Source organism: Quercus lobata, chromosome 10 (assembly GCF_001633185.2).
Source record: "Quercus lobata isolate SW786 chromosome 10, ValleyOak3.0 Primary Assembly, whole genome shotgun sequence".
Lineage (NCBI taxonomy): Eukaryota > Viridiplantae > Streptophyta > Magnoliopsida > Fagales > Fagaceae > Quercus > Quercus lobata.
In genome coordinates, this window is record NC_044913.1 from 11,782,454 (window position 1) to 11,854,542 (window position 72,089).

General features: G+C 35.5%; 2 protein-coding genes and 1 long non-coding RNA gene across 3 annotated transcripts; 2 read left to right on the forward strand and 1 right to left on the reverse strand.

Annotated features, from left to right (window-relative positions):
• Nucleotides 1-34,835: 34,835 nt before the first annotated feature.
• Nucleotides 34,836-40,426, reverse strand: LOC115965272 (putative exosome complex component rrp40). The gene is made up of 10 exons (XM_031084443.1): nt 40,246-40,426; nt 40,067-40,141; nt 39,300-39,386; nt 38,628-38,684; nt 38,069-38,161; nt 37,306-37,378; nt 37,086-37,161; nt 35,608-35,698; nt 35,300-35,423; nt 34,836-35,180 (listed from the first exon to the last, which is right to left on the reverse strand). The coding sequence occupies exons 1-10, from the start codon at nt 40,294-40,296 to the stop codon at nt 35,176-35,178; spliced, it is 732 nt and encodes a 243-aa protein (XP_030940303.1). The 5' UTR covers nt 40,297-40,426; the 3' UTR covers nt 34,836-35,175.
• Nucleotides 40,427-49,656: 9,230 nt separating this feature from the next.
• Nucleotides 49,657-50,868, forward strand: LOC115962881. The gene is made up of 2 exons (XR_004085630.1): nt 49,657-50,090; nt 50,474-50,868. It is a non-coding gene; the product is annotated as an uncharacterized LOC115962881 (long non-coding RNA).
• Nucleotides 50,869-66,022: 15,154 nt separating this feature from the next.
• On the forward strand, nt 66,023-69,041 carry LOC115962457 (pentatricopeptide repeat-containing protein At2g03380, mitochondrial-like). Its single transcript, XM_031081294.1, has one exon. The coding sequence runs from the start codon at nt 66,266-66,268 to the stop codon at nt 68,792-68,794; it is 2,529 nt and encodes an 842-aa protein (XP_030937154.1). The 5' UTR covers nt 66,023-66,265; the 3' UTR covers nt 68,795-69,041.
• The last annotated feature ends 3,048 nt before the right edge of the window (nt 69,042-72,089 follow it).

The following is a 72,089-nucleotide window of genomic DNA, read 5'->3' on the forward strand; positions in this document are numbered from 1 at the left end:
AAGTCGAGCCAAAATAAAAAGAAAAAGAAAGAAAGAAAGGATATAGTATCTAATCTAATTAATTAACGTAGCATTGATCCAATTTGGTACGTCCATAATCTACAACCACTTCCACATAAAATCATGCAAAATAACTTTGGTATTTTTGTAAGGTTGAATTTTATCAACCATCTTGTTGGCTTTATTCTGTGCCAAATTTGCTTGTATTTTAGCAATTAGTAACCCTTTATTTAAGTGGGAATCATGTAAGGGTAGTATGTGAGAGAGTGTAAAGAAATGCTCAAGATTGTGCAAAGAAGAAGGGACTCGCGATTGGATCTCACGGGTGGCTCGCGGCTTGCAAGCCACCAAAAGTTGCACACGTGCCAAGTATGCCAAAAGCTGAAGAGTCACGACAGTTGTTGCACTACAGGACAAAAGTCCCAGGTTGGCCAGGTCGTTAGCTCGCGGCTTGAACTCACGACTCAACCCAATCGCGAGGCCAAGTCGCTAGAACATCTTGTTTGGGAAAAACTGACTTTTCACATTCCTTCTCACCCTACTATATATATACCCTTATACCCACGATATTCAGAGAGCTTCCAGAGAGAATTTTGAGAGAGAAACCCTAGAGAAAAATAAGATTGATTCATCCACAATCTTCACAAAGAGACTCTTCAAATTCCTCTACTCTCTTCCTCTCCATTGTCAAAACCTTGAAAAGTACATTACCAAAACCTTTTCTCACCATATCCATATCTGTGAGAAGGTCATTTGGTGTTTGGGAAGCAGTTAAGAAGGGACCAATTTCATATTGATTGATGCTATGGTCAAGTAGCGGACTCTGGCAAGTTAAAAAAGAAATAGGTTCGACGTAACCTCGTTGGAGTAGGAGCTTGGAGGGTTTAGGTACATTGGGTAAATTAGGCACATTGGGTAGATTAGGCTTGGAGGGTCTTTTGCTGTTCATGTATCCCAACTACATTCTTTAGTGAATTGTTTACCGCTTGGAGGGCGGCGGAGAGGTTTTACTCCGAGAGCCTCGGTTTCCTCTTCAATAACACATTGAGTGTTGTCCTTGTGTTTGCATCTCTCTTCCCTTAATCTTTTCCATTTAATTTCTGTTATGGATGTGATTTTATTTGATTTAGATTGTTTATCAATTCTGTATTAAGTTTATATTCATTTTCCGCACATTAATTGTTTGATATTAAGCTTGAATTGGTAATTTGTAAATTGGGGGTCTAAACATTCAAGGTATTTTATACACTTATTGAACTTTTAATTTTAGTGCCCAAAGTCTCGTAGTTCAGTCATCTTATGCATATTGCCCAAGTCTTTTTATAAGAACTTATGCTTCCCACCCTTTATTGTAAATTATAATAATAATAAAAACTTTGGCATCTTAGTTCTTTCGACAAAATTGACATCATAAGAGCAAAATTGACAATTTTGATTAAGTGGAAAAAAAAAAAGGTTAAAGAAAAGAGGGAAAAATAGTTAAACACCCTTCAATATTTTAGTTCTTTTGACAAAAGTCAAAACCCATTAGCGAATTGTTGACCGACTATAACAAGTATAAAGTAGGTGCACCAACCAAGTAATAAGAATTTTTGGGAGAGAGAGAACAAGATCCCTAGAAACCGTAGTGTTTTTTAGAGTGATATTTTCACCCAAAATATGTGGCTCGAAATCGATGGTCCAAATTTAGAGAAACTTTACCATCTATTTCAAATTTGTTCATCTTCTCAGATTTTCTGTTGTCTTTCACCTTATTCTTTACATCTTTTCAAAGATTCTCTCTCTCTCTCTCTCTCTCTCTCTCTGGCTTGAAATGAGAGGTTCCATTTCATAAAATGTAGATTTAATCAATACATCAGTAATCTAATAAATATAGCGTCATGTTATTTAAAATAAGTTAGACGTGGTAGTGATACTATGTACAACCTTATTATGTATAAAAAACTATTTTTTTTTATAAAAAAAATTATTTTCATTTTTTTTAGAGATAGTTTTAACTTGTAATGTCATCCCAAATCTCTTGTTTAATAACAAAAGATTTTACTAGTTTTTTTTGAGAATGAAAGATTTTACTAGTTGAATTAATTAGAACCCACAATCATCATCATTTCTATTATAAAGCAAATAGAGAGATCAGTCCTCACTTTAAGACTATGAAAAAATATTAAAGGTAAAAAGGAAAGTCAAAAAATTAAAATTTTCTTTTCAAAATTCTTCCGATATAAGGGAATTTTAAATTAAGGTTTCAAAGGGTACGTAATACTTTGCTATCAACCCTTCAAATTCTTTCCCCTTTCAACCCAAAAAAAAAAAAAAAAGAAAAAAAAAAATCCACAATAGACGGAAGTATCTCATATGGTCTTACCTCTCCGCTCTTTTTTTCTCTCCTTTTCTCCAATTTTCTTTGAACCAAACTAATTTATTATTATTCTAGAAATACATTTCTAGAAGAGCGAGAATGAGTGCTATTATAATGGTTGTGGTACTACTATCACAGGAAAAGCCAACACATTTTATTTTTGGTTGTATATTATATCATATTTTAAACAAACACTAGATTTAATATGTGATTTGATTTTTTTTTTAACTAATAATTTTATCATTATGGATCTCTTTTTATATATAAAGAACTCATAAACAACATTGATAACATATTTTTTGAAAGAAACATTAATTCTATATAATTACATTTTAGTTAAAACTTGGATTTAAGTAACAAAATAGTAATTTTAACAAATAAAAATATGAGAGTTTATATGTTCTTCCTTAAAATGGTAGGAGTTAGAATTAGAATTTTTGGATTTACGAGAACTGTAACATTGATGGGCATTTTAATTCTTAATAATTTTTCCAAAACAACTAAGTTTTATAAATTTTGGAGAATCAGCAATTCTCCTGATTACACGTGTGCTTAATTCATAAATTAACATGTCCCCATTTGATAATGAGGAAGTCTAGTACCACAATAATTTCTACTACTTTTGCCACAGCTTGCTTATATGGCTAGTTGTAAGTGGAGGAAATAAAATGGTGGGTTCATAATTCCACCACTCATGAGTTGCCACGTAGCAAAATTGTGGCAAAGTTATGAAAATAGTTGTAGTACTAGACTTGCTCCTTGATAATGGAGGGTGCGTGCAAGTTGGATTTCTTTCAACCACACTTACCAGAGATAAATAACCATCTAGATTGACTTATGTTACATCTCACAAATGAGCATGTGACAATTAATATAGCTCAACTGGTTGATAGTTGGCACTTCTTACTGTTTCCAACCTAAACATTTAGGGTTCAAATCCTATCTTCCTCAATTATCAAATCATCATTTAAAAAAAATGTTTTTAGGTGATTTGTTAAATCCCTTAAAAAAAATTTATGTATGTTGGGAGAACACTAAGTTTATGACTTTGGACTTAACTATGTTATATTAACTACTCGATCTTGTCATCATTATCAAATATGAGATTTTACTCACACATTTATACCTTTTATAGGAACCACGTGTCACACGCTCATCCATGAGAACCTCATACTTCCAAGTCCATGTAAATCTTATGCCTATATATAAAGTTTGGTTCCATCTATACTATATTAATCACACTCTTCTCATAATTATTCAGTATAAGACTTTACTCACATATGTATACCTAACATTTTACCAAAAGACTACGCTTGCCAAATCATTTCCTAATATGCACGAGAGAAATGATATTCTATTATTGAAAGGTAAAGGTATCTGACAAAAGTATATGGAATTTGTTTGTCACTCTGATGGTCACATATCATCATCAAGAATTGAACCGATGGCTTTGTATTTTACCCCAATGTACATATACCATTTCAAGACGGCCCCTATCATTGTCAGGCCTGTCTGCGTGTGTGTGTGTTTCTGTGTGAATGCGCGTGTGGAAACAGAAATGCATTATGATGATGATGATCATATAGACTCGAGCTTAATGAGCCTGCGAGGTTAAAGCACCACTAAAATTTTGCTTTAGGAAAGTAAGATATGTATATCACTTTCAAGCTATATGAATATACCTTTAACATCCCAGCTGGAACTCACATTAGCCAGAGCCTGTTACATCACAAACTTTTTGTCCATATATATGAATAACCCTACCAGAGAAAGTAGAAAATGAAATGTCTTGGTTTTACAAATCATCTAATCTTATAAAATATCAACCTTTTTGACACCTTCTGAAATTACGCTCCTCCCAAAAGTTTTATGAAATGAAACTTCTCTTCTTGAGGATTGTATAAACGCAACATTTAAGTTTTCCCTAACGGCATTTTTTTCTTTTTTCTTTTTTAAGAAAATCATTTTCATTATACATATTTCAGGGGTATCATATATCCACCAGCCACAAATGAATATTTTGTTAATGGAATTATGGTTTGAGAGAGTATGCACTTAACAGTTGTATTTACACAAACTTCAAAGGAAAGTGCCAAATATACAAACGTTTCGGGGTACTGTTATTTCAAGAAATCTCAAAGAAAATGGTAATCTACCTAAATATTAATTAGTCCTCTATGAAAATTTTTGTATTGTAACATTCACATCCGAATTTACAAACTTTAGGCAAATTTTAAAATAAAAATTCAAGGGACGTTACATTACATAAATATTTGTGAAAGAAAACTAGGAAAATAAGTGTCTTGGTTTTACAAATGATGTGTATCTTATAAAATATAAATTATCCCTCTATGAAATTTTTTGTATTAGAACATTCCATCTAGTTTTTCAAACTTAAGTTAAATTTAAAAATAAAAAATTAATTTTTCCTCTATTTTAACTGTAAGGACTCAATTTGTAACGATCCCAAAATGATATTGGGTTCGTACGTTAAGGGCCCAAACAATATAATTTGTAGAGCGTGGGCTGAAAGGCTAGGCCTTGGTCACCGGGCAGTGGTTAGTCATGGTGTTCATGGTGGACGCGCAGAGGTGAACTAAGCTTGTCCATGGATCTTGTCCATGAAGCTTAATGTTCTTATTATTCCTCTCTCTTTCTTTTATGGGTACCCTAGTTTTAGGCCCCCTTTTTTGGCGCATCAGCCTTTACATTATATAGCCCTTCTCGGTTGATCTTGACCTTCCATCTGTTAATCAAGCAGGTAACTACTCGAGTACCTGTCCCATCAGCTGCCTCCCCCTACTTTTTGTTAGTTGCAATAACCGAAACTACACTGTGCAGGAGTCTTTTCCCATCAATGTGGCTGGGACGTTTGTTGGCGCATTCAATGCGGAGGTGACGTCTTCTCCTTGAAGCACTCTCATACTGTACCCCGTGCGAGTCCCATTCTACTCGCTTTTTCTTCTAGGAACGCTTTGGAGGCTGCCTTTGACGACATGTTGTTCTTCTCTTTTAGGCCTTGGGATGCCGAGGACAGGGTCATCCTCGGCTGCATCTTTAGCTATTTGGTCTTTCACTACTTGTCCTCGGCAACTTCTCTCCTCGGCGCGGACCCTGGGCCCTAATGGAAAGTGGGCCGAGACACAAATTCTCTGGCCCCACATTAGCTATCTCAATTTTTAAATACAACCTACATATCACACTCTTTATGCTCTTATACATCCAATTAAAAAAAATATTATTATAAATTCTTTTTTTTTTTTTTTGGAGAGAGAGTGTGTGTGTGTTTGAATGTACAAATAGAAGAAAAGTTTTGCAAAATATTACCGTGCTCTCAAAACTTATAGGCTTATAGCATCCGTTTGCATTTTGTTTCAACTTATTTTTTTAAAATAAAATTTAACAAAACTTTATTTATTTATTTGAAATATGTTAACTTTTGGCCTTTTGTCATACTTTAAACATATAAGCTACCAAAAGTTATATATTTTGTCTCATATTTAACAAATAACTCATGTTAATAGGTGCTCTTAGGGCATTTGTTATTGTCTATTTAAGAAAAATTTTGATACCATTTTCATGAAAAATATAAAAAGTTGTGAAAAATCAATTGTTTTTTTTTTTCTTTTTTCATAAAAATTTTCTAAAAATATTTCTTAAACCAAGTCTTTAAAACATCTATTAACTTTTCCCTTAACAAATAAACTACCAAAAAACTATGGGATTCCAAACATACACTAAGTGTGCGTTTGGATGGGGTGATTTTTAAGGAAATGGAAAATGGAAAGAAGAAAATAGGAGGATTTTGAATTGTTGGGTTGTTTGGCTGGAAGGGAGAAGGGAGAATAATTTTGGTAGGGTCCGAATGTTTTATCCCCAAGCCCACCATTTTAGGGTGTCTTATTTTCTCCCCTAATTAGGGAGAAAATGGGCGAGGGAGAGAGGCTTTGATGGGAATTTACCTATCAGCCCCTCTCCTCCCTCCTTAACTTTGGTTTCTTTTTTCTTTTTCCAAACTTTTATGTTCAGTTTTTTTTTTTCTCCTTATAAACTATTTATTTTTTATGTCACAAGGCATGCGAATAAATTTATATAAACTATATTTTCTTTCCTCATATTTTTATTCTTAACCAAACAAAAGAGTATTCAATCTTTCTACTTTTCCATCATCCAACCAAATACACATTGTAGTGGGCATTTTTTACAATGTTGGGCTGGGTTGCCTCCTGCGGTACTGGGTCCAAGTGTTTTGAGTAAGAGAGTTGAGACCGGTTCAACTGCAACTAAATTTGGTCCGGCTTGTATGCAAACTATACCTCGTTTGCCAGGAGCATGCTTACGGTAGATAGAGCTACTTTAGATAAGTTGTGGTAAGCGGACTGAAAGTTCAAATAGTGTAAAAACACCCTTGAACGTTTAGACCCCCAATTTACAAATTAACCAATTCAAGTTTTATGTCAAACAACTAGTGTGTGGAAAATGAACAAAAGTTATAAAACAGAATTGGAAAACTATCTAAGCCAAATTAAAATCACAACTCACAGCAGATAATAAAAGGCAAAGATAAAAGGGAAGGAAGATGCAAACACAAGGACAACACGCGATGTGTTATCGAAGAGGAAACCGAAGCCCTCGGCGTAAAACCTCTCCACCGCCCTCTAAGCGGTAAACAATCCACTAGAAAATGTAGTTGGGATACATGGACAGCAATAGACCCTCCAAGCCTAATCTACCTAGTGCACCTAAGCCCTCCAAGCTTCTTACTCCAACGAGGTTGCGCCGAACCTTTTTCTTTTCTAGCTTCCCGGATTCCGCTACTTGACCATAGCATCAACCAATGCAGATTGGTTTCTTCCTAACTGCTTCCCAGAACACCAAACAGCCCTCTCACAGTAATGAATATGGTGAGAACAAGGTTTTGGTAAAATGTCTCTCAAGGGTTTGACAATGGAGAGGAAGAGAGTTGAGGAATTTGAAGAGATTCTAATGTAAAAATTGTAGATGAATCAATCTTGTTTTACTCTAGGGTTTCTCTCTCAAAATTCTCTCTGGAAGCTCTCTTTCTTTTGTGGGTATGAGGGGTATTTATACTGGGGTAAGAAGAAAATGTGAAACGTTAGGTTTTTCAAAACAAGGGTGGCTCGCGACTTGGCCTCACGACTTGACTGAGTCGCGAGATCCAGTCGCGAGATAACCGAATGGCCAGTTGTCCTATTTTGTCCTGTAGTGCTCCAGCTAGCATGACGCTTCAACTTCTGGCATGCTTGGCATGTGTGCTGCTTCTGGTGGCTTGAAGCCGCGAGTCACCCGCGAGATCCAGCCGCGAGACTCTGTTTTCTTGCACACTCTTGAACATTCAACACTTTATCTCACTCACTACCCTTACAACAAACCCACCTAAATACATGGTTACTAAATGCTGAAATACAAGCAAATTTGGCACGGAATAAAGCCAACAAGATGGTTGATTAAATTCAACCTTACACGGACATATAATAATAATAAAAGAAAGTACTTTGGCTTTTAATCAAAGTGAATAAATAATCCCTAATAAAAATGATAATCATAAGCAGTTGTGTAAAGAAAACAGTGGAAATAAGTGGGTAAGACACAAGTTAACAAAACAAAGAAATAGGATTAATCTGATGTACCAAACTGTGCTACAGGACCAAAACCAAAGAGGGAAGAACGATTTTCCTCAACGCGAATAATCTCCCGGGGAAATTCTACCGTGGAAATTAATCACTTTGAGGGAACCAGACTTGAATGGTTGGTGCCTAAGAGAACCTTTTGCTTTTGACAGAGAGCAGGACTTTGAGAGGGAGAGAGGGAATCAACCTATTGGTATATGTCTGCCGTTCTAAGTTCTCTCTTTTTTCTTATTAACCTAGGGAATCAACCTAGGGATTCCTATTACTGTCTTCGTGATACCTTTGTGCATGGCAAGTGCCCCTTTTTATAGTACCTACCATGACCGGATTTTACTATTTTAGCCTTTAACCGCCTTTGTCTGGTCTAGGTATACTTGTCGACCACCACTGGTCCGTCTGCATTAGCTGTGCCACTCCTTATTACCAGACAAAGAAGGTTATTTTGCTGTGGCACCCTTACTTGCTACAGTGTGGGTGCACTCTCTCTCTCTATCCCTCATGGCATGCACCTAGTGGTTCCAACACATCTTTGCTTCTTTTAGGCGGTATGTCATCCTAGCAGGACATTTCCCCCAAAAGAGTCTGAGCAAGAACCTCAGAATAGGTTTTCCCCTCTCTCTACCGCTAGACCATGTCCTCTGACCCATGACCTTACGATGTCCTGTATTGGCTGGGTGCAAGCTGGTGATGTCTGGGCCTTGCACGTGCCTCACTTCTATGTATATCCAAAATCTACCTGCTGCTCATGTGTTTGCCATGGTTTGGAGGCTCGTCTGTACAGCCTGCCGTCCGTCCTTGACTTTTTATGGTATGAGCTATTTTCTGATTTCCTATTCTTTTATGGCTTGCTCCCCTTAGGGGCTAGGCTTTATTTGATGGTGGGCTTTGCTTTCTTTCAGCCTACTCTTTTATTGCTATCATTTCCTGCCATACAACTATGCCATTCTCGCTGTGATGTTATTTGACTTAATCCTGTTGGGCCTCTTTGGGCCTGCCGTTTATTCTTCCCCCAATAGCTCAGTATGGCCATTGGTTCTTTTTATTACATTACTTGCGGGTTCCAGTGTCCCATTTTCTTCCTCTTTGGCATCCTTGGCCTATTTGCTTTCTCTGGGCTTCCTTGGCCCTTTTCCTAACTCTGCATTCTTATGGGCTTTTACTAACTTTTTTGGGCTTCCTTGGCCCAATTACCTTATCCCTCATCCCTGGAGCTCATAGGCTTGTCATTAACCCCTTACTTTCTTTACTTGCATTACTTTGGGCCTGCTGTGGCCCATTCTCACTTTTCTTCATCACATACTGCCCATGGGTTTGCTACTTCTCTCTTTCCGGGCTTCTTTAAGCCCGTTTGCTTCCTCAAGGTCCATTTGTTTATTTCATGGACCTGTGATCCATTATTCTTACCGCTTGAGCTTAATGGTTTTTCTATCCTCTTACTAACTCTTTTCCGCTCGTGTTGTTAGGCTTCTTCTCTCTATTCGGATTCCCAAAATGATCATCAACACACATAAAGGAAAACTAAATTTCTTTTATCCTTCAACTTTTCTATCCCTTAATTATCACATTCTATCTCCCCACTTTCCCATCCCCAACCAAATAAAACTTTAACATTTTGCTAAAAGTTAAATAGTGATCATTTATCCTGGGATAGATAAGGATAGATAAACCCCTTCCTTGAGCCCTGATTGGAGGAGATTGTGTAATTAAAGAGTCAATTGTAGAATATTATTTGATGATTCTTGGTTATGTTGCTTTTCAACTTGAGGAACAAAACAAACCTTGTTTAAGTTTTAAAGAGCTGGATGTTAAGGGGGTGTTTGGTTTGTGTTTTCAAACAATAATTTTCAGTTTTTAAATAATATTATGCGTATTTCTATATACTTTTTCACTCACACGTATTTCCACACTTATTTTTAAATAATAATTTTTAGATTTTAAACACATTCATCAAACGGGCCCTAATTCTCTTACTTTGGAAAGACAAATTAAGTTTGGCTGGCATACAGTCTCTTATTACTTCTACAACATATCACTTTCCTGGTTTTGTCTGATTATCGGTGTATATATACCACTGTTTAAAATGTTAGGACCCTCATAAACATATACAAACTGTGGCATAGTTATTGACAAACTTCAATTTGAAGAGGTTGATACCGTTGGAAATTAGTTCAGAAATCAATGAAAATGAAGGTTAGCGAGGGAGAAAAAGAATGAACATTAACCAATGTTGCAATGATCAAGGTACGGTCCTCTGGTGCCAATGTTACGCATTGGAAAAATAACAGTCCTCTCATAAATAACATTCCTGGGCATGCCTAGCTAGTTAGGACAGTACACAGTGTCTTTTAACACATTGTTTTGCTCCTCATTGGTAAGTTTGTTTTCATAAAAATGATGCATGATCAGTCCCTTTCCTATGATTTTGTAGTGTTTTCTGACTCTATATTATTATTTTTTTTTTTTTTGCTGAATCTGACTCTATATATTATTGACAACAAGAACTCCTTCGTTTTTATTTCCTTTGATATGTACAGTCAATTTGCAAGAGAGATTTTGGATTTTGTGTTTCTATGTATTCATTATTCTCTTTATGATTGCTGTCACAAATCTCAATGCAAGGCAGTGAATATGGTTGCCGTTAGATTCTTCACAAAAGCTGTAGCTGGGTAAGAACTTATACGATATTATTGGAAGTTTGTGAGTACTATACTTTTGGTGACCACTTGAATTATTTGATTTTTTTTTTCTCTAATTAGGGGGTGCAGGGATTAATTGATCTTATAATTAGAAAAAGAAGAAACAACAAACACTTGTGAGAGCGTTCACTAGTTAGGGACAGTAATTTTCCCATTTAGGATGTAAATGAGTGCAATTCTCTTGGTTGCCATTGTCTCCCGAGTAATTATTCAGTATTTTGGGCAGAAAAATTATTACTTTCAAAATATTAATTAATTTTTTTCTATCCGTGTTTTTTTTTTCGGTGTTTCAAATGATGTGTCCCAAATCACTCTTACCATGTGCAACATGTTTTGGAGAACAATATTCCCATTGCAGTGAGGGATATGAGTAGGAGAATCAATGTCCATCCTGTGCTATGTAAGAAACGAAAATGAACAAATGAACAGGACAGTACTCATTGGATAAGTGGGGAGCCTAGCTAAGAACTAGTCTAGGCCAATACAATTGGTAGACAAGATATTTTCATTTGTGCTTCGAGTCAAAAAATTTACCTTATACTGTAGTATTCCCATAGAAAATTAGTTTAAATAAAACTATTACTTGTAAAAGAAAGAATATATTATATTTACTTTATTGAAAATTATTTTTCCAATGTGTAGTGAGCAAACAAAAATCCTAAGAATAGAAAATTTTTTATTCATATTAAGTCATTTGGGGAAAGAAACAAGAAATTCGAAATTAAAAGACAACATTTAGAGGTGTGTATGGGTTGGTTTGGAAGGTTTTTTTCAACCGAACCCATCACATGTGTAAAAATCAACTTAAAACATATTGGGTTCAATTGGTGGGTTGTGCTTACATATTTCATGTCTTATAAAAATTTGGACTTTCATTAATTATTTAATTACTTTTTTTAATAAAGTATTACAATTCACATAATATGACTAAACTATATTGCAAAATTTCAAATTCATCAAAACTAATTCTTAAAATACCAGAAAAAATCGAACTAAAAAAATTAATAATAAGGTTAATAAAATAAACTTATATATAAGATGGATCGAGTTGGGTTAGATGGGTTGAAAAAACTATCAACCCAAATACAACCTGACCTGAAACTCAAAATCAAATTTTAATCCAACCTAATTACCTACCAACCTGAGGCATCATGTTGAGTTAGATTGGGTCAATTTGGATCGGTTTTGTTGAGTTGGTGAATTGAATGTACACCTTAGCAACATTAAGGTGTGAAAATCTTGTTACTAGATTCAATCCCTATATGGTTGATGAAGTCCACAATGGTGCAGTAAACCTTTTAATTTGACCTTTACTCTTAATGATACAACAGTCCAACTAAATAATATATGTTTTAAGCTAATTCTACATTATATAATAGTCCAAAACTCCACTGAAGTAACACAGTTCTTTTATTATTGTATGATATATTGGTGACTTGGCATGTATTTTAACCAGCCATAGTGTAAACAGGTTTATTTAGGCTTATTAGACTATTTAATAATATTGAGAATTAATATCTGACTTAGCTGTTCATATAATTTAATAATTATCATGTTCATTATTGTTAAGAAAATTATAAAATTAAAGGGTGGGACTTTAGAGTACGAATATCTATGTCACCAAAATTAAACTCATTAGTCTTTTCAGGTGCCAACCCCCTTTAATAATAATAATTTTAATAATTATCATTAAAATATATCCAACAGTTAGCTTATTTAGGTTGAATTGAGATGACTTAAAACAACTATTGCAGGAGAAAAGTATTAAGATTTAAGAGATATCTTTCGTGTATAAGATAACTTCCTTTAAGGATTAAGGTATCATAAAGGCAAAATTGGAGAGTTCTTGTACGAGTTTTGTATGTATGTAATTTTTTTCATCTCTATTATTGCTGGAGAAAAGTATTAAGATTTTTTTTTTTTTTTTTGAGATAAAAAAGTATTAAGATTTAAGAGATATCTTTCCCTCAACTCTCCTAGATTTGTCACTTCTGTTGAAATTGACGTTGATGGAAATATTACGTAAAAATTAAGGCAGAAGAAAGTGGGAGGAGATTTAAACTTTAAAGACAAAAAAGATACAAATGGTGTAAACTGTACAATTATATATATGTTGTAATGAGTCATCATAACATTTTCTAAAATTATTAGTGATAATACATAATCAAGCTCCATTGAGACTTAAATAATGTCACTTAGTTGAAAAGGTTTGGTATAATTTTTTTTTAAAAATTTATTTATTAGAAACGAGGTTTGGCATGATTAATTTGCTTCTCAAAGTTGTCTTTTGCACAAGTATGATTAGTCATAATTCAATCTCAAATAATAAAACATAAAAGTATTGCATTTAGAACTTGATCTCCTCACAAGAGGTTATTGGCTCATTTGTGGAATAATTGTAAGATTAATGTTTATTTAGAGCATCCGCATTGGGGCTTCTATATGCCAAATGTTAGGAACATTTGGCATTTAAGCCCCAAAACTACCCAACAATGGAAAGGCCATATGCAATATGCCAATTCCAAATTTGGGATTTAGCTACAGTACCATCTCAAATGTAAGATGGTACTGTAGCTGAATGTTATAAAAAAAATAATTTTTTAATACTCTCATTTCTCTCTCCTCTCTCATTTATCCCGGTAAATTCCTCTCTCCTCTCTCATTTTTTCTGTTTCTTTTCTCTCACGTTCTTCCTGCTCTCTCTTCTTCAACGGAATGGAGGCAACGGCGTGGAGGCTTGATCAGAAAAGCTGTGGTGGAGGCGTGGAGGTCGTGGGTTTCCGACGTGAGGGTCGAATTTGGGTGGCGATTGGGTGGCGTTTGGGTGGTGTTTGGCGTTTGGCGTTTGGGTCGAAGATGATGACGATGATGACGGGTTTGGGATGAATCCAGACGGCGACGGGCGACGGGCGACCCTCTCTCTCTCGCCATCGCTGCCGGTGAGAACAGATGGGTTTGGGTTTGGGTTTTGCGAGAACAGATGGGTTTGATTTTTGATTTTGGATTTAGGATTTTGATTTTGATTTAGGATTTTGATTTTGGTTTTGATTTTGATTTGGCTGGATTTGGCTGTGCTGTGTTGCCATTGGATTGTGTTTTTTTTTTTTTTGGTTCAGCTACTGGGTTTGTGGTTATGGCTGGTGGGCCGACGGTGGAGGTGGTGGAAGTAGTTGTGGCTGGTGGGTCGACGGTGGGGTGGGTGTCTATGGCTCCGTTGGAGTGGGTTTTGGGTCAGTGGGTGGCAGGGTGGGTTTGCTGCCTGGGTTTTTTTTTTTTTTTTTTTTTTGGGTGTTGACGGTAAAATTATGGGTTGTTGTTGGTGGTGGTGGTGGTGGTGTCAGGTGTGTAATGCGTCGGTGGTGGTGATTGTGGTTTTTTTGGGTCAGTGGGTGGCAGGGTGGGTTTGCTGCCCAGGTTTTTTTTTTTTTTTTTTTTTTTTGTGGGTGTTGACGGTAAATTATGAGGTGATGCTAGTGGTGGCAGTGGCGGTGTCAGGTGTGTAGTGAGTCGGTGGTAGTGGTTGTGGTTGTTGAATAGAAATAAAGAGAGGGAAAGATTAAATAATGTGTTTTATTGTAAATGATGGTAATTGTGGGATATGTTATTTTATTGTATAAAAATATTATTTTAATGAGTAGAATAGGAAAATAAAAGTTGGGATGTTGGGTATATTGAAAAATGGTATGGTATAAGTAATAAAGTAGTTTTTTGGGATGGTAAAATAAGATAGGATTTGAGATCTGGATGTGGATGCTCTAATTGGTTTATACCTCTTTCTTTTACAAATAGTAAAAGTAAAATTCAATGCTCTGACGCAATAAGACAACGTACAAAAGTTTTTTCGTACACAACCAATTATTATCCTTATGATTATTGTATTTCTTTCTTTTTGATAAGCCGATTATTTTTGTATTTCACTGCTACGATAAAGGAGTCAAGGACTAGTCCCCTACTTCTGCAGAACTAATTAATCGAAGTAGTATAAGTACACTGCATAACTACTGGAGCAAAATAGGAAAATGTGTCAATTTTACACCTTTAACTCTTAAAATTACCCACATAACTCAAATTAAAAATGTGTAAAGTTGTAAATTTACTATAGTAATTGTGTAAATTTATACTAATTGATACTATTTATTTTGTATTTTTTTTTTAAACTTTTTCTTTATTTATCCTGAGATCAAAGAAAGAGAGTGAATGGTAACTATTGTGTGTTAAAAAAAATAAATAAAAATTGATATGTTAATTTAATGTAGTGCAAAATAAATAATTTGACATGAGGTTTTTTGAAAAACAAGTATATAAAATAGAAAAAAAAGTAGATTCTTATGCTAAAATAAACAAAATTTTTTGCCAAAACTAACATGAATGCTCTTATCATAACTTGAAGTTTCACATGCAATATAGTCAGTAGTATAAGTACACCACATAACTACTGGAGCAGAATAGGAAAATGTGTCAATTTTACACCTTCAACTCCTAAAATTACCCACATTACTCAAATTAAAAATGTGTAAATTTGCAAATTTACTATAGTAATTGTGTAAATTTACACTGATCGATACTATTCACTTTCCATTTTTTTTTTTAAAATTTTTTTTCTTTATGTATCTCGAGATTAAAGAAAGAGAGTGGATACTGATTATTGTGTATTAAAAAAATTCAATAAAAATTGATATGTTAATGTAATTTAGTGCGAAATAAATAACTTGATGTGAGGTTTTTTGAAAAACGAGTATATAAAATAAAAAGTAGATTCTTAGACTAAAATAAACAGAATTTTTTGTACCAACTAACATGAATGCCCTTATCATAACTCAAAGGCCACAGGACAAAGTGAAAACCAACCAACATGCAACTAAACCATTTATCTACATATATTTTTCAAAGGCCAAAACCTAGGAACAGTTTCTTAAATGTTTTACCTTGGTTTTCAATTAAATTATATGCTTGTATTAATAAATACAATACAAAATATGTTATTTTTGCAAGAATAATTAAATTAAATTATATAACGCATTCATTAATGCAATTCATATATATGTGCAGGGACTGAGATATACTAGGGCCCATGGGGCCATCGCTTGAGTTGTAGAAAAAAAAATTGTAGATATATTAGGGCATAATTCGAATTTGGCCGAAGAAAAATAAAACTTAGCCCCTCTCCTCTCGAAAATCTTGACCACCTCCATAGATCATCAGTTCCTCTTAACTCGAAATCTTAGTTTTGCCCTTATCACACCGTAAATTGTACCTAAGTTTTATTAATTCTTGTAACAAAATGTTCTGAAAAGAAGTAAAAAAAGAAAGACAAAGGTCTGGAAAAGGCCTGAATCATCGGACCGCATTGAGGCCTCAGAGAGATATACGATCTATAGAAATTGTTCATGCATGTCTGATTGGAAAGTAGCTGACAATCAACGAAAACAAAAAAATTTAGGCAAAAATTCAAAACTGGCCCTTTAACTTTTAGTCTTTTTCATTTCAGTTTTTTAACTTTCAGTTTTGTCATTTCAGTCCTCTAACTTTCAATTGTTGTCAATTCGGTATTCTGTTAATCATTTGTTAAATAAGCAAAACAATGCTGTTTTGGCTCTTTTTTATTTTAAATTTTTGTAATTAAAATAAATTAAAAAACTGTTATTAAAAAAAAAAAGAAAAAAAAAAGCAAAGTTGAAGAAAGGAAAACTCTGTTTGTTTGTGTAGAATAGAGCAAAGAGAGCATGAAGAAAGGAAAAGAACCCACGTGCTTGATTGATTTCTGGATGCAAGAGACTATGAAGAAGTTAACAGCTTTATCTGAATCTGGCGAAACCAAGGTGGCGAAGCTGCCAAACACCAGCGACGTTGAAATTGGAAGCTACCTCTTCGACTTTCTCTTCGCTGCTCAGGACTCTTCCACTTCATCGCTTCTCTGGGTTGTGACTCTCCTCGACTCGCATCCGGAAATCGATCAAGCACGTGGGTTCTTTTCCTTTCTTCATGTTCTATTTGCTCTGTTCTACCCAGACAGATAGAGTTTTCATTTCTTCAACTTTGGTTTTTTTTTTTTTTAATAACAGTTTTTTTAATTACAAAAAAAAAAAATTAAAAAAAAAAACCAAAACGGCGTTGTTTTGCTCATTTAACAGAGACACTTAACAGATGGTTAACAAAGTACTGAATTGACAACAATTGAAAGTTAGAAAATTGAAATGACAAAACTAAAAGTCAGAGGATTGAAATGAAAAAAGTTGAAAATTAGAAGATCGGTTTTGGATTTTTGCCAAACATTTATGGCCTATTTGGAAGTTTAAAAAAAGAGGGGGAGTAGAGTAGAGGGAGAGAGAGTAATTTAATTATCTTGTTTGGAAGTTTTTTAAGGAAGGAGGGGGAGGAGTTTGGAGGGGTTTGGAGGGGTTTCAACCACCTCTAACCTCTCATTTTTAATTCCCCCAAATTGGAGAGATTTGGAGGGAGAGTAGAGTAATAAATTATTGACTAGATAAATTTCCCAATTTATCATTTCTAAATTAATAATAGACCAATATTGCAAGTCCATTTTCAAATAGGGGTAAATTTGTCTATTTTAATCATTTTCTCTCCTCTCCATCCTAATTTTTAAAACATCCAAATAAGGGGAAAGGCTAATTACTCCCTTCCCTCTTACTAATTTTAAAAACATCCAAACAAGATGGAGGGGAACCATTCCCCTCTACTCTCCTCCCCACTACTCTCCTCCCCTTTACTCCCCTTTACTCTCCTCCCTCTCTAAACTTCCAAACAGGCCATTAATGCATGCATGTGGCATAAACATGCAATATAGTAGTATTAGTATAATGCATAAGTAGCCACCTCCCTGTGAAATTGTGAGTCCGTACTTTATATATCATATTAACATAGCTCAGAAGCCACAGCACAGAATGAAAAGCAACCCACATGTTATTAATCAATACAATATAAAATATGTTATTTTTGCAAGACTAATTAAATTCAATTAGTGGGTTTTAGTTAGTTCGACTGGTAAAGTTTCTGATGGTTGTATAAGAGATTTGGGATTTAATTTCCGTCGGACGCCATAAGTTGATACTCTCTCTAAAAAAAAAAAAAAAAAAAAATCAATTATGTAACTTATTGATTAATGCAATCCATACGCAGACCATACCAGGACCTAAGGGGGACTTGGCCGGAGTTGCAGAAGAAAAATAATATTGTAAAAATATATATTAGAGCATAATTCGAATTGGGCCAAAGAAAAATAAAACTCAGCCCCCTCCCTTCTCCAAAATCTTGACCTTTTCCATAAATTATCTGTCCCTCTTAACTCGAAATTTTGGCTTCGTCTATGTCCACGTGGTGAATTGTATCTAAGTTTTATTAATTCTTATATATAAAAAAAAGAAAAAGAAAAAAAAAAGGCAAAGTTTTGGAAAAGGCATGAATTATCGGATCCCATTGAGACCTGAGAGAGAGAGATACGATCTGTAGAGATTGTTCATGCATGTTGGTTGATTGGAGAGTAGCTGACAATCAACGAAAACAAAAACATTAAATGCATGCATGTGCATGGCATAAACATATAGGTTCCGCTAAGAGAGTTCAAATCTTCTGTCTCACTTTTCCTGCTCCACTCTATACTATTTAATTAATTAGGTGAACACGTGACAAATTTTTATTGGTGGAGTATAGAGTGGAGCAGGAAAAGTGGGACAGAAGATTTGAACTCCTGCTAAGAGGGGGACACTGTCACAGTGATAGATATAATTCTATTAATTTGACTTTTTTTCGTACCCTGAAAAGAAAAAGAAAAATGTTATTGGTGTTCTTCACTTCTACCCCAAATAGTTAAAACTTTGTGTAATTATTGTGAACTTGACAGTATGGGAATGTCTAAGAGTGCGACAGAATTTTATCAATTTTTTTATTAGAGAGAGAGAGTTTAAATCAGTTCAAATATCCAAGGATTTTTTTTTTAGAAATAATTACAACATATTGTTAATCTCGCAGCTTGAACCATTTCTCCCCTAAATCCTCAAACACTTTGTGCATGGGGAGATGTCAATTCAGCTACAAGAATGATTGATTACTCGATAGTCAATTCAATTGTAATAATTGTAACCCTTACAATATGATAAGGTGTCTACTCATCAAAATTAATGGGACCATATCCTTTATTTTTACAAATAATAGTGATTTTTTATTTTATAATTTAGACTATTCAATTGATTAATCGATCATTTCTTATCAGCTAGATAACTAACTGAAATTTATAAATTCAATAAATAAATTCCACTATATATATGTAAGGACGCGATTCGTGGCGGACCGTAACAGTGTCGGGTTCGCACGTAAAAAGGCCCCTAACAATATCATTCGTAGAGCGTGGGTTTGGAAGGCTAGGCCCAGGTTGACAGGCAGTGGGTTTTTCGCGGTGTTCGTACAAGTTTAAGTTTTCCTTCACCCCTGAAGTTTTTCTCCTGGAGGTGGGCTGGGAGGCTCTGGTTTTTAGCCATTTTTCCCAATCCCCTCTTTAGGTTACTTGTTTTTCCTTTTATATTTGCCTGCGTTCATTGTCCTTCGTCCACGTATAGGGTCAACCTTTCCAAGATTGATACTTGTCCCATCAGCCCATATTCAAAGTCGTTGGGGGTGGTTGTAAAAGCTAAAGAATGCGGCTCTGTCAGGTTCAGAGCATTGAATGGCAGTAAGGGCAGCTTTCCCTGGATATTTTAGATCTTTCTTCCTAGTTTCAGTCCTATACCGTTTTTACCCTTCTTTCAGGGGGGACTTTGGGTCTGCCGAGGACTGAGCTGTCCTCGGCGGTATTCCAAGGCTATTTTGTCGAGCTTGGGCCATAGCCCTCCTCGGCTTGGGCCTTCGGATTCTCCCCGGGTAGATGGGCCTGGCCCATAAATCATTTGGGCCCCACAATAGCCCCTCAAAACCCGGCTGTCCAACCTCTTGGTTGGAAAAGGGGGTTTTGGTGATGCCGAACCTCTTCCCACGGCCCAATCAATTTGGCCTATTAATAATGCTGGCGGCTCTTCATCTGTCCAAGAAATGCGCCGGTCTATGAGACAGTTTTTGATTTCGCGCTTGATGCGCTCTTACCGTTTGGGTTTCCCAAAACGTGCTTTTAATGACCGCTATTTACGAGACTACTTTAATTCGGTGGTTTGTTTTGATGGGGTGGAGAAACGGAACCGGCATGTTTGTGTTGGCAGATTCCTTTGGAGATCTGAACCTATTAAATGTCTCCCGCTCCACCCTCTGTATAAGAAGGAAAGGAGGAGGTTATTGTTTTTGTAAAGAATTCCTTCTCATCCTTCTGAGATTTGAAATACTTGGCCTCCCCTAGGGTTCATTTTGCCCACTGGTTCACAAACTAAATCGTGATACACTTTATCATAACAACGAGTGATGCAGGAGCCAAACCCCTCCCATAAACGCCATGTTCCAATAAAGCTCATTATGGCTCGATCGGGACAGGGATGGCGAAGACTCAAAATCAACCTCACCCTTCTTTCAGTCAAAATCCGAAGCAGGGACTTGTCACGTCAAACTTTCGGCGTGACTGAGTCGAGAACACCCATCATCAGTACCAACCGCTCTCCTATGAGCATACCTAGTATGGCTCCAGTGTGTTGGGAGTCAGGATCGAGGCAGGGACTAAGTGTCTCTACTTCTTCCTCTCTTCCTTCACTGGTGCTATCCTCCGTCTCCCTTTCTTAGTCTTCCCAGCACCGGTTCCATCCTGGTGCTTTCACTTCTCCCTCTTTTGCTCCTTTTTCTTTCTTTTCATCTCTTCTCTCTTCTTCTCCTCCTTCTTTACTCATGTCCTCCATCTTCTTCATTCATCTCCTCCATCTTCTTCATTGATTTCTTCCTTACTATTTCTTTCTCCGCCATTTCTTCCTAAAGAAGGTTCTTATCATAATATGAGCAGTATTGAGGCAGAGATTGGAGAGACTTTGAAGACGAGTTTAAAAGACGCCTGACAGTTTACTTATCTGTACTACGGATGTAATTGTCGCTTAGGCAGTTCACATTTTGTATAGGCTCATTCGAGCCCCTCTTTGTACGTTGTAATAATTTTTCGTATTAATAAAAATCGTTGTTATTTTATTTCGCATGTTTTGTCTCTATGCCTTCTCTTTTTTTTTTTATCTACAAACGCTGCTCGGCACAATAATATAGCATCTAAATCAATGACGACTAAGACCAAAATACTTGATAATAAAAAGACGTCGTCATAACTTTAATAGAAATGCTTGGCACAATAAGGCCGATCAGTGAAGAGTAATACTTACCCCATGCTAGCCGAGGAGAAAAAAATGAAGGCTTGATGTCATGTGAGGAATAACCATTTGAAGATATATCACCCACCAAATGAACAGCCTTCTTATATGACTAAGTGCTGGGGCATTCCACCACCTTCCTTACACCTTTATTGGCCTTAACCTTTTATGATGTTTAAGCCGTGGATGAAGTGACCTGACATTTTTATCAAGTAACCCTTCTTACGAGATTCAAACCTTTTCTTATCCAAGTATTTGGTTTCCCCATTGGATTGGGTCCGAGGACCATACAAAACCTTGGTTCTGTCCAAAACTTGTAATTTTTATAATTTGGTTTGTACTTGGTACTTGGTTTCCCCATAGGCTTGAGTCCGAGGACCATGCAAGGTCTTGGTTCTGTCCAAAACTTGTGATTTTTATAATTTTTTGTACTTGGTTTCCCCATAGGCTTGAGTCCGAGGACCATGCAAGGCCTTGGTTCTGTCCAAAACTTGTGATTTTTATAATTTTTTTTGTACTTGGTTTCCCCATAGGCTTGAGTCCGAGGACCATGCAAGGCCTTGGTTCTGTCCAAAACTTGTAATTTTTATAATTTTTTGTACTTGGTTTCCCCATAGGCTTGAGTCCGAGGACCATGCAAGGCCTTAGTTCTGTCCAAAACTTGTGATTTTTATAATTTTTTGTACTTGGTTTCCCCATAGGCTTGAGTCCGAGGACCATGCAAGGCCTTGGTTCTGTCCCTGGGCCCATGTGCTGAACGGGCCTGGGCCGCGAATTTACTGGGCTCACAAATTAAGAGGTATTTCCATAGTCTTTGATCACGCGGTACCTTTTGGCGTCCCAGTGTTCGAGGTGCGCCTTCTCGAGACTCCTTTAACCTCAGGGTTGCAGACGACGTTGGAAATCGAGCCAGAGACGTTTTGTCTGTAGCGTTCCTTGGGACGCTGCGTGAATTAAATGCCACCGGTTTACTTCTGGGTATAAATGGGATAGGGGGTCACTTCACTTGCACATGAACTCTCCTGTTCCCTTCAGAACCATATTTCTTCCATATCCGCGATCTCTCTTTCTAGTGCCACTGCCTCAAAGCAAGATGTTTGAGGCGTGGATGGGGACGAAAGGTCTCCGCCCGCTTCAGAGGCACCGAATCCTCAAGGTGATATGGTATGGACAAGGATGGCACAGATTCAAGCCAGTCCTCCGTCTTGACAGGAGGAAGATGGTATTCCTCCTTCTTTTAGCCAAAATCCGAAGCAGGTTCTGGTCATGCCAGATTTTTGGTATGTCAGAAAAAGGAATTTCCGCCATCAGCGTCGTCTGCCTTATAACAGGCAAATTTTTGCAGGGGTTCCCCAACTTCCGGCTCCCTGCACCTTTTCTGTAGATGGTGTTAGCCTGAGGTCAGGTCCCCTGCACCTTTTCTTCACCGGTGCAGGCCCCAAGTTGGGTTCTTTTGCTGCCTGAGTTATGGGCGTGCAAAAGCATTGAGGAGGAATAAGGTCTCGAGGCAGTAGCCAACTTCTCCTCTGTGCCACCTCCACGGCTTTATCTTCACTCTCTTGTATTTTTCGTTACTTACGTAGTTAGCTTCAATGTAGGCTTTGTTTCAGCTTTTCATTGTACACTGTACTGTTCCTTTGTCTTAATAAAATATGTGTCTATTTCTCTATACATATCTTTCTTCTCCGTAACCACTACTTTATGCATGAATATTAAATATAAGCTTGCCCTTAATGATATTCTAGGCAGAAAAATGCCTTAACACAGATTCCTACTAGTTTAAACTTACAAATATTATCAAGCATAACAAGGTTAATCATCAATAAATTAAACTCTTGGAATTAACCGGGATAACCGCTGAGTGCTGCGCGATGCATACTAGAGCGATGTCTGAGAACGATAGACTCTAAGTCATTCGTCCGAGAGGGTAGCCGAGTAGCGAGGGACTTCGGTTGTGCTTCTGGGTAATATGTTGCGCCGTATCGCATCAACCCCTTTGATACTGGGGATCTGAGGGTAGACCGAGGAATTCGCGCAATCAAGGTATTAACCCATCTGTTAACGCGGAGTTCTCTTCGGATGGATTTCGAGATTTATGTGCCATAGTTTTTTTTTTTAGATAGTTGGTTCCTCATCCAGGTAGTTGGTTTCCCCATAGGCTTGAGTCCGAGGACTATGCAATGCCCTGGTTCTGTCCAAAATCTAGTTTTCTCTTTGTGTGGGATCTTGGCTTTATGGGAGTTAGCTCCTCAGCCAAGCCCCTAGTCAAGAAACGTAGCCCCTAGCAGAACTTTGTACTAGAACTCTATAACCAACGGTTAGAAATAACGAAGAAACTTTATTGACCCACATCCTATACCAACACGCAAGCCTTCCCCACAAACGGCGCCAATTATAAGGACGCGATTCGTGGCGGACCGTAACAGTGTCGGGTTCGCACGTAAAAAGGCCCCTAACAATATCATTTGTAGAGCGTGGGTTTGGAAGGCTAGGCTCAGGTTGACAGGCGGTGGGTTTTTCGCGGTGTTCGTACAAGTTTAAGTTTTCCTTCACCCCTGGAGTCTTTCTCCTGGAGGTGGGCTGGAAGGCTCTGGTTTTTAGCCATTTTTCCCAACCCCCTCTTTAGGTTACTTGTTTTTCCTTTTATATTTGCCTACGTTCATTGTCCTTCGTCCACGTATAGGGTCAACCTTTCCAAGATTGATACTTGTCCCATCAGCCTATATTCAAAGTCGTTGGGGGTGGTTGTAAAAGCCAAAGAATGCGGCTCTGTCAGGTTCAGAGCATTGAATGGCAGTAAGGGCAGCTTTCCCTGGATATTTTAGATCTTTCTTCCTAGTTTCAGTCCTATACCGTTTTTACCCTTCTTTCAGGGGGGACTTTGGATCTGCCGAGGACTGAGCTGTCCTCGGCGGTATCCCAAGGCTATTTTGTCGAGCTTGGGCCATAGCCCTCCTCGGCTTGGGCTTTCGGATTCTCCCCGGGTAGATGGGCCTGGCCCATAAATCATTTGGGCCCCACAATATATATATGCTTGTTCATCATATTTACCGTAGAAATAAAACTAAAGATATAGATTACTTCACTGATTTAAGCATCTAATACCCTCTCATAAGAGTGGTAGGGTTAATCATGACATATAGTAACTTTTATCAATATATATTAGAAACTCACATCATGTTAAAGTATAAAACTGCAATAACAATTAACAAATCCTATAAATTAATTGCACTACGTTACGTGAAAACTCCTCTTTTTTTGCTTAGTTTTAACTAGCAATAATAAGATTACATATGATAATAACTTTGTTAAATTGTTAATTAGGAACTTATATCTTATTAAGCAGGGTCATAGTGATGGGAGTTTCTCTGTAGCTAAGAAAGGTGGTCCTCCCCTTCTCTTAGACAGTAGAATTGTGGTAACCTTCTTGTAAGGTCCTTTTCTCCCCTCTCGTAACAACGTTGCGTGTAGGGCTTGTGGTTCTTTTCTTTTTTGGGGCTTGGGAAACAATCTTCTTCTGTATCTCTTTTCTCATATCAATTCTGTGTTGCCTAGTTTTTTTTTAATCTCCTTTTTTTTCTTAGATTTTTAGTTTCTAGGGTTTTTCCATATCCATCATGGAAGAACTTACGAAACATTGGAACTGCTTGTCTTTGTCCGAGAGGGAGGGGGACGATCTATGTGTCAAAAAAGATCGCTGTTCACAAGAGCATGTTATAGCAGCTCTATTCCTCACCAAACGGGCACTGAATATGGATGCAATAGCTCGGACCTTCAAGCCGCTATGGAGAGCAGATAACGGCTTTACAGTGAGTAATGAGGGGTCTCATAGGGTTCTTTTTGTTTTTGATAATAAGGAGGATGTGGATCGCATCCTATCCGGTGAGCCATGGAGTTACGATAAAAGTTTGGTTGTTTTTGAAAGATATGACAGGAAAACTCCTCTTGACGATCTAAAACTGGACAAGGCATCCTTTTGGGTTCAAGTGCACAACATCCCAATCGGATACAGAAATAAATCAGTTGCTGAAGATATATGTGGAGCCATTGGTCGGGTTGATCGTTCCTCTAGTGTTGCAGATTGTGAGGGAGGTAGTTACATCAGAGTGCAAGTCACATTGGATGTCTTTCAACCGCTGTGTCGAGGAAGAGTTGTTACTTTCGAGGATGGTGGAAAAATATGGATCAATTTCAGGTATGAACGATTGCCTAACATATGCTATTGGTGTGGATGTTTTGACCATGGTGACAGGGACTGTGATCTTTGGATACAAAGCAAAGGCACTCTCAATAAAGAAGAGCAGCAATTTGGCTCATGGATTCAAGCAATCCAATCGGGACAGCCAAGGAAGAATGTTGTTTGGGTGTCAGGTTTCTATGAGGGTAGAGCAGAGAACTTTTCAACCCGGCGGCGTAGGGAGGAGCAACCCAGACCGAGGACGAATCCGACTCAAGGGTCAAACTCGGTGAGGAATCCTGATAAGGAAAATGCAGATATGGAGGCGGATGTTATGGAGACTCAGAACCAAAACTCCAATATTTCCGCCAAGATCAATGAGAATCCAAATCCCCCATTCCAGGATTACGGAAATAAAGGAGAATACTTTGCTCAGAAATTAAAGGAAATTGACAAAGATCTTGGCATTTATGAGGAGCCTCCAAGCACGGAATTTTGCCAAAATGAAGCCTCTCCTTTATTCGACATAGAGAATATCTGGGCTGAGCTAACTATCAACGAGAATGTGGTTTTGACCTCACCACGTGAGCACCATTGCCATGCTGAACATGCAGCCCCACTACGTGACATTTCTAACTACTCCCACACTCCCACAAACTCTGAATTTTTTCCCCAGCCAAAATGGAAACGCCTCTTACGGGTTACTACGGGCTCTGTTTCCAGCAATGAGAATCACATTGGTGCAAAACGTTTCATGAATGGGACTGATGATCTTCGTGAGTTACCAAGTAAGAAGTTACAGGTTTCCCACGAGGGTAAAGAAAACTCTTCAATATTGGCGAAGGCTGTTGTATAGCCCCGCCAAGAGCCATGAGTTGCATCGTTTGGAACTGCAGGGCCCCCTGGCAGTTCAGGAGCTTGCGGATTTGGTGCAGGCAAAAGCTCCCACTCTAGTGTTCTTGGCCGAAACGCTAGTGGATGAAGCAAGGCTGGATTATGTAAAGGATCAGATTCGTCTTGACAGAAAATTCGTTGTGCAGAGGATTAATAATGGTGGAGGTTTGGTTTTGTACTGGAAAAATGATATAATGGTTGATGTAGTTTCTTCTTCCGTGAATCACATCGATGCGATCATAAATAAAGATTCCGAGGCAGCTTGGCGTTTCACCGGTTTTTACGGTGAACCAGAAACTTGCAAACGACGTGAGTCATGGGACCTTCTACGGAGTTTACACCAACAAAGCTCATTACCCTGGCTATGCGCCGGGGATTTCAATGAGATTGTTAAACAATTTGAGAAGCTTGGAGGACGAGTAAGGCCACAGGGACAAATGCAACTCTTCCGTGAAGTTTTGGATGAGTGTGGCTTCTTAGATATTGGTTTTAAGGGCTCCCCTTTCACTTGGAGCAAGCATTACAGAAGTGGGGTATCGATATGGGAACGGTTGGATCGAGTTTTGGTATCTTATGATTGGTTTGTGAAATTCCCAGGGACTCGGGTTAATCATGTGGATAGCACAACCTCGGATCACAAGCTCCTGTGGATAGAACAGTCAGAGTTGGCCTTTTTACCGAAGAAAAAACTATTCAGATTCGAAGAGATGTAGTTAGGCAACAAGGGATGTGGAGAAACTGTGGAGGGAGTTTGGTAGGTCAGCTATGAAGAAATAGGGTCCAATAGAGTGATCAAGAAAGTGGACAAGTGTGGGCAAGCCTTAATGAAGTGGAGTAAGGATTGCTTTGGGAATGTTAGAAATGAGCTAGAGAAAAAGAGAAAGGAATTGGTCCGGGCTGAGAAAGTGGTGTTGCAGAGAGGTTACTCAAACAACCTCGTACAGTTGAAGAAAGAAATAAACTCACTCATGGATAAAGAAGAAAGGATGTGGCGTCAAAGGTCACGCACCTTGTATCTTAAAGATGGTGATCGCAATACCCGTTTTTTCCATTGCAAAGCAAATCAGAGAAGACGACGGAATCTTATAACGGGGATAAGAAATCAGACAAACGAGTGGTGCACTCATCCAGATCAGATTTCAACCATTTTCTTGGAATACTACCAGCAACTGTTTTCCTCATCCAATCCGGAAGTTTCGGTGGGTGACCTGGACTCTATTCCACAAGTAGTAACAGTGGAAATGAATGAAACTTTGATCGGAGAATTTCAAGCATGGGAAGTAGAGAGTGCATTGAAGCAGATGGCGCCACTCAAGGCTCCGGGTCCGGATGGGATGCCGCCTCTTTTTTATCAGAATTTTTGGGAGCTGGTTAGAGGTGATGTAATCCATGATGTGCTTATTTTTCGAATTCGGGTACTTTGCCCAAGCCTCTCAATCATACTTTCATAACTTTAATTCCCAAAACAAAAAATCCTGAAAGTGTTACTGAATATAGACCGATTAGTCTTTGTAACGTGCTTTACAAGATTTTTTCAAAAGTCCTTGCAAACAGGTTAAAGAGGGTTTTGCCCCAAATAATCTCGGAGCATCAAAGTGCTTTCATCAAAGGTCGACTGATTACAGACAACATCCTTGTGGCTTTTGAGACATTGCATTATATGAAGAATCACAACTCTGGAAATACGGGTTACATGGCGCTCAAACTTGATATGAGCAAGGCCTATGATAGGGTGGAATGGTCTTTCTTGAAAGATGTGATGATCAAAATGGGGTTTAATGATAGGTGGGTGGCTCTAGTCTTGGAGTGCATCACTTCAGTTACATATTCCCTATTGATCAATGGGGAACCATTTGGAGACATCAAGCTAAGTCGTGGTATACGCCAAGGAGATCCACTCTCGCCCTATCTCTTTTTGCTTTGTTTAGAGGGCCTTCATAGAATGATCCAACAGGCTGCTGGGAGAGGTGAATTACAGGGTGTTTCTATTTGTCGTAATGGTCCCAAACTAACTCATTTATTTTTTGCAGACGACAGCCTTTTATTTTGTAGGTCCAATACTCATGATTGTCAGAAGGTATTGGAGATCCTGTCAAATTATGAGAGGGTGTCGGGGCAAAAATTAAATAGGGAGAAGACGGCTTTGTTTTTCAGCAAATCTACTCCAAGCGAGATGCAAAAGGAAATTATGGATCTACTTGGGGTAAATGAGCTGAAGCAGTATGAAGAATATTTGGGCTTACCTGCTTTGGTAGGCAAGAATAAAAGGGCAAGCTTTGATCGATTGAAGCAAAAGGTTTGGAAGAGACTTCAAGGGTGGGAGGGGAAGCTCTTGTCTCAAGCGTAAGGGAAGTACTCATTAAATCGGTGATCCAAGCCATACCCACCTTTACAATGAGTTGCTTTAAACTCCCTACCACTTTATGTCATGAGATCAAGACCCTCATTCGAAAATTTTGGTGGGGACAAAGGGGTGAGAGGAGGAAAGTACATTGGGTGAAATGGGAGGATTTGTGTCAAGACAAGGGCCAAGGAGGAATGGGTTTCAAAGATTTAACAATGTTCAATGAAGCAATGCTTGCAAAGTTAGCATGGAGATTACTCCATGATGATAACTCCTTATTCTATAGGGTCTTCAAAGCAAGGTTCTTTCCTAGGGGAACTATTCTCGAAGCGAAAGACTCCTCATCCGCTTCATATTCTTGGAGAAGCATCCTTAAGGGCCGTGATGTTATCTTAAAAGGTGCAATTTGGAGAATAGGTGATGGGAAAAGGGTGAGGATTTGGGGAGATAATTGGCTGCCATCAAAACCATCTGCAAGAATAGTTACACCGGTTCTTTATGGCCAGGAGAATTCAAATGTGGAGGTCCTAATAAATCCACGAACCAAGTGCTGGAGAAATAATATTATTGACCATGTCTTTAATGTGTAGGAAGCTGAGATAATAAAAAGCATCCCACTTAGCTCAACAACCCAACCGGATACTCTGATTTGGCCTTTCACCCCCTCTGGTACATACTCTGTGAAATCGGGATACCGTTTCTTGTTGGAGAATTCTGTCCAATTTCAAAGAACAAGGCAAGATGCTGACTTCTGGAAAAAGGTGTGGAGCTTAGAGGTGCCGAGCAAAATTAAAAATTTTGTTTGGCGAGCTAGCAAAGACTCCCTGCCCGTTAAGAAAAACTTGCTGCGAAGAAAGATTGCACAGGATGGGCAATGTGATATTTGCAAGGCAGGGGATGAGGATTGCTTACATGCTCTGTTTTTTTGTTCGGAGGTGCAAGATATGTGGTTTGCAGACCCACAATGGAGGTGGCTGTCGACAATGCATGGGAGTTCCATCAAAGACGTTTTCCAGAAAGCTTTTTCAGAGAGAAGGGATGCAGAGCTCTTGGCTTTCACGGGCTGGGCAGTTTGGAATTGACGAAACCAGCTACGCTTCAATGAAGTACCCTGTCCTCTGAACCAGATTCTAACCTTATCAAAGGATAGAAAAACAGAGTTTCAACGTATTCATCTAGTGACAGGAACGCTGCAACACAGAAACCATACCAGATGGAAGCCGCCCGAACAAGGAGCTTATAAAGTGAACTACGATGGGGCTGTATTTAGTCAGCAGGGCAAAGCTGGTCTTGGTGTAATAATCAGGAATCATGAAGGAGCTGTTATGGCATCAATGGCGCAACAAATTCCACTCCCTACAACCGTGGCTCAAGTAGAAGCCCTTGCAGTAAGGAGAGCTATTGAATTCGCGTTGGAGATTGGTCTCACTACGGCAATACTGGAGGGCGACTTAGAAACCATTGTCAAGGAGCTTATGGAACCAAATCCTTCTCTGGCACTGCATGGTCATTTGATCCAGGATGTTAAAAGTTTACAAAACTCTTTTAACTCCCTTAATTTTACTCATGTACGTCGTGAAGGGAATAATGTTGCACATGCACTGGCAAGATGGACTATTAAGAAGCCTAATTTAAATGTCTGGATGGAAGATGTACCACCAGATATTCGCCAATTTGTAATGGCTGATTCGGCCATGTTTTGATTTTTAATAAATGAAAGCTTCTTTCTCAAAAAAAAAAAAAAAAACAGGGTCATAGTGGATGTCATTTTCCAATATAGCATTGGGTACCACACAAGGACACACATGATTACAAAGATACACAAAAGAGTCACTACCAAGAAATTAAAGGGATTGAGGAAGGAGGGTGGGTGGTCACGAAGGTGTAGGTCCAGATAAGGGTATCCGTAGAGAACACAATTACACAAACACATGAACACAGGCAACTAGAGAATTGAGACTTCAAATAAAAGGTGTAGAATTAAGATCAAGTATTGCTATGTGAGTATATGTGATTCCTACTACTTCATCATCTGTTTTAAATTTGGACCCTGTTGGCATGTATGATACTAGATTATCTTCTATTTGTTATACTTTGTTTACCAAAAATATATATACCTAAAAATGTCACGGTAAAATCTATTGCACATATGTCCAATGTCCATATACACAGTTGAAAAACAACTAAAATCATGTCTTCAATACATGATTTCAATCATTTTTTACCCAATTGTACGGACATGTGTGCAAGTTGGTGTGTAATTAACTAATAACACTATTCCAAAATATTAAAAGGAACCTTGTGGTCTGTACCATAGGAAAGTGGGTTCCATACATCACAATGAATCGAGTCAAAAACAGAACTAGAGACATGCTAAAGATGAAAAGATAGCCTTTATTGTTTGGCTAAAGGACACATCACACAACTGGTTTGTAGAATCTGTGTTAGCTAGGTACTTTGTTATAGATAGCATTGAGTTTAGAATAAGATGGGTGACCTGGTCTATAGTGCACATATCAAAAGCAACATTGTGAGCACCATGAACAGTTTTATTATGCATATTTACATATGAAGAGATACTAGAAACAGCAAGAGCACAGGAACTAGATGATGCTTCCAGTGGTTAAGCTCCTGGATGATGCAATATATAGATTCAAAAATATAGCAACAATGCAAAGCTTTAGCGCTAAACAATAGAGGCTACCTTTGGTAAAGGTACACAACACATTGTAAGAATCAAGAAGGCTAAAGGTCAAATTAGTGAAACCAGAGAATGGAGGCTAAAAGTCGAATTAGTGAAACCAGAGAATGGCTTGCTATCGAGCAATGACGGAGTTAGGATTTCAGTTTAGAAGAGGCAAAATTAAGAACAATATTGAAATAAAGAAATTCAATAGATTAATTAAATCTATAAATTTAAACATGTAATTTGATTACTTAAAATATGCATAGAACTCGTGTACCAAATGTATGAGACGCATGTGTGGGACCCATATATTAGCGAGACACGCGGCTCATACGTCTGCCACATTAAAACCAGTTGTAGAGACGGGTTGTAGCAATAAAGTATAGGGTGGATAGACAACGAAGCAAGTGCAAAGAACTCATGGCTGTAGCTTACAGAAGAAAGTTTAGGCAGGGTGGGCTACGTAGGTTTGCCAGCCCATAAAGCCTTTTTTGTTCGTTTGTTTGTTTGTAATTCTTTTTCTGTAATTTTTAGGCTATCTTGTGCATGAACTATGTACACGACATGTCCAACTGTAATAACCCAAATGAAGCCTCAAGTCTTAGCAACTTCAAACCCAATTCTACTATCTTTGTGATAAGCCTCTAGTAAAAGAACACTCGAGGCAACTTCAACACTTGATATCCTTGTCAAGACTCTGCTTCATTAATTTATTTAAATGGTTTTTTTTTTTTTTTCAAAAGCCTATCCTTTCGTTTCTTCGTTCTTTCTTGCCCCATACTAGTTTGATTATTATGTTGAGCCACTATATCCTAATGCCAGTTAGGGCCCGTTTGGATTGAGGGGAAAAGGAAAGGGGAGTGGAGGGAAATAAAGTAGAATAGAGTTGACTGAAAATTGACTAATTTTGGATCAATTCTACTCTACTCTACTCCTCTTCCTTCTCCCTCAATCCAAGCAAACCATTAAAGTTTTGCCTCATTATTTTTTCAGTTTTGAATTCTTGGATCAAGTATTTCTATCTGACTCCTCTTACTTTATGCTTCTCAAAAAAAAAAAAAAAAAGAAAGACTCCTCTTGCTTTATCATCTGTTTTAAATTTGGGCATGTATGATAATCGATAAGTATTTACTAGATTATCTTCTGTTATTGTTACTTTATTTTCCAAAAATTACAAAATAGTCCAATCACTGATTTTGATACCCAATGTGCAAGTATTATAAGTATTAGAAAAACTCATTGATTTTGATATCAAATCAGTGTTTTTTAGTGTTCGGTAGTATAAAAAAAAAATGTCAAATGAAAAGTATCTTTATAATTGCTATCAAACATAGAAAAATGTGATAGTTTTATAGAAAATATTAAAAAAAAAAAAAAAAAAAAAAAAAAAAAAAAATTTTCTAGATAACATTATCACCAAAATAAACAAAGCGTTATGTTTTAAATCACTATATTACACTTTTTTTAAAAAGAGTTTCACATATAGTAGATAAAAATATGATATCACATAATTTTCTCCTTTTTACATGTTTTTAATCTTTGTTTATATATAATTTTATCTTTTTAGTCCCCTAGAGACAGTTTTTTACTTCTGGAAATTGGTGATTAATATAATATCACTTTTACTTATACCCGCTACCATTATTATATATAAATCACATGTTTTGACAAGATACCACCTGCAATATTGGAAAGGATATTAGTTAATTGACGAACTATATTATTGATCCCTGAAATTTACATCGTGAGCGCAATTAGTCTCTAAGGTTTCAAATAAGCATTATTGGTCTCTTAAGTTTAAAAAATGAGTTATTTTAGTCCTTTTATTAACTTTCGTTAATTTTATTCTTATGTGACTAACAGAATAATGATGTGTCATATTTTGACTTCTATAATCTAATGTGTAAAGATTGTGAATTTGCCAACTTAGCATGTGACTTGTTGGGACCCAGCCAACCCTTCGTCTTCCTCTTCTCTTCTCTTTTCCCAACAGGTGTTGCTGCCACTTCCACCACCATCGTTAGCCATTCTTTCCTCTTGTTCCAAATAGTGTTTGTTACTGTATTAGCCAGCACAAGCACCTCTATGTCCTTTACCAATCTCCATCAGCTGCTAATCTCTAAAGTTCTATGTATTTCTTTGTTCTTAAGCTCTATTTCCAAGGATCTACAAATGACAAAAATATTTAAATCTATTTGGTTAGTCTTCAAATATTTGAATGATTTTAGGTATTATATTTAGATTTTTTTTTTTTTTCAAAGCTTTTACAAAGCCCCATACCAATCTACGTGGGATCACCGGTTTCTTTCTATTGCATAAGTCTTTTTTGGTTTTTTACACCCAATCTTAGACTACTCCTATTGACAGAAAGGATTTGTGGTCAACGATCCAAATTTAAGAGAGAGGGTAAATCTACTCACTTTGCCACCATAATTTTGTTGGCTTTTTGAGGTGGTCTGGTGACTCCATTGGAGGACCGGAAGACGGCAGAGTGGAGAAAGGCGACGAGAGGAAGGGAGGCCAAAATCCTGAAGCCAATCAGTTTTCAACAATAAAATTATTATAATAAATAATAATCAATTAAAGATTACATGGCAATCTTATAATTAAATGTGTCATTTGACACTTAAGTTGCCACATGCCATTTCATTATTCCATTAGTCACGTAGGCAATAACGCTAACCATAGTTAGCAAAAGGAATAACATTGCTCGATTTTCAAACTTGAAAGACCAATAATACTCACTTGAAACTTAAGAGACCAATTGAGTTTGGAAGGTAAACTTTAAGGATCAATAGTGTAGTTTCGCCTAGTTAATTTCAACCTTAGGTTTAAGGGTAATTTAATACCAACTTTCATCCACATTTATTAACGGCATTCAGGATAAGCTGAGGTTACTATCAAATTATCAATGTTTTTAACAAAAACGTGAAACCTCATGAAGTTTTAAATTTGGCATTTAACAATTATCATGCTATTTTACAGGTAAACTATTAATTGTAAAATACTTACTATTATTTAATATGAAAATACATTTTCTGAATATACATATTTGTCAGTTTCATGAACAAGTCACCATTTACGTTTTACATATGTTAATGGTTTTATTTTACACATAAAATAATGGGATGAAGTATGGCATACCCCCATTTTCTGGCTGATTGACTAAAATCATCACTAGTATATTCCATTGGATTTTTCCCATTAGAATTACCATTTATAGCTTGCTGACTTTTGCCAACAAATCAAATATAAATGTCTCTCTTATTCATCTTTACTTTAATTTTGGGTATAGAAGCGGTTTCCCTTATAGAATTACGAATTTGTTATCACCAATTCACCCATAAAATATAGGCATAAAGTAAAATTTTCCCTAGTAGTCACTGTGGGAGTCCAGAAAGCTTGTTCCCATTGGGCTTGAGCTGAGGAACTTAAAGGCCCAACTATCAACACATTAAACTAAAGTGGGCCTAGGTAAACCTAAAGAAAGAGTTGACCGAAGAAGCAATTGGTCCAAGGAAGGCGCTCACAGCTAACTGGAACCACATCACTACGTTACACTAACATCCTATGAGCACTACAGTAAATCACTACATTACACTAACATGCCTTTCTCAATTCGTCTGCCAGTTTCTTGTATTTCAGCTTGTTACCAATTTTTGTGCCTTAATGTTCAATTTATTAGGGTCACTAAAAAACAAAGAAATGAACAAAGTTTTCATTAATAACAAGTTGTAAAAAATTAAAAATCTCCTTTAATATAAGTCCTCACCAATTCCAAAAATGTAAAAAAATCACAAAGTTTCCACGCTTGAAATTAAAAGTTACAACATAACTCCTCACCAATTCCAAAGATAACCAAAAATATGCAAAATTTAATGACTTCCAAGTCCAAAAGATGATCAAAATATAAAATAAAACCACAATGGTATACACAAACTCATTTCATGCAAGATTCTATGACAGCAGAATGAAAAACGGGCATTAGTGTGTGTAGAAATTTGTCGTCTTTATAACCCCCACATAACCATGCTCTGCAAAAGGTAAATTTAACAACAGCTAACAGCTCCAAAGCATGCACTTTTTAATTATCAAGCTGCAAAGAAAACATTAAAGAATTTTGTTTCATATTCGTAAGTTGTAGAAAATGAATTAATAACAAGCATCCAATAAATGTTGAGGTTGGAATCATATATGTATAGGAGAAGGACTGACTTGACAACTTTAAATTCTGAAGCAATTTCTCCACCATCCCTCTCTGCTGTACCCCACTCTTAAATTCTGAGTTCATAATTCCATTAGCAACAACAATGACTGTAGATGGAGAGGTGGCGTTGACCTACAAGTCAATAAGATTTTTACAAGATAGTATCAGGAAGAAGTTTCTGAAAACAAGGTTGCAGCATACAATATTAAACATGAGAAGGTTAGAGTGGAATAAAAATTTAAAAGACACACACACACATTGGAAACAGGGAACTGTCTAACCCAACTACAATAAAGTAGTTTCTCAAGAAGCATACCCAAACACGACCATTTAAGCCAACCGCTATCTCAAATGAAAGCTTCTTCCCTAATGCATCAAGAACTGGACACGTTGGAGAGCTCAGGAGCCTAGAGACAAGACAAGAGACATATCGTTACAACAGAAAGAAAATTTCAAGCTTTATAACCATAATATATGTGGGCTGCATAAGTTATGTTTCCCTATCAAATCAAGGAATAAAAAAGAAAAAAATAAAAGGTAAATTGTACTTTAGGTATCTGAGACATAAAGTAAGTTTGATTTTGGTCCCTCAAATTTAAGAGGTTCAACATTGGTCCCTCAATTTTATATATATAAATATATATATATATATATATATATAATTTAATTTATTGAAGGAAAGACTGCCACAAGATAGCCTAAAAATTACATATAAAAAATTTCAAACAAACAAAAGAGACTTTATGGGTTGAAAAACCTAGCCCACCCCACCCGGATTCTCTTCCATAAGCTACATCCATGAGTTCTTCGCACTTGCTTTGTTGTCCAGCCTCCCCAATCCACCCCATACTTTATTGTTACAAGTGGGTCCCTCCCTTTCCAAAACCCCAAAGGCAACAGTGCCTAACTTATGCACACCCATACCCCCATTGGAAATTGGGGAACACATTGTATTCCAATCCACTAAAGGAAATTTGAACTTATCTCCTGGACCACTCCATAACATATTCCCCTGCAACCTTTCCAACCTATTTCCCACATAAGAAGGAATGGTAAACAAAAAAGCATGGTACATTTGTAAACTCATGAGTTTAGGAGTGTCAACCTTCCTCCTTTCAAAATTTTTTTTTTCCAACCCAATAATTCCCACTCAATTTTTCTCTTAAGGTGACAATTAATTCTCTCCTTTAATGGCTCATAGGTTGATGTGATATTGTTCTTGTTTGCAGCTGCTTACTGCTTGTTCTTGTGATTGTACCTTCTCTGTAAATTTTGGGTTTTCTTCTTGGAAATTGGCATTTTTCTTTTTAAATGAGCTACTATGATGATCCCCGCAATGAGCCACACACCATCACATGTGTGCTTCCCATGGTGAGGGTTTAGAGTGGTGGTGGTGGTGGTGAGCTTTGTCTTGTCAGTGGCTTTTTTAGGTGAGGGGCTTTGGGAGTTCATGGTGGCTGGAGATGGCAGGAGAAGAAAAGAAGAAAGAGAAGAGACAAGACAAAAAATATTGGGGGGGGGGGGGGGTGGCTAGTGCCATGTCAACAAAAAAAAAGTCTGCATCAGCAGTCTTTTCAACACCATTAGTCGTGTGCAAAAAATAAGTAGGGATTTAAATTTCACCTTTCAAAAATTTGGGGAAGCAAAATCGAACATACCATATATTCCAGGATCACAAGGTAAAATTTACCCAAAAAAAGATGTGCTTTACAGCGACCGTGTGTTCAGGCGCAAGAGTGTTTTAAAAGATCTATCAAGCGTTAAATATGAGTTAAGGGGGAGCTAAATTCTCACATTCTTGACAGGCCGGTTGAAGATTCAAACATATAACCATCTTTAAGTTGGCCAAATTCTGCTGCTTTCCCACTGGCTGTAAAATGAAAAACAAGATAACAAAAAAGTCAGGAGATTGCCAAAAATATCAAATTAACAAGAAATGAAACTAACAAAGGGTCAGAACCACGACATATTTATGGCGCACATCAATCACAATTTTTTTTCAATAAAAACCAACCGTCAGTGCATGAAAGCTCTGGATTCATGCCAGGGTTTGCCTTGACAACCCGAACATAGATCAAAGTACCTGCCTGCAACACAATACATTAACAAAAAGAAAATATTTCAGAAACATAATACACATCAAGCAAATAACCATATGAATTAACCATCACTTCCTACTTACATATAAAGCAAAAGAAAGAAAATATTGGAATGAACAACCAGCGTTCAAGAATAGAAACTGTTGGTAATTTCAATACTATGATCAAATTTCTTCTAAATTATAAAATTTTGAAAGCCCATATCTTTTAAATCATAACAAAGAACTCACTATGGTCAGGTCTACAACCAACACTCAGAGCATTCAAATAAGAAAAGAAAAGAAAAGGTTCATACTATTTAACTCATAAACATCATCCAGAAAGTGTAGTATATTCCTTACTAGCTCCTAAGTTATTTAAAAGCTTTGATTTCTACATTAAGAAGAGTCACTGCATTTAAGCCCACAACCCCACCCTGCATCTCATTCTTATGGAGGAAGAAGTACCATTTGAGCCAGAATTCATTGGTAGCAAAATCAAGACCAACTATTCAAATTGCCATTAGTGCTAAGTGAGAAATATTAGTTTTCTTGCTTTATTTTCCAATAGAAAGGCCTCTAGAAACTAGTAACACCTTCCATATTTCTCTCCCAATGTTACAACTAAGACGAAAAGAATAACAATAATGTTGAACACACAAAGAACCTACTTCCCACACAACATGCATAGAGTACACACCTCAAACTTTGGTATGTTTCTCCTAGTTCCTCCTTCAAATGCAAGCACGGGCAAAAATGCCAATGCAGGTCCTTTTATGTCCACAAGAAAGTTCTGTAAATGAAAGAAAAAAGGATCATAGAAAGGTATTCATAAGTTCATTAAAGCAGAAAGAACTTTTTGACATTACATACTTCAAAGAAATTGAAAATAAAGGCTGGTAATTTACATAAAAAGAGAGTATGTCACTTGGAAGGAGACCATGGCAGAACATCCACGGGAGACATTAATCCCTAAGGGATAAAATCCCTAGCATCAATATCTCCACAACACATTAAACGCCTACAAAAAAATGGATAAATACAGGTATTATCACCTCCCAAGTGATAGTATCTCTTCCAAATTGGTCATTTCAAGTTGAAGATTGGGCAATTCTTCTTCTTCACATGGGTAACAATTAAGGGACAAAATGGCTGCTTGATTTTAAAAAGAAACTAATCTAAAACAGAAAGAAGTTACTACTAGCATAAGAGAATTAATGACACCAGATTCAATGATATAATCAAGTGAAGTTTCTTACATCTGCTTTAGAGTCCACCACAATTCCAAGAACAGAATCCCCTGCATGAGGCTCATACTGTACAAAACAACAAATTACAACATCAAAAGAAAAGGAAAAATAAGAACAATTAAAACAATTAGAATCCATGTGAAATAACTAAAACATATTAACACTTTAGCGATCAATTTCTCCCAATGTAGCTAAAAGAATAGAAACACCACTGAAGTATAAAACACAAAATAGAAAAAGAGGTCCAATTCAATACATGGTCAAAATAATCACCAATTAGCAAATGTAAAACAAATGCCTCAAAATTAATCTAATCTACTCCTCTCCCCTCCCCCTTACCACCAAAAAAAAAAAAAAAAATTGCAACTATTTGGGGCAGTAACAACACCTTATAATAAAAACATATTCCAGAAGGCATTGTGGCATAAAATATATAAACCCCATCACTTGCTGCTTCAACACTGCTGCCTACTATAATACATTGCAATTCACTTTGCTATCATAAGCATATTCAGATTGATGTGCACACTAGGTAAGGTATCTGACTTCTATGGCGTAGCATAGTAGTCATGAGTCATGACCATACACTTCGAAAAGCAAATTCTCAGATCACTATCAACCAAGAATGAAAAAGTGCATATATTATTTTATATCCAGCGTACTTTATAGTGCCTTACTCACCCTTTTCTGCGAGCTCTCAACCCAATATTTGTTTGGCTTTGAGAATTTAAATGTCCCAGCCTTCATGACAGAAAGAACATCACCGTCCTGGAAATTTACCCAATATCAATTACAATGAATCACTAATCAACCAAAATGAATCAAAAAAAAAAAAAAAAAAACTTATATAGGAAGAACAAAAATAATAAAGCCCCGTGCCCATTTCACTTTTCTATCACATTTCAGGGAACAAAAACACAATTGGGTACTCACTCCAGCACATACCGTGGATAGTAATAGTACACCATTGATTCTGGTAGTAGAAGGACAAGACAACAATTAAAATGTTGGGTTGTGAACTTGTGATGGTGGCAGAGTTTCACTATTTCAGATACTTATATGCATTATAATCTTCAATCACAATCAAAAACCCAATTCTCAAAATCATCTAGATAGGCCTCATTATCAATATTTAACATAATTTCCCAAAATTCACTCTTTCTGTTTGTTAAAATGTCAATATAAGGACTCGTTATATTTTCACAGTCAACTTGATCCAATGGTGCATTTTTTTTTTTTTTTCATAGTATGCATAATAATCTTCAAACACAAAATGAGCAAAAACCCAGTTCTCAAAATCATCTAAGTAAACCTCATTATCCATGTTTATCATAAATTTCCCAAAATGCACTCTACCTGTTTGTTAAAATGTCTATACAAGAATTCTTTGTATTTTCAGGGTCTTTTTGAAAAAAGTAAGAAGTAAAAACCATAGGCTAAGCACAGACCTGACGGAGACTTCTGCCGAGCTTAATGGTCTGGTTAGACATGGTTGAGAGATCGAGAGCCTCATCACCTGGCATCTAAACAATGACCCAAATGATAATTATAAGCTTGCTTAATAATCCAATACTAATTGTAAGCAATGCACATAATCGAACTAGAGAGACAGAGAGTATATACTCACGACGAATTGGTCGACTAGGCTCGTTGGAGAACCAGACGGTTTGGTTTCCATTACGTGATTTTAGAGAAAGCTTGCGAGACTTTGATTTTCAAGAAGAGACGGTGATTAGAAGCTTGCGGCGCTGTGCAAAGAGCTGAGCATAAAGACGGGGGGAAATCGCGGGAAAGAAAAAATAAAAATAATTAAAATGGCAACATATATTTAAGCCCTAATTATTATTATCTTTTTTCTTTTTCTTTTTTGGTTAAAACCCCTCATTTAAAACGCTTAAGATGTTTTATCAAAAAATAATAATGATAATTTATAAAATTATTTCCAAAGTGCTGGCTAACAGGTTAAAATAGATTTTGCCATCAATAATATCTTCTACACAGAGTGCTTTTGTGCCTGAGCGGCTCATTACTGACAATGTATTGGTGGCTTATGAAGTTTTGCATTCTATGCATTCTTGCAAAAAGGAAAAAATGATCATTGGCATTGAAGCTTGATATTAGTAAAGTATATGATCGTGTTGAGTGGACTTTTCTGCAAGGCATAATGACTAAATTGGGTTTTCCAGAAAAATGGATTCAGTGGGTGATGGGGTGTGTGACCACTCCGTCCTTTTCCATTCTTATTAATGGAAAAGCATATGGCAACATCCGTCCATCTAGAGGAATCCGGCAAGAGGATCCCCTTTCTCCATATTTGTTCTTATTATGTGTAGAATGATTCAATTCATTATTAGAGAAGGCAGAATTGGATGGTCAAATCAAGGGAGCTTCTATATGTAGAGGGTGCCTAGAATATCAAATCTAATGTTTGCAAATGATTCTATAATATTTTGTAGAGCCACTTGTGGAGAGGTTGAGGTGATTAATGAAGTATTGCAGACCTATGCTAATGCTTTTGGCCAATGCATCAATATGGAGAAATCTTCGGTCTATTTCAGCAATAATACGCAAGAAGGACAAAAAGCAGAGATTGTGTCAATGTTAGGGGTGAAGGTGGTGGAGAGATTTGAATCGTATTTGGGGCTGCCTACTTTGGTGGGAAGGGCAAAGTATCAAACTTTTTTCCTATTTAAAGGATAGAGTTTGGAAAAATTACAAGGGTGGAAGGGCATGATGTTATCAAGAGCAGGGATTGAAGTATTAATAAAGGCAGTTATACAAGCAATTCCTACATATACTATGAGAGTATTCCAATTGCCAGTAAAATTGTGTGAGGAATTGAATGCTTTGTGTGCTAAATTTTGGTGGGGACAAGTGGGAAATGAAAGAAAGGTTCATTGGAAGAGTTGGGGTAGTCTAACTCAACCAAAGGTTGATGGAGGGATGGGATTTCGGGATTTGAGGTTGTTTAATCATGCTATGCTAGCTAAACAAGGTGGGAGATTAATGCATGATCAAATTCTATTTTCTTCAAATGTTTCAAAGCTAGATACTTTTCACGATGCCACTTCTTGGATGCAGTTGTGTCTCCCAATAGTTCCTTTGAATGGAGAAGTATTATGACTGCCATGCCAATTTTAAGAAGCAAATCTTGTTGGCAAGTGGGAAATGGTGAATCCATTAATGTTTTGTTGGATAAATGGATTCCAAATTATCCAACAAACAAGGTATTGCATCCGATACATGAGGGTGAGGAGGATTGGAGGGTTTCGAATCTTATTGATTCAGAATTACATGGGTGGAGGCGAGATATCATCATGGGAAGATTTAATAGGGAGGATGCAGAGGCAATCTGTAAAATTCCTTTAAGCCACAGGCATGTGATAGATGTAGTGGTGTGGCTACATAATAGAGATGGAAGTTACTTAGTTAGGTCCGGCTATCATATGGCCAGAAAGGTGCTTAGGGAGTGGGCTGAATGTTTGACAGTGTTAGGGCAGCAAATATGGAAGAAGTTGTGGAAGGTACGGGTGCCTAACAAATTGAAGATTTTTTCTTGGAGAGCTTGCCATGAAATATTGTCAACCCGAGTAAATTTGGTCAAAAGAAATATAATCAAGGATAATACATGCCATTGTTATCAGAGAGCTCTAGAAACGGTGATTCACGCCATTTGGGAATGTCCAGCGACCCAAGATGTTTAGGCTGGTAGTTCCACCGTGATGATTTTATGCAGCTGTTTGAGGCGTTGATGAACAAGTTAGATGCAACTGGGATGGAACTTTTCCTTGTTCAAGCTTGGACTGTGTGGAACCAGAGAAACATGATGGTGCATGACGGATAGATGAAGGATCCATGCTGGCTGAAAAAAGAGTAGCAGAATACCTTGAAGAATACAAGAAGGCACAGGAACATTTGGCTATTTCAAATGCAACACCAAGAAGACAACAATGGAAGCCTCCCCCATAGAATATGTTCAAGCTGAATTTTGATGCAACTGTGTTCACGAATCAGCAATGTTCAAGGTTTAGAGCAATAATTCGAAATGCACAAGGGGAAGTGATGGCTGGGATGTCGGTTAAAGGGCCCTATGTGAGAAACAGTGAAGAGGCAGAAGCTTTGGTGTGTCAAAAAGCAGTGATATTTGCCATGGAAGCTGGATTTTCAGAGCTTGTAGTTAAAGGTGATAACGTCACAACGTCACAGTGATGAGAGCTATCTCAAATTTGTCTTGCCATAACTCCTTACTTGGACATATTTATGAGGATATTTGTTGTTACCTTAGTGGGATGCAGCATGCCTCAGTTAGTTGTATTAAAATGAGAGGGGGGGGGGGAATATGGTGGCACATTCACTAGCTAGGTATGCAAAAAATATTAGTGATGAAATGTATTGGTTAGAGGATTCACCACCACCAGCAGTGGAGGCTTTATACCAAGACTCCTTACATATTATTGAATGAATGAATGCATTGTTTTCAAATAATAATAATAATAAATAAAACGTTTAAGATGATCAAAATACCCCAAACTTCCAATAAAAAAAATACCCAAACTTATAAAATGACCCCAATGTTCCTAAAATCTAAAAAACTTGACCAAAATACCCCCAAAAATTTCTAAAACAATCAATATCCGCCTAAACCTCTAAAATGACCCAAATTGTCTTGAAAAGTTTAAAATGACCATAATATCCTAAAATCTCTAAAATGACCAAAATATTCCTTAACCTCTAAAATCACAAAAAATATACTAAAACCTCTCAAATAACCAAAATATCCCAAAAACCTCTAAGATGACCAAAACTACTCCAAAAAAATCTATTTTTTGGTCATCTTAGAGGTTTTGGGGGGTATTTTGGCCATTTTAGATGTTTTAGAGCATTTTTGCTCATTCTAGAGGATTTGAGGGCATTTTGGTCATTTTAGCAATTTTAGAGGTATTTAAATTGTTTAGAGGTTTTGGGATATTATGGTTGTTGATGCCCATTTTTTGGCAAAAGAAGCCCAACAATATGAAAAAGGCGAAGAAAGAAAACAACAAAGTAAAGACCATTAGGCCAAAATAGCAGGAATAATGGTCCACAGACCCACCAATAATAAAGTGGCTCCAAAGAAAGCAAACAGACTAAGGAAACCCTAAAAAATGAAGTAGTTAGCACATGGAAATCATGGGGAATAGAAAGAAAGCAAAGATTGGGCCGGAGGAGCCCAAAGAAAGGAATTGGTAAATGAGATTGGTTCGAAGGCCAATAACCCAAAGGAAAAGAATGTGGCAATTGGGCAAGGAAAGCCCAAAGGATTTAGCAAAAGCCCACGGGATTGTAAAATGTAGGAAAGAACGAAATGGGCTGAGAACACCCAAAGAATGAAATGAGCTGAGGACGCTCGATGAATAAAATGGGTGGGGAAGCTTGAGATATTGTGTAAACTGGCCTAGCAGGAATGTTGGGCTATAGAGACTAAAGGGAGGAATAACACATGAAGTTGGGATGGCAGGCACTTTAGCCCGCAAGCCCAGAAGTAGTAAAGTAAACAAGGTTAAATGATATTATGGCAGAAGCAACGCAATGGCGTGGTAGGAGCACTAACCAGCCCACAGACAGGGGATGAAAGGAGACATGAACCGAATTAAAGAAGAGAAAGCCTACACTCAAGCACTGTCCAACCCGAAGAAGGGATGAGATACAAAGAATAAAGAACCAAGAGCTCACCCACGCCACAAGAGTTAAACAAGCCCTAGAGCGTGTAGCAGGGTCAGACAAACATGTAGGCAATGAGAAATGCATGAACGCTAGAACAACAATGGACTCATATGGGAGTGGAACACGCACACAAGCTCAGGCATCACCTACTTGTACCTAGCCAATACAAGAAAGGTGGGTCGTGGGTCAGAGGTAAGAGAGGGTGTGGTTTGATAGTGAGGAGAAAGGGGAGTCTATTTTAGGGCTCTCGCTTGAGCTTTTTTGGGGGAAATGTCCTGTTGGAATCACTAGGTGCATGTTATAGAGGTTGATAAGAGAGAAGCACAACCCTTATCCAGATGGGAGTGCCAAAGGAAGTAAAAAAAAAAAAAAAAAAAAAAAAAACTACTTTTGTCTGGGTATGAGACATGGCATTGCCAACACAGTGTAGTAGTGGGGGCTGAGCAGTCGGTAGACTAGTGGGCAGTCCTGGAAGGATACCCACAACATGCCAAAAGTAGTTGAGGGGTAAAAATGGTAAATCTTGTTACGGTTGGTAGTATAAAAGGCCATAGATGTGTGCAATAAACAACAACACGGGGGGAATAGCAGAGAGGGATGAGGGATAACAACGGAAAAGAAAGAAAACAAGAAAAACAAGTAAGGAAACAAAGAAAACAAGGAAATTGAGAGTAAGGAAGAAAAATATGAGTGATAGGAGTAAAAGCATGCACCAATATACCACATACTTCTCTCCTTCTCAATAGCCCACTCTCTAGTAAGTCAAGAATTTGAAATCAAGCCACTTAGGTCCATTTTCCAAAGTGAGTAACCTCTACAGTAGGATTCCCCTCTGAGGTTACCCACATTAAAGGTTGGTTCCCTTCTTGGACTTGAATCTACAAAAGGGTCAAACCCATTCCTTTAGCAGACTAATCTTCTTTTCTTTTGCCATGGCTGATTTACTAGCATGACTTCTTTTTGCTATTAATCTATTCTTGCTGTAATCACATTACCATACTCCTCCTTTGTGGAACTGTCCAAGTATTATTGTTGTTAGAAGGAATATGTTAGTTAAAGTATTTTAGTTGTCCTGTTATATTGTGTTTTTCTTGCTATAATGCTTTGTAATAGTATTTCCTGCTATGGGCACACGACACGCTCAAGATTCCTGCCAGGGCTTTAACTTGCACACAAGCTGGCTTAAGGTGTGTTTCTGTTAGGCCAGTCTTGACTCTCCTATCCTAGAATCATAGGGTCGTAGTACGGCAGGAGCGATCTAGCCCAAGATAGAAAAAGGCCCACCACAATGGTCATATTAGAGGTTTCAAGGTATTTTTAGTCATTTTAGAGGTTTCAAGAGTATTTTAATCATTCTAGTGGTTTCAGGTGTATTTTGGTAATTCTAGTGGTTTCAAGAATATTTTGGTAATTCTAGTGGTTTTAGGAGTATTTTGGTTATTTTAAGGATTTTAGAGGGTTTTTTTGTTGTTGTTGTTGTTGTTTTAGAGTTTTTTGGGGTATTTTTTTTTTTTTCATTTTAGGGTTTCTTGATATTTTGGTCAATTTAGAGTTTTCAATGGTATTTTGGTTATTTGAAAGGTTTTGAGTTTATTTTGGTAATTTTTGAGGTATGTGTGTATTTTGGTCATTTAGATGTTTCATTGCTTTTTTTTTTTCATTGTAGAGGTTTCAACATATTTTTGCTCATTTTAGAGGTTTCTGGAACATTTTAGTCATTTTAGAAGTTTCTAAACTATTTTACTCATTTTCAAGGTTTCGAGGTTATTTTAGTAATTTTTTAGGATTGGGGGTATTTTGTTAATTTTAGAGGTTTCATGGAAATTTTGGTATTTTTAGAGTTTCTGGGTTTTTTTTTTTTGTCATTTTAAAGATTTTGGAGGTATTTTGGTCATTTTTTAGGTTGTGGGTTTTTTACATCATTTTAAAGGCTGTAGAGGTATTGTGGTCATTTTGGAGGTTTTAAGGGTATTTGAGCATTCTTAGTGCATTTTAGTCATTTTTGTGGATTCAAGTGTATTTTGAACAAATTAGAGACTACAAGGTCAGCTACTTGGAACCAATAAAAAAAGAACAACTCACATAAAATGCTGACATCACTTAACAGGAAACCAAATCAGCGACCATGGTTAATTACTTTATTTTAATGTTATTCCGTTAAAGTTTGAATTAAAATCTCAGGCCTTAAGTTAATCTAATAAGGTTAGAGACACATCATTAATTGGTGTGAAATGATAAAACCCCTATTCTCTAATAAAAGATATGTGGCTTCCCTTTTCAATTTAAGTTGTAACATTGTTTTCTCTTGTAATGTTGTTTCAAAATTTTTAAAAAAAAAATTATAAGAAAAGCATAAATTATTGAACAATGGAAAAATCAATATGATTTTGCAGAAGTTAAGAAAAAAGGACATGAAAATTACAACATATAATACACGCAGTGGTATTTTTTAAAAGCACCTATCACGTTTAGCTTGTATTTTTTAGAACTACTAAATGGCTGATGTCCTATAAAAAAAAAAATAAATAAATAATAATGGTTGATGTTAGTGCTTTAGAGCGTTTCCAGTAGAATCTCCAAAATTTTGTACTATTTGAAGAATGAACAGTAACTTTTACCTTTTAGATACTTACTTTTTTAAATACACTTTCAATAGATTCTTTATCTCATTTAAATATTATTTCTTCATTCATTATTTATTCTTTTTTTAACAACTACACATCTTCCAACATTTTTTTATTCAATACCTAATTATTATAATAGGAAAAAAGCATTTGAAGAGTAAACAGTAGCTCATCAAACTTGATGAGCTACTATTTATGAGACAAAAAAAAAAATCTAGGAATAGAGAGTCCATTGGAGTGCTTTTTTTGGGTTTCACTCTCTATTAACAGAACTCTTATTAACCTAAAAGTGAACAAATGTTAAGTAGGAAGTTTGTAGGCAGAGTCCAATCAAGCCTTTCGACCTTAGCTTTCAAATGTTCAAAGAGTTCAAGGTTCATTTGAAAGTTTAATTTAAAAGGCATAACACAAGGTTGAATCTTGTAACATAGATAAAGAATTACTCAAGACAACAATGTGATTTAAAAGAAAAGAACTTTGAGTGAAGATTTATTTTTTTGGGGTGTAGTTTGGGTAGTCTTCTGCTACGATATGAATGTTTCACATTTTCAAATGGAAAATGTGCAAAATCTATTCTTGTAGAATTGGAGAAATGGATAGTTAATGGTATAGAGGAGGTACCTTAGGCTAAAATTCTATTATACAAGTTAATTCTTACTGTGGTAAAATTTTATGCGTCCTGAATCTTTTTGAATTTGAGTATGCATGAACATCTTGGCATGAGCTAAATTATATTTTAGACAAGATATTGAATTTCTGGCATTCTCCAGAATCTAAAATTTCTTGCTTGCGTTCAACTTTTAATTTATCCAAGTTTAATCTTTGTCAATTTTTTTGTTAAATGATTATGGTTTCCTTAACTTTTGTGTCATTCTCTTTATTTAACTGTCTTCATTCTTCTCTCTTTGTAGCATTCCCATTCTTTACAAAAGACATAGATATTGTGATTTCTAGTATTGATATTTCAAATATTGAACTTCTTAGCATTCTTGATCAAGTATCCCTGTGCATAGTTTCTCCTTCAGCATCAAAAGTAATTAACTTGTGCTGGCTTCAAACATCAACAAATCTGCAATCAGAATTTAGTGATTAGATCAAGTGAGACTAAGGGTTGGTTTTCTTGGTTCCATGTTGAACATTTCTTTAAATTGATAGGTATTTCCCCATCCTAATGCATTGGGAATTCTTGAGCTTTAGGGAATTCTTGAGGATAAGTTAATTGCTATGTGTCCAATTTATGGTCTTTGCAATAGTTTTGTTCATCCTCCACTTGAAAGTTTGCTTGTAGTTTTACTGGAGCAAGAATAGTCTAATCAAGAAAGTATGCGTGCGCCGTTTTGGTCGGCGCACCTGTGTCAAACTCGACAAGACGCGCCATGCGGCCTGGACGCAGTTGCACACACTTCCCCTGACAATTTTCTTTTTCAATGCGGCTTGATACAGTTCGATTCAGTCCAATTCGGACCGAAATGATCTGATATGAGTCCAATTCAATCCAAAGCAGTCCAAAATAGGACCCGATATGGGCCGAAATATTTAAAAAAAAAAAAAGTTAATTTCAAACTTTTCATGTAATGGTTATATATGTATTTTATTATCTACTATTACTCTTAAATTGATATATTTACCATTATATGGAATAATATGCTTAGCAATATATAGAAAATATAAATAAAAATATATTTAATAATTAATTAATAAACGTATTCCACCGCACCCATGTCCTACTTTTTAAAAAATTGCCATGTCGCTGCACTGCACCCACACCCGTACTTCCTAGAGTCTAATCCTATTGGTAGCACGTGCACATGGAGATTGTTCAGTTTGATTAGGAGATTGTTCAATTTGATTAGTCCTCTCAAATAGATCGTATTTGATATTATGTTAGATTGCTGAAAAGCAAATTCATGATCAATGAATTCCCACACCAAGTAAAAGGCAATTAAAAAAGCCTAATTAGTCAATACCCATGTAAACAATTGTGACAATTACAAGGATGTTAACAAATTCGAAATGAGTAAGCAATTGGAACTACTTGCCTTGTTACACTTGAAGACATTTATGTGTGTGTGGTGTGGGTGGGGAACAAACATTGTAATATTTATTTTTGTAATTAGAAAGATTACTTATAGAATAAATATGTTTATTTTGTTATATTAATTATTTTAAGTATAATGAAATTTTCTTTCTCAAAAAAAAAAAAAAGTATAATGAAATTTTAATATTATTTTCTAAGATTTATATGAGAAACAATTCATTTTTTTAATTTTTTATGTGAGAAACAATATATTTGAAATATGGTATTCTTACTCAAATTTATTTGTTTTTACAACAATTGAAACAATGTCCAACAAGAAGGAAAAGTAAAAATAAATTTAGTAACACACAATCAAGAATGTAAATAATAACAATAACAACAACAACAATAATAATTGAAGGATATTTGCATGTTTTTTAGCCGGCATGAAACATGCCTATCAATATTAGCCATTATATCATGCAATTTTCAGTTTGTAAACACATATATAGTATGATCAAATTACTACACTGCTCTTATTTTTTTATTTTTTATTTTTTTGTCTATAAAAACCAAATATTGCAATTTTTTACAAGGAAATTATTGAAATAAATTTTTTTTTTATTCATCAATAGTTGGGGGTGAGAATTTAAACCTTGAATGTCTCTGTTGGAAATATTATTAGGTGCAACTAGTTAAACTACAAGATTTTTGGCAATAATTATTGAAATATTGAAGAAAACTAATAATAAATGAGAAATGCTACGTCCACAACAATTTTACAACATTTCCTACCTATCACTGCCAAGTCACAAAACACAACTTAAAATAATCTGACTAGGAAAACAAAACAAAGAAAATCAAATAAAATTCAAAACAAGATAAAAAGATTAAGAAAACAAAACAAAAGTTCAAAAACACCAGCATATTTCAGTGAAGAGGGAAAGGAAGGGGTTCTGGAGAAGAATCTTGCTCTCACACACCGAAGGCAGAGGCGAAGGTGGAGGCAGAGGCAAGAGGGCAAAGGGCAGAGGCAAAGGCAGAGGCAGAGGCAGAGGCAGAGGTAGAGGCACTCGACATCTTCTCCCTGTCGTCGCCCATCATCGCTTCTCTATCTTCCTCAAAACGGTGAGACCCACATCTCTCTACCTTTCTCAAATTTTGTTTCTTATTGTAATTACTAAGTTGTGATTGTAATTTTATTGTTTCTTGCTTTGTAACCTTTCATTCTCATTGAAAGAAAGCTTGACTTCTCCGCATTCACACAAATTTTTTTTTTTTTTTAAAAAAAATCAAATTGATGCTTGAGGTGGGAGGATTGGAATTTGAGGTATAAATGATGCTCCCAAAGTGTTTGATACAATGCCTGAAAGAAATCTTGACCATACTATTATACTTACTGTTATACTTGACCATGATTTAATAGAAATCTTGACCATGCTTTAATAGATAAGTATAATACTATTATACTTTGTTTTAAAATATTGTGCATTATATAATTTATATGGCAGACACAAGGAAGAAGAAATCACAAGTGGTTCTAGGCTTGTAGAGTTGAATGAGCACAATAGTGATAATAAAATGGAGGATACAGTGGAATTTCAATGCACTTGGAGGGTCTTGTGTGCTTCTCTCTTCATTCTTTTTAAAACAATAATACCGATTTATGTTTCTAATTGATGAGCTTTCTCTTTTCATTCATAAGTGATTTGGGTCTTGCTTTTGGAGTTGTGTGCATTGTAAAACAATATATAGTGATTATGAATCCATGAGACATTCAAATATTTCCTTAATTGTATTTAAATGACGTAAGTTTTTTTTATTAGTAAGTTGTACATGCAGTTAGTGGGTCCTCCACTCTTCTTGTAGGAGGAGAAAGTGTAATTTGTGTTAAAGCGAATTGGCTTGAGTATTGTGAATTTCTTAAATTTATTTATTTTTCTTCTCCTTTTAGAATCTAGCTATAATAAAACATTGTTAATTATTGAACTTTAAGTGAAATACTTATGATATAGTATTTTGCCAAGTATTGATAATTTTGGACTTTTTACTAGCTTGGACTTTTAATAATGCCAATGTAAATTGGGTTTTTAATATTACCAATTAAAATTGGGCTTTTGAAATATTTCCAAGCATAAGTAGCCTTCGGCTTTAGAAAAGAATGTGATGTGTGAATTCGGCTCGTAGGGCCAGTTTTGGGCTTAGCTAAATAATGATACTAAAATTAGATAATATATGAGTTTTTTGGGCTTTTTGTGATAGTTTATATCGTGACCCAATTTAAAAAATAAGATATGAAATATTTGTGGTTAACATAATAACAGGGCAAAAAATATTTTGGAAAGCCCAATAACTTATTAGTGGTGTTTGAAAATAAATAGGTGGTATTTAAATAAAATTAGGTGTAAAAAAATGTACCCTAACAATCATTTTCTTCTAACCATTTTTATTATGCATTATATTTTCATAATTTCTTTTGGTACAATTAACATTTTTAAGTTTCAAAGTTATTATTCAAATTCTCATTCTCTTCAGGAAATTATTATGATAACCAAAACTTATCATATAATTATAATTGATATTACTCAAATAATTAATAGTACTCTCAACCCAAACTTGTATTTTGCCATTCTTAAGTAGGTACACCGAAGTGGTTTAAAATGGACCAAATAGACCGAAGTGGCCGAATGAACCAAATTTGACCGAATAGACCTAAGTGGACTATATGGACTGAATAGATTGAAGTGGATTGAATTAACTAAGTGGGCCAAATTGGACTGAAGTAGACCGAATTGGACTTAATGAACCAAAATCGATCGAATAAACCGTATTGGACCAAAATTGACGGAAGTGGACTGAAGTAGACTAAACCGTACCGAATTGATGAAGTGGACCAAATGCCGATATGTTATTAGCATAATTGTGTTTTGATATAAACTCAAATTCTTACTTCCAAAATAATCAAGTATTAACTCAAAAAATCAAACTAACCAAAACTATAAAGAGAGAGTTATACTACTTGTAATGGGGAACTAAAAATACAATAGCAAAACGTTTGAACCTAAAATAGAGTTTTAAAAATCATAATGATTCATCAATATAAAGTAGAGTTACAAAAAAGAAAAGAAAAGAAAAAAAAAAGAAGAGAGAAAGTAACTACTTTCCAAGAGAAAATAGTATGGGAATAAAAAAAGTAAAAAAAATATATATATATATTATAATAAATATTAAATTATCCAAGCTATGTTATGTCACGTAACTTCAGCTTTTAGATATATAAAATATATATATATATATATATATATATAATTAAAAACAACTTAAACTCTCTACATATAGATATATGATCGCATTATAAGTAACTCGCTCCTAGGGGTAGATTCTTCTTTAGCTGCTTGGCACATTCTCTAGCACGCTCTCTAGTACCGGCATTATTATTCTCAGTCTCAGTCTCCCAAGGGGCTCCCAAAACCAATGGAGGACAAGGATTAATAATAATCTTCTGAAGCTTGGTAGAACTTTCTAGTAAGTAAACAAGAAGTTCAATGTCTATCGCACGCCCAACAAATCCCACTATTTCCACCTCTTTGAGGTGCTCATTGGGATATTTCATCACCTTCCTTAACTCTTGTTCTATCTTGGGTCCAACCCATATCATCTGCAGTGGGGAAAAAGAAAATAAGAACCATATCATGCATGCAAGGGAGCATGTTAAAGTAGATATAATAAGCTAAGTTTATCAAAGCGGATACCGCTTATTGTTGAAAACTGAAAACTTATTACTGAAAACATTGTAGTAAAATAATTTTTAAACTATGAATAGTGCTCATAGGACCCAGTTTTTAAGTTACATTTGCATTTTTCCATACTTGCTAGTCCGTGAAGAGTGCGCAGGACTCACGGAAAAACGCAAAGCATCTGCCACATTTGCCACGCAAACGCACACTAAGTATGCCTAATAATCCTAATGCACAAACCTCCCACTTAATTTGAACCAATTATCTTCTAAGATTGAATCATTATACAATTGCACAAAATTCATAAGTTAAGAGTTTCATTTTCTACATAGGCTACTTCAATTTTAAAAAGCATATATATGATTCTCTGGTGCAAGAAACAGCTAAACCTTAAAAGAGTGATCCCCAAAAGGACTAGGCATTTATTTCAACACTTATACTCCACACACACACACACACACACACACACACACAAATAAGATGATGCCTCCCATAGATCTATGGAAAATAACAAGTCGAGTTCAAACAATATTTAGAAGATGAAAATGTTAGGACATATGCGGAACATGTTAAGAACATATGTCATATAGAATTGGTTAATTCTTTGATAAAATGCACTTTACTTGTAATTTGATACATCTAGGATGTGTTTAATACTTCAAAGAACAAGAGTTCAAGTCCACATGTTGAAGCCATGTAAATTTGTCCAAGAATCAAGTGAGAAGTGTTGTTCATTAAAACTCGACAGATAGCTCAACGAATGTATCTATTGAGATTTAATATTTGAAGCTCGACAGATGTATATATCAAGAATTACAAAATTTAGATTTCCAGATCTACTTTTCACGCATATCCAAGTAATTTGTGTAGGGTTTTTTTTTTCCTCACAGCCCTAGACATATATAAATATTATTTTAAGGGTCATCTCAATTGATGCAAAGGTTGTTGCAATTGTTGTTGCACTCACATTGTGACCGGAGACAAAAATTGCCCTAGTTCATCTTTCTCTTGAAGAAGCTGCTACGTTTGTACACCGTAAGGTTTTTTAACCAAGGAGCTTCTTGATCTTCATCGTGTGGATGAACTGAAGAACTTTGCAGCTAACATCCTTCTCAAGTTGGTGTGTTAGTCACGTGCATCGATCAGTTAGTCACGTACTCGGAGCCGTACAATGAAAGGAGAGATTGTCACTACATTACAAGTTCAATTATGTATTAGGGTAAAGGTTCAATTGTAGGTTAGTATAAGGTACTAAAATTCCTTTACTTGTAACCACTTGTTTTGATAATAGTGGATTTTCGGGAGTGGTAACCTTAAATTCACTCAGTGGGGTTTTGCTTCAGTGATTTTTTCCATTCGTAAACAAATCACCTGCGTCAAATTTAATTTCCGCTGCATTTAATTATTTGGTGATTTGTTTGTGCTATCACGCTTATTGCATGTTAGTTGACTTAATTAATTCACTTGGCTAATTAATTGGTTAATTTACCTAAGGAGTCAATACATTCTTGGTCTATTAAAAAAAAAAATCCCATGATCCAACAGTTAATGTGCAAATTGCATCTCCTAAATTAAAGAATAAAAGCTATTAGTATGCTCAAGTGGCAAGACATGAAAGTGAGAAGTTAGAACAATCACCTCCAAGGTAAATTTATGTAACATTGGTGCCGCTTCTATCATAGATATTAATCCAACGAGGCTTTCTCGATCATGTATAGCAATTCTCCATTTAAGGTATCTAAGATTGGTTAAAGTTTGAAATTTTGGGACTTCTGAGTTATCCTGAAAAGAACAAACTAGCGATGAGAGAACAATGCTTAAAACCATATAAACATAAACACAAGAGATTGCAAAAGAATTGAGAGTGCTTACATAGAGGCAAATGTCGAGACTCAAACTCACTAGCCGAGGAAGGTAACTTAACAGAGGGCACAATGCAGAACTCAGAGGTACGCTAGAATGTCCACCAATACGTACATCTAGAAGACGGGGGGGTGCATAGTTAATATGCAATTCCAGTCTATGACCAAGATGGCCAAAATACTCAAGATTTGGAGCAGAAATCTCAATACTTTTAAATTTATAACAATGCGATATGTGTAAGTACTTCTACTTCAGTGATGAACCGCAAATCTTCAGATTCCCTAGATCTTCAGAACTATCAACATGTAACCTTTCAAGCAAGGGACAATTGGACAGGACGTGCTCGAGCTGGTTACATGTACGTATTTTAGAGTGAGGGAAGTCAAGGACTTGATGCTTTTGACGCATGTAAACGGTAAACCACTCATGTGGAAATGTATAAGCCATTTTACTTGGGCTTGTCAATGTTGGTGTGAAGTCCAATTCAAGCCTCTTAACTCGCTTTGACATTGCAAGGTCAATCCATCCATAAATGAGACGTTTAGAATGTTTGTTTTAAGTCAAAACAAACTCTCAACTCGTCTATAGGTGAGCCTTGATGTAATTTTAGAATACGATTCACGCTTTTAACAAATTTATTCCTTTCGAATATCAATGTTTTCTTTTCGTCCTCGATGTCCCACATTGTATTTGGATCTTCAAAGTTCAAACTACCAGTAAAGAATGGCCACAGATGTTTCCATCTATGCGAAAGAACACAAGTTCTGATTGCTTCTTTCAATGTCAAGAAAGACATAATAGAGATGAGCGTGTCATCTGGCAACTCACTTATCGGATCCTCCAAATTCTCATCCTTCCACTTGCACTAGAGATTTCAAACACCATATATGCACAAGAAAAGAAAATAATAATCAGCAAAGCAGAACAAATTAAAGGATTTAACTTCAGAAACTATAGAAACTATATGTTCTAATATTAGAGTGCACAAATTGAAAAGGGTCACTGAGCAAGCTTAGAGGGGATAGTTTTTTACGACTTTGGAATTTACTAAGGGCATGTTTGGTAGACTGTAATAGACGCTGTAATGTAATGGTTATTTCTATGGTTTAGTTATTCTTTAGTTTGGTTATGTTTTTATTACAAGGAATAATCATTCCTTATGAATAGCTATTCTTCAAAATGAGGAATAACTATTCCTCTTTAAAATGTTGTATTAGCTATTCTTTAGTAAATGCAATAATTTCAAAACTTAATATATTTCCAAATAAAAAAACTTTCCATATACATCTAACAATTATAAAAATAAAAAATCATAAAAAATAACACATATCTCTCTTAAATTTAAAAATAACAATTTTTAAGAAGATATAATTGTATGAGTAAGAAATTTCCTAAAATAAATGTTAAGTTTCATTCTAATGTTATAACTCATAACCAAACTAATGAATAGGTTTAGTTATTACATTACAACACATTTTATACCTAGTAATAAAAATTACAATTCTTGTCGTAATCCTCATTCAGTATACCAAACATACCCTAAAAAAATTTCTCTCTATCATACTCCTCTTACATTTTTTTTTATTAAATATGAATTTTAAAAATCTAACTATTAAGTTATATGTTCATATTATATAATTCATACTTTCAAAATTTTAAAAAGATTAAAGATTAATAATTATGTCATCAATCAAATATTTGAATTTCAAGTTTTTGTAGTATAAAATTATGCGTGAAAATATAAGTTATTGATTGAATAGAAATAACATTCGATTTCAATGAAATTTGACATGCATATATATATATATATATATATATATACATAAAAAACATACAATCAAATATTTTCAAAATTCATATTCAATAAAAGAATATAGAAGAAATTTGAAAGGTTACCTTGCCCCTAAAATACCACTAAAAAAAGGTGAAAACTAAAAGAGGTAACTTATATTGAGCAACAGAAGAATTCCCTCCCCTTAAAACCGATGATATCATTAGAAAATGATTACAAAAAATATATATTTTTAACTAGAATTACCAAAAGTAGTAACAACTATGGTTTCTGATTTCTTTGAAAAATTAGACACTGTTTGGTAACGTTGTTCTAATAACGTTGTTTATATTTTTTAAAAATATATGTGGATGAAAAAAAATGTATGAAAATACATGTAATATTGTTTAAAAATTGAAAAATATTACTTAAACTACCATACCAAACGGCTCTTAATAACTGAGACAATAAATGGACAACAAAATTTATAAGTGACAAAAAAAACAAAAACAAAAACGATAGAGCTCTGTGAGTGTTCCAACATGACCACATCCAAGCCTTTTTAATTGATTTGACTTTGATAGATAAGCTAGAGAGTAGTTGGTTTTATGAGCCGAAACCAATTGGTCCAAATTCCAATACGACTTCAATTAGTAATAGCCTAATAAGTACCCTAATTTCAATTCCAATGAAGTTAGGATTAGGAAACCCTAATATCAATCCCAATCCCAATCCCAATCCTAATCCTAATTCTAATTAAAGTAGGATTAGGAAATCTCAATTTAGCTTAGATTTAGATTATTTCACAAAAATTCAATTAAATTCTAAATTAAACTCTCTTTTTTTAACTTAAATTAAGGAATTGATTACCTGAAATATTGTTTCTTTCAAAAGGCAATGAAGTAATTTTACTTGATTAAAAATAGTGGGAAAACCAGAAATTCAGTTGAAGGAGGCAGGGTTTAAACAAATAATTGTCCGTAAATAACTATAATCACCATACAAAATTATAAACATGAACTATAATTTATTTTTTCATATTTGGTCTAATTTTCTCAATAGCCCTTGTTTTTAATAACTGCAAATTATCCGATCCTCCAAATTCTCATCTTTCCACTTGCACTAAAGATTTCAAAACACCAAATACGCACAAGAAAAGCAGAACAAAGGATTTAACTTTAGAAACGACTTGTTCTAATATTAGAATGCACAAATTAAAAAGGGTCATTTAGCAAGCCTAGAATTGTTTTTTACGAGTTTGGAATACCAAAAAACAAAAAGAGGTAACTTTTTTTTTCCTGAAAGATATGATTTACCTTGTTGGAAGGCAGAGGCCAGAACTTTCTTCTCCATGTATCCTAGAATTTGAATTTTCCTCCCGACTCGCCGAAGATGAGTAATACAAGTAATTGAATTACAGGGGAGAGAGAAAATATAGAAGAGAAAGGGATAATTAAGATTAGATGAGTTTGGTTAGTATAAATAAAGGGAAAACAACACCGACCTCTTAGGGGAAAGAATTTGTTTTCATTTTCCGAGTAGGAGTAGATTTTAATATATATATATATATATATATATATATATTAAAATACTAAATAATCTAATAATATCATATAAAACCTATTATCAATAGTTTACGCTATATTTTTTTTCTCTAAAAAGAATTTAATTTGTTTTTGAGTAAAAATAGGTTTACTCTCTATAAATTTTATTACTTAAATTTCAAGAATTTTAGAATTCTATTTCAACTAAAACAAAGAAATCAAATGGCCAAAGGAAGAAAATGACTCCACCTCACTTCGTAAAGCCGAAATAATCATCTTTGAATCTCCCTCGACAATAACAAAGGGTAGATGGAGTTCAAGAGCAAAAGAGATAGCTCTAATAACTGACATCGCTTCCACTTCATCTGAGGAAGATGGCAACCTAGTTTTTTCGGACATGGAGGCCATCACCCTTCCTAGGTGTAGTGGCGGAACCACATTAGGACCCAAGGGGGCCTTGGCCCCCCCCCCCCCCCCCCCCAAAAAAAAAAATTTGAAAAAATAGTATATATATAGTAGAGTTATTTTAATAAAGAGATGTTATATTCACAATATTTTTACGATAAATCTTAAGTGGCAAGTTATTATTGACAGTTATGTGTGCGCAAAAAAATTATTTAGTTGTGGATTAAAATTAGAACTAATAATAACTTACCACTTGGAATTTATTGTGAAATTGTTGTAAAAATATTGTAGAAGTAGCACTTAAATAATTTTCCTCCACTACATAACCATGTGTGTGGTTAAAATACTCCCTGCAAAAGCAGTTGTGTAGCTGTGTAGGCTACTCTCACTTTCTCATATTTTTATTTGTTCTTAAAATATTAAAATAATCAATGTATCATAACATCATAAATGTATATGATTAAAATATATTATTTTTATCATTTTATTTATATATAAAATAATATAACATGTATTTGGTTGTAGTTATAGCTTCTTCTTTTTTATTGAAATTTGAATGATTGTTTTCCTTTTATTTAAAAATCTTTAAATTATTAGTATTTTTTAAAAATTTTAGTCATCATATTTAATAGGTGATAATTTAATTTAAAAAATCTAGGTTCATGGACAAGTTTAGGAGTTGGTAATTCAAAAATAATACACTTTTGGGTTTTGATTATTAAATTGTATGTACATTACTGTTAGTATGGATATAATTAATATATATATAGAAATAATTAATTGTCTAATTTTATGTTTGGCCCCCCAAATATAAATTCCTGCTCCGCCACTGCCTAGGTGGTCACGAACAACTATTCCCAATCCAGTTTCGTCTATCTCACGGAACACGGCACCATCAAAGTTGACCTTGAGGATCATCGACGGTGGTGGAGTCCAACTGACTCATTGTTTAGGCAAAGTGCATGACTGCATTTTTGGGATCAATAAGGCTTGGGTAAAATTCTGAAGGGTTTGTGAGGCTGACAGGGCCACTTGAGAAAGTGGGAATGGCTTATTGCTGGTCCGAAGTGTATTACAATGGGACCAAATAGTCCAGACCAAGGTAGCAAAGAGTTCCAGGTTTTTATTCTCCTCTAACACGTAACTTACTAGCTTTAGGAAATTCGAAAATTTCTTAGTTCTTCAACACAACCATGGCGAGTTAGCCTCCCAAATGGCCGATAGTTCTTGACAATCCCACAATGCATGATGGACATCTTCAGTGGCTACTTGGCAATGGCAGCATACATCCTCGGCAATTACCCTTCGAGCAACCAGGTTCTTCTTTACAAGAATCGCTTCTCTACTTGCTTTCCACAGGAAGTTTTTAACCTTATTCGGCATCGAGAGGCTCCAGAGCTTTTTCCATATGCTTCGACCATCACCTTGAGGAAAGGAAACCAACGAAGGCAAGGACTTTTCTTTAGCTAGGAAGTTATACCCAGATTTAACCGAATAGATGCCATTTGCCGTATGGGACCAGAAAATTTTGTCCTTGACATAGTTAGGGCTGAGTGGAATCTTAAGAATGAGGTCTACCTCCAACAGGGCAAAAAAGCCTTTAAGGATATCTACATCCCAAGATCTAGATTGTTGGTCAATAAGGGTGTCCACTGTAGCTTCTTGCATGCCTTCAAGAATAGGTGACAAAATTCTTGGGTGGTTAAGCGAAGGGAGCCACGGGGTATCCCAGATTTTAATTGAATCACCCCACTCTATACTCTCCAACGTGCACCTTGTTTGAGGACCTCCCTACCTTGGAGTATACTACTCCATGCATAAGACCCACTGGAGCACTCCGGGCATCCATGAAGGAACATGTAGGGAAAAACCTACTCTTGAAAATTTTGTGAAAAAGGGATTGCTTATTTTGTAGGAGATGCCAAGCTTGCTTGACTAAAAGGGCATCATTAAAGAGAGCCAAGTCCTTAAATCCCATACCTCCATTAGCCTTTGGTTGACAAAGCGAGTCCCACTTCACCCAATGAATCTTACGTCTCTCTCCTTGTTGTCCCCACCAAAACTTTCGAATAAGGCTTTCAATATCATTGCACAAACCCAAAGGAAGTTTGAAGCAACTCATCGTATAAATGGGTATTGTTTGAACCACGGCTTTGATTAAAATCTCCCTACCTACTTGTGATAATAATTTTTCCTCCCACCCTTGCATTTTCCTCCACACTTTTTCCTTTATGAAATTAAAGCTTGCCTTTTTCCTCCTCCCCAAAAAAGATGGTAGGCCCAAGTACTTTTCATATTGCTTTATTTCTGGCACCCCCAAAACCTATTTAATGTGTTCTCTTTTCTCCTCAAAAGTATTCCTGCTAAAGAAGATGGTGGTTTTGTTTCTGTTGATATGTTGTCCGAAACATCCGCCATAGACTTCTACGATATCAAGAATTTTTTGACATTCCTGTTCCATGGCCCAATAAAATAAAAGACTATCATCTGCAAAAAGGAGATGTGTTAGTCTTAGGCTATTTCTGCAAAGAGCATAACCCTTAATATCATCCTGGCTAGCTACTTGTGAGATAAGGCCATGAAGCCCTTCAGTGCATAACAAGAAGGGAAAATGAGATAAAGGATCTCCTTGTCTAATACCACGAGATGGTGTGATCATGCCTTTTGGTTCTCCGTTGATTAAGATGGAGTAAGATATTGTTGTAACACAAATCATCATCAATCTCACCCATCGATCATCAAAACCCATCTTCCTCATAACTGTCTCCAGATAGGGCCACTCCACTCTGTTATAAGCTTTATTCATATCAAGCTTAATAGCCATATAATCATTTTTTCCTGTGTGCCTCTACATACTGTGTAAGGATTTAAAAGCTACCAAAATATTATATGAGATTAGGCGACTTTTAGTAAAAGCACTTTGATGTTCAGTAATAATATTTGGAAAAATCCTTTTAAGCCTATTTGCTAACACCTTAGAAAAAATTTTGTACAACACATTACAAAGGGGCCGGAACTTCATTACAAAATTTTTTGGTAAAATCCTTTTTCTTGTATTTCTTTTTCACACACCTGTAGGTCAGGCAATTCTCTAGCTCATAATCTAGCTCAATACGCTAGACATATTAATGCTCTCACAGTGTGGATGAAGGATGTTCCACCACAACTTCATCATGTTCTTGTAACCGGCTTTGGATGATTTTGAATAAAATTTCTTCGAGGTTTTGATTCTCAAAAAAAAAACTAAAACAAAGAAAAAACCTTATAAAAAGTTTCAATTTTTATTATTTACTAGTAATATGCCTATGCAATGCATGGCTTAATCAAAAATCATGTTTATACTAAAGAAAATATTTTACTTATTTAATAAAAATTAAATTAAATTAGTTAATAAAACTAAAGTAAAGTTTTTCTATTAAACAAAATCATATATAAGTTCAAAATTAATTTAATGGAAGATGGTAGATAATTATGTAACTAATATAAAAGGAGATGCCAAATCGAAAATAACTTCATTAGCATTTAGATATGAAGAAAATTAAGAAGTGATATTGTAGGGTTAAGGGCCCAAATTATATATTGGGCCTTGGCTGAGAGCGTGAGTGGTCCAAGGAGGGACGAATGATAATGAACGGTTCAAGCTCAGGATTTAATGAGCAAGATACAAATAGGAAGGTTGTCTGAGGAGGAATATCTCCTCGGATATGATAAGTGCAGCTCAAATATGTATTCCAATAATCAGAGTGACCTCCCATGAAGCTCCAGTAATGGGGACGTGTATCATGAACATACGAGAAGGAGAGGAACCCAAAAATATCTAAAGGAAAGCTGCTACCATGGCATTGAATGCACTGCAGCTACTTTTCTAATCGCATTTATGTGGAGAAGACCTCTGAACAGTGCTGCCTTGACTACCACAACTCACAGAAAGCCAAAGAGGGTATCTGATGGGACAGGTACTCAGATAAGGGCTCAGATGACCAACAAGTGTAGAATCAAAATGGTCTAAAGAGAGCTATATAATGTAAGAGACCCTCCATGAGGAAGGGATTGTAAAAATAGAGAGAAAGAATACTGTAGCAATCAAAATTGCACTTGTACTCTATTTAGTTGATTTATATGAACACTTGCCTACTCAGACAAGAAGTTCATTCATATTAGTACTTCTTATTTGTGCATGATTGTCATCCAATTCCATATTAGCCGTTGTCCAATTCATTAGGGCCTAGTTCTTTGACCCACTCTCTACAAATTAATTGTTTTGGGCTTTTTGGGCCTAAGTCCATTCATCCTAGACTAAGCCACGAATCTAGTCCTTACAGATACCTTCTAGCAAGGTCCTACACACCCATATATATATATATATATATATATATATAAAAATGGTTGAGTCTCCAACTTGCTAGGAAAAAGCTATAGAGTATAAACCATATATTAGGACATCCGTACCCACCAATATGAATCAACATATATCATAGCTAACATATACTAAATTTGCAAAAAAAAAAAAATATTGATAATAAATAAATGAAAAACCGTGTATATAATAAACAGAGGTGGATCCGTGGATAGATAAAGAAGTGAATTAATTGATAAGAAGAATTTTTATCAAAAAAGATAAGAAGACTTAACTGTTACTGCATTATATCTAGGCTTGCAGCGTGTTGCTGCTAGTGGTCTTCCTTTTCCTTTTGGCGTTAGAGTGGCATTAGAACTTCTGGCTCTTTTGCACAATACAATATCTATCTTCTACCTCAAAAAAACGTAGTACGTATGGCAAATTGATAAGTACTAAGATTTTTTTTTTATCAATTAAGAATTTTTATCAACTTCTAAATTATAAGAATTTAGATTATAATCAAATTAAGATTTTCATTAATTTAGAAATTATATATAGGAGAAGAAGAGAAAAAAAAAATTATATCTATTTTATTATATAGTATATGATTTATTAAGACAATTTAGGATTGCTTGAATTCTATTATCAATTTCTAGCTTTTTAATCGTTTCTCAAAAAAATATTTCTATCTTTTAATTAAAAAAAAGTTATTATCAATAATTTACTCTACTTAAAATTACGAAATTTGAAAACGTTCAAAATTTTATTATAATGTTCATTGGCCGGTTTTTTTATTATATTTTTTTAAAGAAACCGGCTAGTGATTTTATTAGGAAGAAATATCATAAAATAAAACAGGAACAATGTACAGTGATATATCATGATATCAAACGGTCAAGTTCCTAGAGGCTGTTTGGTGCAAGTGAAAATGGGGTTTTTTTTTTTTTTTGAAAATGGGGTGTATTTTGGGCCAAAATGACCATACACCATTGTTTGGAAAAATATTTAGTAATATACTATTATTTGTGAAATATTTAGTAATCTACCATTTTTCTGAAACTCGAGTTTGCCGTGTAACTCGAGTTTTATGAAAAAATAGTCTTCAAACTTGCCGTACCATTTTTTATGGAACTCAAGTTCCATCAAAAAATTTTCATAAAACTTGAGTTTTAAAAAAGTGGTAAATTCCTAATTATTTCATAAACAATGGTAGATCCATATATATTTTGTTAAACAGTAGTATTTAACCATTTTGGTTGTGTATTTTGTATCAAAGAAAAGTACCATTTATTGGTAATTTGGATGGTACTTCTAGAAAATACTAGTTTGTGACTTTGAATTATCTTGGACGACATCATACTAAAAATATTTGATTTAAAAGAAAGTATGAGTAATTAACAAACGAAAATTTAAAAAGTCACATGGTTTCAAAAAAAAAATATTAAAAATTAAAAAGTCACATGTAGAAAAAAAGCAAACACGCGTGTAAAATATGGAAAGATGTCAAGAAAATATTAGGCTAAAATACATTATTATCCATCCAAAAAGCTTCAACCATATACTATTTTACAAATTAAAAAAGAAATGATAAGAAGATGGCACTTTTATTAAGAAAAAGAGAAACTCATTACATCTTGAGCCAACAAGAACTCAATCATAAACGAGTTTTCCTCTATCCAAACTACAAAACTATCAATACCCTTCGCAAACTAGGCCAAGATATGAGCAAACTTATTTTCCTGTCTTTTTACATATATATGAAACTTGTGCTATTCGAAACACCTTCAATTGCTGTTGGATCCCCCATAATAACGTTAGCAATGGCTATAGGTGGAGCTGTATTGCCTAAAACTGCATTTGAGGCTATTTTGGAATCGCTCTCAAACACTACATCACTGTCATCACATATGACCACCTCCCAGGCAAAACGAACTCCTTCTGCCAACACCACAGCTTCCATCTCCAGGGGTCCCAATGACACGTTTGGATTTTTACTCAATGCCGCTACAACCCTTCCGGCCGAATCCCTAATAACCGCTACCACACCTGTTGCGTTTAGTTGAGCAAAGACAGCCCCATCATCATTGATCTTGTAAAACAGTTCCTGTGGAGGTGTCCTCGGTCACTAATTAACTGCCGTGTTGGAGTAGAGTTTGCTAACTGGAACTCTGCAAACAAGCTCCTGCATTTGTGCAGCACAAATGATGCATGTTGCCATGGGCTCTCCTTGTCTAACAGCATTTCGGTTGAACCACATGCTCCATGAAATGGTAACTATAAAGCTCAAGAGTTCATTGTCCACATGCTGAACAAATTTTAGGTGCCACAGTAGGTCTTCAAACTCATGGTAGTAAGCCCAACGGGTATTAACTGAAATCCAGATAGCTGCCATATCTCCTGTGCCTTTTCACTATGCCAAAACATATGGGCGCTAGTCTCAACCTCCAAACCGCAAGCTTTGCAAGTAGGATTGTCAAGGATCCTCCAATGGCAGAGGTTAACCTTAGTGCATGGGCAGTAATACGGAAAGGGGGAAAAAAACGATATATTGCATCTCTTAAAATAAATTTATATATATATATATATATATATATAAATATATATATATATATATATATCTTCTCTCTTTTGAGATTAGGGCTATAAACAAATCAAGTCGTTCATAAACAACTTAAGCTCTACTCAATAAAAAGTTTTTTTTACGTTCATTTGTTTATAAATAAGTCAAGTTTGAGCCTTAGTTTTAAGCTTATTTATCAAACAAGCCAAACTCAAGAAAAAAAAATTTGTTCATGAACAATAAGGCTCGATACAAAACATGCCAAGTTTAGGCTTATTTATAGCTTGATATATGATTATTAAATAAACTCATTATTATGACATTACACATATGTTTTGGAATGTTAATTTATAGCTTGTATATTCATATATGTTTTGGAATGTTAATTTATTTCGATTTGTGAATATTATAGTTGTACAGATGAAAAATGTAGATGTAAAAATTGTATTTTAAACAATTACTCAAACTATAAATAATGAATGATAAATAAATGGATTTAATTATGTAAAGTTATAATTTAAATAATTTCTAATCATGGGTGGAATTAAAAGACCATAAAATGAGTATATTATTTTATTTTGTTTTTATTTTTTATTTTTACTTTATTTTTGGTGATATAAACATTTGATAATGCAATTTTTTGAAATCTCAAGCTAAAAAGCTTGATTTAGGCTCGAGTTTAAGTTATATATTAAGTTCGAACTGGACTTAACTAATTAATCATGTCGAGCTTAAATTTTTTGGAATTCTCATGAGTTCAAGTTTAAATATTATTTTTAAACTTGTCTCAAACTTAAACAAACGTTGAACATTTTATTTTTATTAACAAGTCAAGCTCAATCAGGCACTACCCGGTAAAACACGTTTACGCCATAGATGCGGTATAGAAGAAGGCTGGGTACTTCAGTATTTTCAAACAAAACTGCAAAAACGACACCATTTTATAAGTTACTCTACGAAAATCAAAGAATAGTCGTTTCTGCTGGATGTGTTTGTGCCTCTGTTCTATCGACAGTGTTTTCCATGTACTTGACCGACCAAGATCAGATGGGTTTTGGTTTGTGAGGATTCTGACTTTGCAACAATGGCAATCTTGACACCACTGGGCTCACTTAACGGTCACTGCACGGAACACAGCTACACTCTAAGACCATTTAAGGTAACCCACCACTCACTCAGCCATGCCCTTTATAGCAAAAGAGCTTCTTCACTGTGTTATAGCACAAAGTTTCAGAATTGTAGCACTTCCATACAGTTCCAAGAAAACCCATCTCAGAAATCAATTGTTAAGACTCACCTTTTGCATAACCAGCCTTCTAATAGTGTTTCTTCAGCTAGTAAGTTGATTAAGGAGTGTGTAGATGATGGATTGTTTGAAAATGCAATCAGGGTTTATCTTAAGATGTTTGAATGTGATGGTTTTCAGGCTGAGAAATTTAGGTTCTTTCCATGTTTAATTAAGGCTTTTGGTGGGCTTTGTGATGTAGACAAGGTTAAACAAGTTCATGGGCATGTGTTGAATTTAGGAGTTTTGAATGATGTTTCTGTTGGGAATTCGCTTTTGGGTGTGTATTTGAAATGCGGTGCAGTTGAGGATGCAGTGCAGATGTTTGAGGAAATGGGTGAGAGGGATCCGGTTTCTTGGAACTCGATGATATCTGGGTTTTACCAATCTGGGGATTACATGGGTGCATTGATAACTTTTAGCATGATGATTTGGGAATATGGTGTGTACCCAAATCGGGTAGCTTGCCTTTCAGCTCTCTCTTCATGTTCTTCAATTAAGTCTTTGATTCATGGACGAGAGATTCATGGGTTTGTTGTGAAAAGTGGGTTGAATGTTGAAGAGTTTTTGGTCAGCGGATTGATTGAAATGTACATGAAATGTGGAGACGTAAGGACTGCAGAACATGTATTCAAGGGAATTCTTGACAATGAATCAAGCCGAGGAAATGCGGTGATATGGAATGTGATGATTTTGGGCTATGTCTCGAATGGGTGTTTATTGCAAGCATTGGACTTGTTCCTTGATATGTTGGCAATGGGGACTAAACCAGATTCTTCTACTTTGGTGGCTGTTTTAGTTTTGTGCTCCCAGTTGTCAGATTTAGCAGTAGGAAAGCAAATGCATGGATGCATTGTCAGCTTTGGGCTAGATTACAATGTAAGAGTTGAAACAGCTCTCATAGACATGTACTTTAAATGTGGTGATCCTGAAACTGGTTTGAAAATTTTCAGGAGTTCTCAAAATCGTAACTTGGTCATGTGGGGTGCAGTAATTTCAAATTGTGCTCAGGGTGGTTGTGCTGCTGAGGCATTGGAATTATTCTATACATTCTTATCAAAGTATGGCTTTGCTGACTCTGTCATGCTTCTGGCTGTGTTGCGAGCATGTTCATTCTTGACTCTTAATTCTAGAGGCATGGAAATCCATGGCTTGGCAATAAAAACGGGGTTTGATGACGATATGTTTATTGGTGGTGCACTTGTTGATATGTATGCAAAATGCCAAGATATTGAATCTGCTCAAAAGGTTTTCCAGAGATTACCAGCAAGGGATTTGGTATTGTGGAATTCCTTAATATCTGGTTATGCCCAGAATGAGTGTGCAGATAAAGCATTGAAGGCTTTTTGTGAAATGCAATCTGAACAAATTGCACCCAATAGTGTCACAGCCTCATGTATTCTCTCTGTATGTGCTAGGTTTTCAGTCATGATCCTATGCAAGGAAATACATTGTTACTTATTACGGCGTGGGATTGAGTCTAATGTTTCAGTGAGCAATTCTCTAATAGCTACCTATGCCAAATGTGGAGACATAGACAGCTCAACAACTCTATTTGAGAAAATGCTCGAAAGAGATAAAGTATCCTGGAATTCAATTATTTTAGGATTTGGAATGCATGGCCATACAGATGAAATGTTTGTTTTGTTCAAAAAGATGACAGAAACAGGCATGAAGCCCGACCATGCAACTTTTACAGCTCTTCTTTCTGCATGCAGTCACACAGGCAGGGTTGATATGGGATTGAAATGTTTTAAAAGCATGGTTGAAGATCACAAACTTGAGCCTCGAGTTGAGCAGTATACTTGCATTGTTGATCTTTTGGGCCGAGCTGGCCATCTAAAGCAGGCTTATGATCTGATAATGACCATGCCTTGTGTCCCAGATGATCTCATATGGGGTTCATTGCTTGGATCATGCAAAACTCATGGCAATGAAAAGCTGGCAGAACTTGTGTCTAAACACATTTTCGAACTTGATCCTACGTGCATAAGTTACCGTGTCCTCCTTTCAAACATATATGAAGGCTTTGGGAAACAGAATGAAGTTACTAGAGTTAGATCAGAAATTAAAGATCTGAGACTCAAAAAGCAGCCTGGATGCAGTTGGATTGAAGTTGATCACAAAATTCATTCATTTATTTCAGGTGATCATTCACACCATCAGTCTAAAGAAATCTATGGTGCAATAGAAAGTTTAACTAAAGAGATGAAAAGGGTAGATTATAACCCTCGAACACAAAATGTTATTGGATCTGATGAGTCTAATGTGGAAGGTATAAATTCAAGTAAAGACATTGATTTGCTATATAACAAGAGTGTCTGTTAATGCTGGCTGCTGTTATCATCCGTAGGGCTATCTCTTTACTCTTTAGTGATTAAGAAATGAGATAATACTTGGTCAACAATTTGGATGCCAATGGGGGGATTATTTATGACGCATATGTTGCGCTTATTAACATATCTTGATTCTCCTCTTCGAGAATTTATGGAATAAGATTAAGCATGACTTTCTAACATTTGTTTTTGTTGGGACTTTTTTTTCCCTTTTTTACTTAATCACTTGTTAATAGATATTTATTGAGACCTTGTAAATGTCTATTAGGGACACAAATTGCCATACATTTGGAGATAAGTATGAGAAGTTTGAATAAATATTTGAACTTTAACCGCAGCTAGGAAAGTTGCAGGTGATTCATTTTAAGTTGTCTTCTTATTGTCCATTTTTTCTATATATAGGAGACCATTCTTTTGTAAAGATCAACGAATAATAGAACTCCATATTTCCATAGCTTTCTCTATAGTTTTCAGTTTGTGTTTGTGGATGAAGATTTTCTTCCTAAGCGGAAGAAGAATGGAGTTTGAGAAAACTAAAACAACATATTTATGTATAGAATGGGATCATGGGAGTAGGGGTGGCTCAACTATTAGGCCATTTAGGCAATGGCCCAAGGTCCTAAATACGACTAACATACTATTTGTCTTGAAGTTTTGTAATAATAAAACGTAATGTCTTGTTTATTTGTCTTACAATATAAAAATTTAAATAAAACCTAAAATTTTTATAAATAAAAATTATTTTTAAAAACATTATTACTTAATACATAAGTTTAGCTCATGAAACCCAAGAATGAGGAAAATCATAGTTCTAAACTTAATACAACTTTGTATTGTGAATTTGTGATTAACCAAAACTTATCTATACAGTCATTTCTGTATGATGATTGCAGAGATTGAAAAAGATGCGGTCATTGACAGTCTGAGACTCTTATATTAATTAGAGTTTTTGAAGATTGAAAGTTGCGGTGAAAAAAAATCAGCAAATGCCAAAGAGTATTAGGGCAAGTGATGGATTCAATATATTGGATGTCTTTAATTTAATTTTATCTTGTGAGAATGGATTGTTGAATGTTAGTTTTGAAGCAATTTTTAAAGGTCAAAATTGTTAAGTAGTAGAGTGTTTTGGCTTGTTTCTTTCGAAAATTATCTATATCCATACAACATCCATAATTTCACACATGATAAACACATTTTCTATTAATGTCTATATTTTAAATATGAAATGAGTGATGCGTACGAATAATCCACGCTAACAAGTTCGAGAGAATTAATGCCTTTTTCCAAGCCTCTTTTGTTCAAGCACTGATAAATTTTAATTCTTGTGAATATCGCATTTGGGCCAAAGCTCTCTCTCTTTCTCTCTCTCTCTGGTCTAGTCTTGCAATTCTTCCCAGAAAGAATCTCATTTCAGATTTTTCTGCTGTTGCATAATGACAATTCAGCAAACAATCACCTCTGGGTTGGTTCTTGATGTTTTCTTAATTTGACGACTGACAAGGTAGGTAACACTTCAACACTTCTTCAAGTGTCGGTGATGTCCTCATAATCATAAACAGACCATTGCATCCCATCATGATTAAGACGCCATTTGGACAGTTGGGGTGTTGTACTTGTAAGTGTCCAATGTTTTTACATGGGACCTATGTTAGGTAAATCTGGTTCTATACGGGACTAAGAAGCAAAGTTTCAAAATGCAATAAGTTCACCGACATAATATAATTCACAATAAATTTCACAATTGTTAAAGTTACAAGTTATTAACGGTTCAATAACAAACTGCCAACTTAGTATTTGTAAAATTTGTTATGAAAATTGTTACGTTTGTACCATTACTCTTTAAAATGTTCCATTTAATTTGTCCGTGTAAAATAAATAAGTACTTTGACCAAATATGAGAGAAGGTTAACATTATATATAAAGGACCATTTAACTTGTACACCTTGTGTTGGGCTTTTTATACTAATTTTGGAAGTACGACTGTAAATGAATTAAGTTGTTTATAAATAGCTTGAGTTTGGCTTGAGAAAAAACTTGTTTATGTTAGTTTATTTAGTAAACAAGTCAGGCTCAAATCCAACTTTAGGCTTAATTATTAAACAAGTCAAGTTCAAACATGATAATGTGTTCATGAATAAACTCGTAAACGTGAGAGTTTGAATAAACTATATAGATTATAGAGTACTATATTTTTATATGTATACTCATCTAAAAATTATTTATATAGACTTGAAATTGAATTGTATAATAAATTGGTTCATTTGATATAAAATTATTATTTGTAATTTATTTATAACATAAACAATCCATTTGTGATAATAATAAAAAATAAAAAATTCATAAATTTGTGAATAAGTAAAACATTTTAATCATAGTTTTACCATACATAGGGGGGAAAAAGTTAATCAAGTAGCTCGAGCTTGTTCAACAAGAAATAAACCGAACTTAAACATGTAATTTTGTTTGGTGACTTGAACTCCATTCATATTCAAAATAAAGTTAACAAGTCTGAATTTTTAATTCTCGACTCAATATCAACATTACAAGACTATTTTATTATCCAATATTGATTTTCGTAGTAGTACGAAAAATACCAACTGTACTAGACAATACTACGGAATGGAAGGGCATTTAAAATAGCAAAAATGTGTTCTTCGTCATTAATAGGTTTGCTCATGGTAATTGTGGCCTTTCGGGAGAATCGATGACTGCATCAAAGATGCACTTGCTATTACTAGTACATCTGAGAATTCTTAATTGGCTAGTTATAAATAGCCCCAGACTGCGGAACAACCTTGGGAAGTCCTGAGTTGTTACCAACTCTTTCAAATAACGAAATATAAAACTAAAGTAATGTTGCGGCTTTCAATTGCAATGTGATCCTCTTGTGGCCTCTTTCTATGGTAGATAGGGTTGCAGTTGGCAGTTCTTCACTTCAAGTAAATCAATATTCAAATCATCATTAGCATATACATTAATAAATGGTCATATAAATGTTCAGGTATAAAGTTTGAACCATCCTTCCTACTTCGACCTGTCAATAAATAAATTATCCTCAAGATTGCTATGACATTGACTTTTTAGGTGACACCTAAAACCCACATATAGAAGTGGACTACCAAACTAAACCACCCAATAAAAAGTGGATTACTTGCAAGTTTCAAATTTTCAGAGTACAAAATAAGGTTGGTCACAATGAGATTTGAACACAGCTACAGTTTGGATTTGAGCATTTAAAATCAAAGAATTAGAAGACCAATTGTTAGCTTAAGTACATGATGACATAA

Coding starts and splice junctions, on each gene's coding strand:
- LOC115965272 (XM_031084443.1), bottom strand. CDS start 40,296: ATGGAAACCAAACCGTCTGGTTCTCCAACGAGCCTAGTCGACCAATTC. Junction 37,379..38,068: donor GAAACATACCAAAGTTTGAG/GTGTGTACTCTA, acceptor ATTGTGTTGCAG/GCAGGTACTTTGATCTATGT. Junction 35,424..35,607: donor GCTTAAATGGTCGTGTTTGG/GTATGCTTCTTG, acceptor ATTGACTTGTAG/GTCAACGCCACCTCTCCATC.
- LOC115962457 (XM_031081294.1), top strand. CDS start 66,266: ATGGCAATCTTGACACCACTGGGCTCACTTAACGGTCACTGCACGGAA.